Source organism: Myotis nattereri, assembly GCF_964212035.1.
Source record: "Myotis nattereri genome assembly, chromosome: 3".
In the NCBI taxonomy this organism is placed as follows: Eukaryota; Metazoa; Chordata; class Mammalia; order Chiroptera; family Vespertilionidae; genus Myotis; species Myotis nattereri.
In genome coordinates this window covers 194582497-194654378 of record NC_138077.1, presented here as the reverse complement: position 1 = coordinate 194654378, position 71882 = coordinate 194582497, and the positions used below count along the sequence as shown (strand labels likewise).

General features: G+C 48.0%; 1 protein-coding gene across 1 annotated transcript; it reads left to right on the top strand.

The window, feature by feature from the left end:
- Positions 1-14096: 14096 nt before the first annotated feature.
- LOC308517048 (uncharacterized protein C1orf94) lies at positions 14097-51609 on the top strand (the record flags this gene model as incomplete). Its single annotated transcript, XM_081088108.1, has 7 exons — positions 14097-14425; positions 30721-31406; positions 34602-34859; positions 35908-36083; positions 41363-41440; positions 44898-45094; positions 51203-51609. 7 exons carry the CDS (start codon positions 14097-14099, stop codon positions 51276-51278), a joined length of 1800 nt encoding a protein of 599 aa, XP_080944234.1. The 3' UTR covers positions 51279-51609.
- Between the last annotated feature and the right edge of the window lie 20273 nt (positions 51610-71882).

Here is a 71882-nt window from a genome sequence, read left to right as displayed (position 1 = left end):
AGTGCATGTGTGCGCTGGGGGCGGGGGGGTTAGGTTGTAGAAGGATGCTGCAAGAGTTACTTGTACGATTTATTCTCAACATTAAATAAGCAGACCCTGCTTACTCTCACCCTCCCAGCCTTGGCCCCAAACCAGAGCGACTCTCCCAATGGCGTGAGTCGCTCTCCACCCCTCCCGCCAGGCCGCTTCCGCCAAGCCCCGAGGGCTGAACACCGGTCCCCACCCCATCCCCCACCCCCACCCGGTCGCTGTCTCGTTCTCCTCTCCCCTAGGCTCCTCCGTCAGTCATGATGGCTCCTCTCTCTGTCTAAACTCTCTGGCGAGAGAGGAGAGACGTTGGGAGGGGGCGGGTGGGGGTACAGAGGGGACCAGGAGGGACAAGGCCCAGAGATGAGGCCCCCGCTGGCTCGCCCAGCAGAATAGCTGTAGCTGGTGAGCACCACACCTCCTTTACCAGAGGCACCCGAGAGAAGCAGCGCTGGGGGCTTGGGGTTTAGGCCAAACCCGAGCTCTGCGAGCCCAGGGGCCAGGAGCCTCGGAATTTCCCGGAAAGAGCCAGGAAGGGGCAATAGGTTTGCCTATATCCCAAGTGGGAAGGTGGTGGGCAAGGCCTGAGGAGTGGGTGTTTGCCCCTCCTTCCCAGAGCCGTGATCTCCCAGCTCCCTTGATGCCTGTCTGCCTCCTCTAGCCCAAGTTGATTCCTAGCCCTGTCTGAGCTCACCCCACAGTTGGGGGGACCGCTGAGTGGCCCCTGGGTGGGGGAGCTGCCTCAGAATCGCCAGCCCCACCCCCACCCCCAGCACACTTGCTTTCTCACCCCTCCTGATGCTGCCTCGCTGGGTGCCAAGAACCAACCAAAGCGGCCAGAACTCGACTGTGAAAGGCCCGCTTTATGTCCCTGGGGCAGTGGGGAGGGGCCTAGTCCTTTCCATTGTCCAGGCCCAAAGAGAGGGCTCAGCCAGCCCGGACTGACTGGACTGACCGCCGAGGGCCCTACCAGACCTGAAGAAGAGGGAGGGACAGAAGGACTGGCTGGGTGGTGAGTGGGTGGTGGCTTTGGGGGGACTGTTGGCGGGATCTTCCCTGGGGTGGGCCCCATGCCTCCAAAGCTTGGGCCTTCCCCCCCTCTCCTGCAGGCGGGGTTCTCCTCCAGAGAGACGAGCTGGCAAAGATACTCAGCCCTCCCCTGCAGCCGCAGCTGGGCAGAAGAGAGTCTGGCTGCTCTATAATTCTGGGGCTCCAAGCCAGTGGACTTCCCCCACCCCTTCTCAGCCCCAAAACTTTGCTCTATGGCTGCAATCTGCAGCTGATGTTTACCCCAAAACCCTCCCTGGCAAAAGGAACATTTGTCATCTTTCTCCCTTGGGGCTGTAGAGGGCAGGGGTACCCTTTTTTATCCCTTGTAACTGGCTTGTTTACTCAATTCCTCCACCATTCATGCCTCTCTGATCTTTTGGGGTCTGTATACCTTTACTGAGGCCTCCTGGGCGCTGGGCCCTGTGTCAGGCTGTGCTGTGGCAATGCAGAGATGCAGTGTGTGGTCCGGCCTGGCAGGATGTGGGGCACAGATAGAAACCCCCACACAGCCCATTCAGCCTGGCAGTGGTAATCACCATGGCAGGGGCATATTACAGGGAGTATCAGACAGCAAGCTTTTCCTGGACTTGGGGATCAGTAGGCTAATTTCAAGAGGGACCCTGAGGCCTGGATAGAAACTTTGACAAGGCGAAGATTGATTTACACAACAAATATTTATTCAGGATCATTACGTGCCGGACACTGCTAGATAATGAATATACACCCCAGTGAACAGTCCCTGGCTTGTGAAGGCAGGAAATAAACAAACACATCAAAAGTTACTAATTAAGAATGCCAGGGAGGAAAAGATCATGGTGCTATGAGAAGGAGGGGGGTTATGGGGTGAGGTACCTTAAATAGGTGATCTGTAAAGGCCTCTCTGAGGTGGTGACCTTGAAGATGGGATTGAAAATTAAGCAAAACAGCCACGCAAAGGTTTGAGAAAAGGGCTTTTGGTATAGAAAGCATGGGCAAGGGGAGAGGAACCCAGGAGGTGAGGATAGGGCCCAAGCCAGATCACGAGGGACTCTCAGGGCATGGCGGGGAGGTCGGCAATAGGCAGTGGGAAACAGGAGGTATATTAGTTTGTGAGGGTTGCCGTTACAAAGTACCACATGCTGGGTGGCTTGAACAACAGAAATGTATTTCCTCACAGTTCTGGAGGCTAGAAGTCTGAGGTCCAGGTGTTGACAGGGTTGGCTTTCCTCACAGATGGCCGGCTTCTTCCATGTCTTCACACGGTCCCCCCTCTGTACATGTCTGTGTCCAAATTTCCTCTTTTTATAAGGACATCAGTCATGTTGGATTCTAGCCCACCCTCATCCCATTTCAAGTTGATTACCTCTTTAAAACCATGTCTTCACATACAGTCCCATTCTGGGATGAGGACTGCAACATAGGAATTTTTTTTTTTGGGGGGGGGGGGGGGCACAATTCAGCCCATACAGGAGGGAGGACTTTTTAGGTGGAGGAGAGAGAGCAAACGCATGGTAGCCAGAATATGTATTTCAAGAGATATGGGTGAAGGCTGTGCATAGTGTGACTGCTTTAGCAGGAGAGACTCTGGAAAGGTGTCAGCTCTGAATACCAGAGAGGTGGGTTTTTCGTTTCTAGGAAATCGGAGCCAAGTGGCACAGCCTGGCACGTAGACTGACTTCTCTGTGGGTGGGGCATACATAGGAAGGGGCAGGGAAAGGGGAGGTTGCTGCAACAGTCTGAGCTGCAAGTGATGTGGGCAAAGGCAGAGGTGAAGGCCCTAGACATGTTTGCAGGGCAGGGAAGAGGCAGGTGTCCAAGAGATGATAACCTTGCCCAGGAGGATGTGGCTCTCAGCCCAGCCCCCACGCTGGCTCCCTGCTGGCCCCTTCCATTCTGCCCAGGAGCGATAGGCAGCCGTGGGGCAGGGCCACGCCACACTGTCACATTGCAGACAAAGCCAGTGAGGTATGGTGACTCACTAAGATAAGCCTAATATCCAGATAAGATTAGAGGTTTCTTTCAGAAAGAAAACAAGGCCTGATGCTCCGGAGAACTTTGATTCAAGTAGGGGCTGTATGTACACTTGATGCCCTGAAATTTTGTTTTGGAAATAGTATGCTCTAGCATGAGGGCAAGAGTGGAGCCTGAAGGGCTAGCAGGAGTGCAGAGCAGGGTTACAGAGCAAAGGCCAGAGCTCACAGGAAAAGCCAGGGTCCGAGTAGAGGGTGGAGATTTAATTTTTTTAATTTAAAAAAATATATATTTTTATTGATTTCAGAGAGGAAGAGAGAGATAGAAACATCAATGATGAGAGGGAATCACTGATTGGCTGCCTCCTACGCGCCCCCTACTGGGAATTGAGCCCACAACCTGGACTTGTGCCACAACCTGGACTTGTGCCTTTGGCAGGAATCCAACCTGGGACCCTCAGTCCGCAGGCTGATGCTCTATCCACTGAGCCAAACCAGCTAGGGCGAGGGAGCAAGATTAGGCAGAAGCTAGTATTTTCCAAGGGTAAGGCTGTCACTGTAGAGATGACAGTGATCTGCTTCCTAGGAAAAGGTGACAGAAGGGGTTTAGGGAAAAAAAAGCCCAGAACAAACTGTAGGGAGGCTGTGGGCCTCAACAACCAGGAGGGACAAGTGAGAAGGGTCCCCAGTCTGTGTCCTTCCTCCAGTGCTACCAAATGCAGAGGCCATCGAATTGTGATATTTCTTGCAGAAGGTTCTCCATTTGTGCGACAAGGAAAAGGGACAGAGCTCCTGTCCGTGGCAAAAGAGGCCAATTTTTTCTTCTACTTGTCAGAGGCCATAATCCACAGGAGAGGGCCTATTCCAGGCTCTCATCTCTACTTGAGTTCCTCCAATCAGCTATGCATCGTGCCTCCTCACCTTTTCTCACACTCTTTCCTCTGACTGCAGAGCCATTCCCCCTCTCACTGTGTGGAGTAAATGATTTCTAATCATCACTCAGCTCAAGTGTCACCTCCCCCAAGGGCCACCTCCCCCCAGGTAGCCTTTTCTAAACCCCCACACCCCTGCTGGGTTAGATGCCCTTTGCCTCTTGGACAGCTAGCAGGACATCAAGAAGGTATGATTCCCCTTCCATGCTACAGAGCAATGGTTCCCAACCAGGAGTGATGTTGCCCCCCGGGGGACATTTGGCCGTCCCTGCAGACATTTTTTATTGTCACCTCTGGCATTTAGTGGGTAGAGGCCAGGGATGCTGCTAAACATTCTACAATGCCCAAGGAAGTTTCCCTCTGCCCCCAGAAATTATTGGGCCAAAAATGTCAATAGCGCTGAACTGTCGCTGAAAAGTGGCTGCCCAGCCAGGACTGCATCTTCAGGTCCCCTTGGCAGTGGGGTGCAGTTTTAAAACAAGGTTCTAGCCAAGGAATGTAAGCAGAATTGGTGTGTGTGACTTCAAGGCTTTCCCCCTAAAATCCTCCCACCCTTACCCCTCCATCTGCTGGCTGCACACAGAGCCATTGGGTCCCTTGGAGATGGCAGAGCCACAGAATGGAAGAAACCCAGACCCAGATCACCCACCAACCAGGGACACGTGCATTGGCCCCTTACATGAGCAATGACCTTTCCCACCACTGTAATCTTGGGGTGTGTTACAGCAGTTAGCAATATCTGCATGCATCCCTCCATGTAGTATCCTGTGCAGTCATCTGCTTACTCCTCACTCATTCATTCATTCATTTGTTCATGCTACCAACATTAGTCTGCATGTCAGGCTGCATGCCAGGCTCTGTGCTAGGTGCTGAGGAAACAAATATAAAGAAGAACAAGTTGTTACCAGTAGTCCCTGCCCTGGGAAGGGAGCGGGAGGGGGTGCTGTTAGTTTATTGAGAAAGTAGTTACTTACTCTGGGAGAAATGCAGGATGTGACGGAAATGAGAAGGGCCCCTAGCTCAGCCTGGCGTGAGGGACAGGGAGAAGTGGCACTTTCCAGGAAGGAAGCACTGTGGTCCAATGCTGGGAGGTAGATTGCTCCTCCGGAGGTCCCAGGTGCTAGAGGAAGGGCGGGAGGGGCACCACACCTCTGTCCCCTGAGTCTCCAGACTCTGTAATGGTGGCCTTTCTCACTTGTCTCCCCCAGTGGACTGGAGCTCCTTAAATGGCAGAAAACTTCTCCTCAAGAGCCTCCTGAGTCCCAGGGCTTTGTGTCTGCTATTCTCTCCTCTTGGATGTCCCGGAAGAGGCTCTGCCCCAGTCTACTCATGACTGAACCCACCCACTTCTGACCCTTCACACAGCCCGCCTCTCTGCCAGTCCCCCATCTCAGGTGTCAGCTCTTACAGGCAACTATGTCCACCCAGTTCCTGAGCCAGAAACCCCTCTCACTAACCCCCCCAACCAGGCAGTCCCCAAGTTCTGCCTCCTTAACAGCTCCGGATTCTAGCCAGGGTCCCCATTGCCTCTCTGGGCCCTTGTAACAGCTGCAGAACAAGTGTCCAACTCTATTCTTGCCCCATTCAAGCTATCCTTCTCTATGCCACAAGTTATCTTTTAAAACAGTTACCTTCCCTAGCCAGTTTGACTCAATGGATAGAGCGTCAGCCTGCAGACCAAAGGGTCCTAGGTTCCATTTTGGTGAAGGGCACATACCTTGGTTGCAGGCTCCCCCCAGCCTGGGCTTTCAGGGCTCAGGCAGGAGGCAACCAATGGATGGGTTTCTCTCACATCAATGTTTCTCTCTGTCTTTCCCTCTCTTTTCCAGTGTCCCTAAAAAATCAATGGGAAAATATCTTGGGGTGAGGATTTACACAAACAGACAAACAAACAAACAAAAATAAACACCAACCTGATTTCACAACTCCTCTGCCTTCCCCAGCCATTGCCCCAAGGCCTACAGAGGGAATCCAAGCTCCCTGCTAGCCTCTCCCTACAAGAGCCTCCATGGCTGCCTCTGCTGCCCCTCTAGCCCCTGTTCCCACACTCCCCATCCCGTGCTCCAGCCATTGGAGGTCCTTGCACTCTTGATATGGCCATGCTCTCTCTCTTCTTTGCCTCTGAGCTTCTGTGCGTGCTGCTCCCTCTGCCTGGAATGATCTTCTCCTCCTGTGCCTGGCATTTTCTTATTTGTCCTTCAAAACTCTGTCCGGGTGTCAGTTCCTACAGGCAACCTCCACCAGTGCCATTCAGAGTGCCTGGCACATGGTGGGCATTCAGTAGGCCTTTGCTGAATGGTTGGATGGATGGATGGATGGATGGATGGATGGATGCTTGAGTAGGTGTTCAGTAATGTTTGTGGAACGGACCCAAAGGTGTCTCTCCTAGACTTCATTATCTGAGTTCCTGAAAGCAGTGCCTTCTCTGCGTTATGATTTAACGTTATGCTGTCTTCAGAGAACCCTGATGTGAGAAACTGACCAACATAATGGCATTTCTGTCTTTATGAAAACAGAATTGAATGTATTGCCCACTCTGTCACTCAGTGTCCTTTATAAAAGGGCTCATGATAAATTCATGCTTGGGGTGATTTCCAGGAAACATTTTGTCTCTGCAGATGAAGACGTGTATTTTCTGCCATCAGAAAATAAAAACTCTGTCTTCCAATGTGTTTCCATTTTTTGCTTGGGCTGACAAATAGGAAGGCCAAGTTTTATTACCTTATTATCTCCATGTGTTCTGGCCAATTCAGGAGCCTGAAAGTAGCAACTCTCTTTCTGCTTTCTTTAGATGGAGGCAGCTCTTGCTTTATTTTTTGATGCCATAATTTTTACTTTTTAATCTGAAAGCATCTCAGCAGTCAACTAGTATAAATTTTAAAGGAATGCATGTTGGTGACTCCATCCTGGCATGGACATATGGAAGGGAGGGCAGAACACCAACCTTCTAGTTGAAATGGACCCCATATACACTGAGTGGCCAGATTATTATGACCACCTGACGTTTGTAGGCAAATTAGCTATAATTTCGCGCTGAAGTTGCTAGAGGGCCAGACCATTATAAATAGGGAAGCAGGTTGTTTACCACGACAGTAGAAGTGATTTTTTTTTCTGAAGATATGGGTAAACAATGTGATTTAACAGCCTTTGAACGTGGGATATATTTGAACATGAGTGGCCAGATTATTATGACCACCCCATCAGTACCTCATTGGGCCTCCTTTTGCCTTCAATACTGCGGCGATTCTTCTTGGCATTGACTCCACAAAACATTGAAAGGTGATGTGAGGAATCTAACACCATGCCTGATGAATAGCACTGTCCAGTTCTGTGAGATTTGATGATTGTGGAACCAGCTGCCTGATGGCTCTTTTAACTTCGTCCCAAAAATGCTCAATTGGGCCCTGACCGGTTTGGCTCAGTGGATAGAGCGTTGGCCTGTGGACTGAAAGGTCCCAGGTTCGATTTCGGTCAAGGGCATGTACCTGGGTTGCAGGCACATCCCCAGCGGGAGGTGTGCAGGAGGCAGCTGATCGATGTTTCTCTCTTATCATCGATGTTTCTAACTCTCTATCCCTCTCCCTTCCTCTCTGTAAAAAATCAATAGAATATATTTTTTAAAATGCTCAATTGGATTGAGATCTGGTGATTGTGGGGGCCACCTAAGCAAGGTAAAGTCTCCCTCATGTTCTTGAAACCACTCCTACACAATATGAGCACCGTAGCATGGCGCATTGTCTTGTTGGAAGAAGCCATCTCCATTGGGATACGCCATCAACTGATAGGATGAACTTGATCAGCAATGATACTTAGGTATGTTGTGCTATTCAGACGTTGTTCCACATGAATTAAAGGGCCCAAATCATGCCAGGAAAACATGCCCCAAACCATAACACCGCCCCCACCAGCTTGAAGGGTTGTACTCATGCATGTGGTGTGCATGCTTTCATGCTGTTTCCACCAAATTCTCACTCTGCCATCTGCATGATGCAACTGGAAACGTGATTCAATTGGACCACATGACTTTTTTCCAATGCTCGACTGTCCAATCCTTGTGTTCCTGTACGAATTAGAGACGTTTTATCTTGGTAACTGCAGACAGTAAAGGTGTTCAAACAGGCCTTTGGCTTCCATATCCCATACGATACAGTGTACGGCTAATTTGCCTACAAACGTCAGGTGGTCATAATAATCTGGCCACTCACGTTCAAATATATCCCACGTTCAAAGGCTGTTAAATCGCATTGTTTACCCATATCTTCAGAAAAAATCACTCTACTGTCGTGGTAAACAACCTGCTTCCCTATTTATAATGGTCTGGCCCTCTAGCAGCTTCAGCGTGAAATTATAGCTAATTTGCCTACAAACGTCAGGTGGTCATAATAATCTGGCCACTCAGTGTAGAGCCTCTCCAGGAAATGTTGGGGCACCTATCATGGCAGGGACTGGCAGGAAGGCCGAAGGCCAAAGGAGGAAGAAAAAGGCCAGTTGGATTCTGACTCTGTTGCTACCTTACTGGGCCTCCACTGACAAATTATATTCTTTTCCTCCACCAACTATGGCTTTCCTTTTCCCTAACTTTATATTTCTTAAAAAATATATTTTTATTGATTTTAGAGAGGAAGGGAGAGGGAGAGATATAGAAACAACAATGATGAGAGAGAATCATTGATCAGCTACCTCCATCGTGTCACCTACTGGGGACTGAGCCTGCAACCCAGGCATGTGCTTTGACTGAAAATTGAACTGTGACCTCCTGGTTCATAGGTCGAAGCTCAACCACTGAGTTACACCAGCCTGGCGCCTTTTCCCTAACTTTAAATGGAGAGTTCATAGGCTGCCATTTCACATTAATAGCTAATATGAGCAACAATAATCGGTATATTTTTATGAGGGCACACAATGAGCCAGGCACGGTGCTGAGAACTTTACATGGATGTCCCTATTTGAACCTCTCCCACTCTGAGCCTGTATTGTTTCTATCTTTTTGCAGATGATGAAATGCCAGAGAAGTTAAGCATGTGCAAAGCTACCTTTCAGTGAGTAGCAGAGCAGGAATTCAAAGTCAAGAGTGTCAGCTGCTACCGCCCAAGCTCCTCACACTGTCCTCCCACATGGACAGTGAATGGAGGCAACAATAGGGGGTGAAATCCCTTGGGAAATGGTAGGGGTGGCTGATGGTGTTGCCAGGAGAGAGGAACCACAGAGTCACAGCTTTGCTTCTAGAACACTCGTGTCCTTTACAAAATCCTGGGCAATGGCTGGCTGCTCTGCAACGGTGTCCAATTGCTGAGACAACACCCAGAGAAGCCTCACTCCCATGGCTGCCCCTCCTCTCCCTCCAGTTCTGATATTTAGCCCCTCAAGGACAGTTGCCTGAAATCTCCCTCTGTAGGGCCCTGCCTCTGGGCAGTTTGACCCATTAGGCATCGTCAACATGATAACAAGGTGTCTCTGTGGTATTCAGGGGCCTAAAAAGTTTGAGGCCTGAAAACGTTATGAATGGGTTCATAACACAAAGAAGAAAACAGCAATGTTGACATCAGTAAATATTTCATTTAACGCAAAATGTAACATTATGTCAACTCCATTAACTGTTGAATTTAATCGTCATAAAAATTTCATTACGTTTGATGACAATTTGTAGGTTGGAGTTTTCTCGCTGTGCCAGGTTTCCCGGGTAGGCACCAAGATTGGGGAGAAATCACAGTGGACCATACATTAAATAAATTACTCATGGCCAAAAATTTTCAAAAGCAAAATGGCAAAAAACTTTTCAATTTTCTTTCACAACTGAAAAGTGATGTTTATGGTGGGAGGTGAGAGGTGGGAGGTGTGTTTAAAGTATGTTAGAGGAGGGAGAGGGCTGCAAGGCTTAGGGCCTATGACAGACTTGAAAGAGCCCATGCCATGCTCTCCTTCTGAAGTTCCCAGCCTAGCCATGTTTGTCTCAGTGATGGAAGCCAGGTGAGTAGAGGCTTTGGCTGCAGAATAGGTAGAGAAAATTGCCTCCTCCTGAGGTTTTCTTGGTTCCAAAGTAGAAAAGCAAGAATCCCAGAATCCTAAGAATGATAGCTAACATTCATTGGGTCCATAGCATGTCCCAGACTAACAATTGTAAGCCCTATACATGTATTGTCTCAGTTGTCCCAAACAATTCTAGAAGGTCAGTATTTTATTAACCCTATTTCACACACGAGCAAACTGAGTTCCTAGACTTTACACAAACTGCCCAGGGGAATAGGGGTAATAAGGGGTAATTTAAGAATTTTTCCAAACTAAAAATAATAAATAAATGAAATGGAGCCCATGACCACTTCAATCTCTAAAAAAGGCAGGGAGCAGGCTCACTTTCCTCATTACCCTCTCTTCAGAACCTTGAACACTTCTAGGCACGTAGATATATATGGGCTGAAGGAACATAATTACATGTTGAACAGAGACTGGACTAGCTCAGTTTTCTCACACGTGCTGTGTACCAGGCACCTATGGGATGCTTTGCTCTCCTCACTAGCCTGTGATGATGCCTAGGCAGAGGTCTTATTCATCTCCCAGGCCCACATCTTGCACAATCTTGACCCATGAGAAGGCTTAGTTGATGATTCGAGTCCATTCCTCCATCACAGAGCAATTTCACAGCACAGCTAAAGCTCCCCCTCCCTATACAGAGCACAAAATCTGTTATTTAAAAACTCCAGTGGCACACGTCTCAATGTAATCGTCAAGGAAACTAACATACAGCACTTTCTGTGCCAGGTGTGGTTCTTGGGACCTTCAATGTGTGAAGTAATTATTTAGTAATAAAACATCTACAACAACTCTACAAAATAGGTGTGTGTTTTTCTTATCATCATCCCATTTTACAGATGAGGAGACCAAGGGTTATGAGCTGAGTGCCATCTCCCCCCAAATTCCTATGTTGTAGCCCTATCCCCCAGTACCTCAGAATGTGACTATTTTGAGACAGGACCTTTAAACGGTGGTTTTAAGGTAAAATGAGGTCATCAGGATGGGTGCTAATCTAATATGACTTGTGTCCTTGTAAGTAGACATGAGGACACAGACCTGCACAAAAGGAAGACCATGTGAAGGCACAGGGAGAAGATAGTATCTACAAGTCTAGCGGATCTTCAGAAGGAATCTGCCTGCTGACACCTGGATCTTAGACTTCTGGCCTCCAGAACTGTGAGGGAATACATTCCTGGTGTTAAGCCATCCATCTGGAGTACCTTTGTATGGCAGCCCGAGCAAACCAGTACACCAAGGCACAGAGTAACCTGCCTCAGCCTGCATTGCCAGAAAACAGGAACTCAGAATATGAACCTGGGTCGTCGAGTTCTGGAGTCCATTGGGTTTGTGATAATGAAAATATTCTCTGCGCTATTATGGTAGCCACAAGCCACATGTGGCCCTTGAAACGTGGCTAAAGTAACTAAGGAACTGAAATTTTTCATTTACATTAAAATGAAATAAAAAAAGTAGTAGCCACAGGTGGCAAGTGGCTACCATATTGGACATAGCTTTGTTTCTAAGTACATCGCTCAAGTTTTTTGCAGAATCTTCTAGAAACCTCTCCTGTGTGCTCCAAACAAAACACGCTCCTGTCTTTGTTCCCCAGCCCTGCTGTATTTTAGAGTGAGCTGGCTAACTTTCCAGAACCCTGCAGCCTGGGCAATACAGGGACCTTGGAGTTCTGCTCCAAACATGTGTGTGAGCCCACCAAATGCCAAGCAGCACAAACACTGAGTGACATTTTCAGAACTATTAATATTTCATCGGAAATGATCACTTTTCCTTTAAATACACTATTTTCAAAGGTTTTCCTACAGTCTTAACTATAATTTTACTCAGTCTATGTCCTTGGAATTTTCCCCAAAGGAACACATTTTCAATTTTATAATGAAAATCAAAGGGGAATGAAGCTCAGATTTCAAAATTTAGTCAACATTTCCAGGAACTTGGGCCTTCTGTAAAGAGCAAGGTTGTATATTGGGCACCTACGGTATATGCCCAGCACTTTCTATACAGCTTATCATTAATTTATCCAACACACATTGATTGAGTGCCTACAACGTGCCATAAGTGTGATCTTTATAATAATTGATTAACACCATTTTACAGAAAAGAACTTCTCATCCCCTGTTTCATCTCCAGTGTTACCTCCTCAGAGAGGTCTGCCTGGGCCATCTCAAGCTTCCGCTGTTCCTCTCCCCATTGCCTGGCTTTGTTGGTGAGTTTTCGTTTAGACCAGTGGTTCTCAACCTTGGCTACACATTAGAATCACCTGGGAATCTTTTTAAAATCCTGATTTCTGGGCCCCATCCCCTGGAAATTCTGTTTCTTTGTTATGGGGTGGGGCTACAACATGAGTAACAAAGAAACAGAATTTCCGGAGGATGAGGCCCAGAAATGAGGATTTTAAAAAGATTCCCAGGTGATTCTAATGTGCAGCCAAGGTTGAGAACCACTGGTTTAGAGTCTGTAATTACTGCTACTTTATTTGCTTGGTGAGTTTGTGATGTATCTCCCTGCACTACAATATAGGCTCCAGGAGAGCAGGGACAACACCAGTTTTGTTCACCTTCAGGCTTCCTAAGTGCCCAGCAACTCACCTGGACAGAGCAAGGGCTGCATCAAGATTTGGGAAATGAATGAGTGAGGATGGGAGAAGTGAAGAAAGTTGGTAGAGTCACACAGGTAGGAGGAAATACCAGCGTCAGGACTCAAACCTCCACCCACAGACTGCCATCTTCTCTATTCCCATCCATCCTTACTGCACACCCCCTTGCTCTTCCCTTGCTGGGGAAATACCGAAGGCACAACCTCTGGCTCCTGGGGCCAAAGACCCCAGGCAGGAAGAGGTGCAGTGTCATTTCTGAGTTTAGCCCCTTCTGAGAGGGGAGGAGGCCATTGAGCAGCAAACATAACATAGCGCTTCTCTCTGCACCTCTGTCCAGTCCCCTGGCCCCCTCTCCCACCGGCCCACCGCCCACCTACCCCTGGAACCTGAACGCAGCGCAGAGGAAATGGTCTAGCTCTGAGGCTGAGAGTGCGGGGCGGGGGCGGGGGGGCGGGGGGGGGGGCTGGGCTTGAATCCCAGCTCCTCCCTTACGGTGAGCCTCGGACACACCCCCTTTTTTACTTTGAGACTCGGTTTTCTCAAAGGTAGAACTATAAAAAGCAATGGTACTAACGTCATGAGCTTGTTTTGATTGACTATGACAATACAGAAAGCCCAGCGCTTGGCACACAGTAAGCGCCAATACAAATGGCAGAGGAAAGCGCTCTGGGGTCCTCTGGGCGCCCATTCACCCCCATCCCGCCTGCCACGCCGAACCCGGGCGCCCCGCGCACCCAGCCGTTGCGTCTGAACCCGCAGAGGAGTTCCAGCGCCGGACGGGAAGGGAAGGGAAGGGTGTGGGAGCCACCGCAGGCAGGACCGCTCCCTTTCAAGGCGTGGCCGCGGGGCGTGGCAGGTGCCTGCTGGGGGCGCTGGCGGGGACGGGCTGTGGGCTCTGGGCGCTTTCCTGCCGGGCGCCGGAGAGGGGCCAGGCGGGGGGAGTGGGGCGAGCGAGGCGGGGCTGGGGCGGCGGGGAGAGGCCGTTGGCCCTCGGGGTGCGCGGGGATCCCTGGGAAGGCCCCTGCGAGAGCCCAGTGGAGGGCTCCTGCCCTCCAGGTGCCTAGCACAGTGCCAGGCCCTCACCCAGTCATCCCCAGGTTTATCGGGTGAGAATGGGCTGAGCCCCAGGCGCTGCAAGGTGTCACAGGTGTGTGGCAACGGGACGCGCCAGGGATTCTGGGAGAGGCCTCCCTCCCCCTCCACCTGTTCCCAGATGTCATTCTGCCCACCCAGGCACCTGGTTCCTGAGCTCAGGGGGATTCCAAGGTTACTAAGCTACTGGTTTTTGTTGACTTTTAAATTTTTTCTTCTCAGGGACAGGGGGAGAGGGACAAAGGTCAGAAAAGAGCAAATAAAAACAAATCAAAATAAGCTCCCCCTCCCCCCAAAAAAGCTGATCTCCATCCACCACTGGCACACAAATCAGATCGGAGGCCTCTGAACAGAGTCACCTTGCTGGAGCGACAGCCAGACAGAACTGAACTGCTTCTGCTCCATCCTCATCTCCCTCTCTGGTGAATGAAGGGCGGTGGTGGATGGTCGCCCTGTCTGCGAGCCCTGGGTGGACAAAGGGGCTTCCGGAAAGACAGGAGGAGGATGGCCAGTGGAAATGGGCTCCCTTCGTCCTCGACCCTGATGGCCAAGCGCCCCTCCGCCCTGGGCCCATTCCCCAGATACATCTGGATCCACCAGGATACACCCCAAGACAGCCTAGACAAGACCTGCCATGAAATCTGGAAGAGAGTTCAGGGCTTGCCCGAGGCCTTGCAGCCCCTGACCTTGAAGGAGCAGCTCTCTGCCCCCGTGGTTGGGACTCCGACAGACAACGGGCTCAGCTTCCGAGAAGAGTGAGTGTCCCCCTACATGGCTGGCACCAGGGGAGGAGGGAGGAACCCAGGTCAGACCTTCTGGGGGTATGTTCTGGCCCATTCTTCATTCTGCTAAACCCTAAGGGCTGTATGTTTTACATCCCCTCCCTCGTGGTCCCTTTAGAAGAAGAGTTAACGAGGGGCCTGAAGTTACCTGGGTGAAGGGCCAGGCCAAGGCTCTCTCTGTTGCCTCTTCACCAGCCTCCTGAGGGGCTCGTTCTCCTCCTAAAGGCATAGACAACCAGAGGTGAATCTGAGGACCTTGGAAAACCATCTGGGCCAGGACCTAGGGTTAGATGTCCATGGCTTTCCCCAAAGGCAACTAGCAGATCCCTTCCCCCCCCTTCCACCTCCAAAGACTAGGCATTGGCACAGATGCGTCTGGTGGTTTTAAACCACATCTGGAATTCCCTAATACAGGGAGCAGCTGTCCCATTCAGACTCCACAGAAGCTGCTGCAAGAGCGCACATCAAAATATTTACTGGGAAGGCATTGCCGTATTCAGAGGACATAATAGAAAATTAAAGTGTGGGGAGATGGCTGGAAATAGCCCGCTTCCTGGATGGGAAATCCCGTGTCTGGGAAACACAGAGCTAGATGTTTCTCCACCAGGGCAAAAGTTGAGCAGATATCGTTGGGGATGGATACTCACAAGGAGAGGAAGGGGGGACCTCCTCTAGAAAAGCCAGTGAACTGCTGAGCACTTGTTCAATGCTTTGCATCTTCAAAGGGGGCCGCAAACATTAATTAATCCTCCGGAGCCCCTATGAGACAGGTATTAGTGTCCCCATTTTACAGATGGATTAAGTGTTAATAATTAAGTGCTAATTAAAGACTAAGTGATAATTAAGTGTTGTCTGTTCCAACACATGCTCCAGCTCAGTTCAGAGCTGCTCTGAAGTGGGGGAACCATTCAGGCAATTATCTGCTGCATCTGGTCTCAGGGATTTCTAGGCGAGAGCTAAGAAGAAAGAATGTGTAACTACCACCCAGGCCGGCACTACCTGCCGCCCCTTTTTGGGCTGCAGACAAAGGTGCAGGCACTTTGGCGGCTATTGCTTTCCCTGTCCTGTGCTCAGCAGGATGTGGCTGGGATGGGAATGGCTTGACTGCCGCCAACATTTTGCTATCCAGCCCTAGAGTGAGTGGTACTGAACCCCTCTCCCCTGCCCATTGCCATCTGCTCTGGGACAGGGTCTTGGCAGGGGAGCCACGGGGCTGTGGTCAGGCTCTCAAAGGCCAAGGAGCTGATGGTCCACTTGGTGAACCAGGGTCAGTGGCAATTTCCAGTAGATGGCACCTTCTCTGCCAGGTCACACCTAGTTAATGGAGACAGACTCTCTTTCCAGTCTGCACTTGGCCTAAAAGTGAACTGACTCACCTTTGGCCAGTTGCTTAATTCCATTTGGCCTTGTTTTTCTCATCTGCAAATTGAGGATGATATGCCCTGCCTTGTCCACCTCAGAGCTGATAATGAGGATCAAATGTGATGGGAGACAGGAGACTGAACACTGCATTATACAAATGAAGTTGTCCTTAAATGTAATTCCCAGGATTGGGTTTTGTTGTTGTTGGTTTCAATCTCAGGTTTTCACACTATGTTCCTAGACCCTAGGGTGCTGTAAGGGTCATCCTGGGGTCAAGTGGCCTGGTGGCTGGGCCCTAATCCCCCATTCAGCCCGAGCTGTTCTGCTTTTATAGCTTTTACTTTACTGGAGTTCCGAGTAAAGACTGCATTTGAAAAAAAGGGTTCTGTTACTGAGAAAAGAGCTGGGAAATCACTGACTTAGGCGACTAAAGGATATAATCGTGTAGATATCAACCAAGCAGAACACAATGAGCTATTCTTGAAAGAAAGGCAGCTGAGATGGTGGAGTCAGATAACTGGTTTCAGATCGTATTGCAGCCCCAGATCCAGCTGTGGGGTTGGTCTAGGGTTGGTCTAATTTATGCGAGTTTCAGTTTCCTCATCTGCCAAATGGAGATGATTTCTATGCACTTCATAGCATTGTTGGGCTGATTAAATGGGATACTTAAACATTCTTGGTAATAACTAGGATTTGCAAAAATTCCTTGTAATGATGATGCTGTTGATTCCTTCAAGCCCTACAATTATTATACGGTGTAGGTACTATTTTAAATACTCCCTCTTTTTACTTTTTATTATGCAAATCTTCAAACTATCAAATAGAATAGTATAGTGAATGTCTGTGTGTCTGTCACTGAGCTTCATTATCAAATTTGTGCCACTCTGGTTTCAATTTCTCCTTCCCCTGTTTTGAAATGAAATCCTTTTTACACATGAGGTAACAGGTTTGGAGAGGTTAATGTCTTTGGCCAAGGCCCTACAGTTAGGAAGTGGTGGCGTTTCAGAAAGCAAACCCTCTGAGCCATTACACAATGGTATTGGCTACCTTCCCCTAGAAATCGAGGCATCTTTTCGGATAGTCAAAATATTTGGCAGTGTCATATTTGAATGTTCATGTATAGATAACCGATTTCAAATCCAGGGAGCTGTCCAGAGTATTTTAGTCTGGCTTCACACCCTCAAGACCCCTCTCAGCTAACCTTCCTGTTGCTTAATTTGTAGGCCTGATTTCGGTGATGTTTTCTGCTATGGGCCAGCTAGATACATACGTTCTAGCACTCTTGTTAGCCAGAAATTTTTTTCTGGACTGTGTCTCTATATATTTTAGAAACATAAATACCTCGAGTTTGAAAAGGACTGTGGAGTCCATCTTTTGCTGATTGAGTCCCTCTTCAAAATCCTTGCCAAGTGGTTATCCACTTATACACTTTCTCAGGTGGGGAGCTCACCACTTTATAAAGTAGCCCGTCCTTTGTTATGGACCCCACTTTCTTCTTGTACTGAAATCTGTCTCTATCAGACTAATATCCATTGATCTGGATTCTGCTTTTAGGGCTCCAGACCAAGTCTATCCCCTATTTCTCTCAATAGCCCTTTAGATGTTAAAAGATACCAACAATACTTCTCCTAGGATTTCTGGTTTCTACAAGCTGAACTTCTCTGGTTTTCTAAGTTTCCCGTCACGTGCCAGCCTGGTCAGTTTCCTATGCATACAGCTGGTCCTGTGGCTGTGCAGCACCAGAACCAGGTATGGTCCAATCTGTGCTGATTGGATCCTCCCTGTTAACATTCTGTTATCATGGTAATGGCGATGAATGCCAGACTTGTTTTTCTCCCCAAGTGGACTTCACTGTGTGGGCACATTTTGAGTTTATTCATTCAATTATTTATTCAACAAATATTTACTAAGCATCTACTATGTGCCTGGCACAGTGCTAAGAGCTAATGGGATAGAAACTGGCTTCCTACAGCTTCCATTCAAGTAGGGGAAAGAAAGTTATCAGAAGACTAGGAAGTTATCAGAAGACTAGGATAACTTCAGATGTGAAAAGAACTGGTGTTCTAGTTGGAGGAAACCAATATAAACAAGTAAAACTAACCCAGATATTTTCAGATAGCAATGAGTGCCCTGAGAGAAATAAAACCGAGTAAAGTACTAGGGACAGCATCTTTAATGGGGTGGTCAGGGAAGGACTCGCTAGAAGACGTGGTCATTTGAGCAGAGACCTGGATACCCAGAAGGAGCCAACAAGTGAAGATCTGGGGGAGGATGTCCAGGCAGAAAGAAGAGCAATTGTGAAGACTCTGAGGTGGGAGTGGCTTGGAGAGGAACAGCATGGCTAGGGCGTATGGAGTGATAGACATGGGACAAGGCGGTATCTGAGGCAGGCAGGCAAAGTCTTAGAAAGCCTGGAAGATCACTGTAGGGAGTTTATAGTTGATTCTCCATGTTATGGACACCCTTTGGAGGTTTTAGGGTAGGAGGTGCAATTTGATCAGATTCACTAATTTTTAAATATCTCTCCAGCTGCTGCATGGAGAGGGTTTGCAGGCATGTGAGACAGGAAGTTGGGAGACCTCTGGGAAGATGCAGCAATAGTCTAGGTGAGGCGGGTGGCAGTGCCTGGTCAGAGAGATGGTAGTGGGGATGGTGAAAGTGCGGGATTCAGTGGGTATTTTTGAGAGGAGCCAACAGACCTGCTGATGGTTTGGGGCACACAAATGGGGACATGAGTCTTAACTTGAGGGTTTGGACTTGAGCCTAGTTGGATGGTGGTGCCATTTATGGAGGTGGAGAAGAAACAGGAAGAAATCAGCTTTTGGGGAGAAATCAATAGTTCTGTCTAGTGTCAATTAAACTCCAGAACTGTGTTCAGTTATCTTTTTTTTAAATATATCTTATTGATTTTTTACAGAGAAGAAGGGAGAGGGATAGAGATTTAGAAGCATCGATGAGAAACATCGATCAGCTGCCTCCTGTACACTCCCTACTGGGGATGTGCCCACAACCCAGGTACATGCCCTTGACCGGAATCAAACCTGGGACCTTTGAGTCCGCAGGTCAATGCTCTATCCACTGAGCCAAACCAGTTAGGGCAGTTATCTTTTAGTTAGTCTTAAATTTGGGCTTAGAGCGGTGGTTCTCAACCTTCTGGCCCTTTAAATACAGTTCCTCATGTTGTGACCCAACCATAAAATTATTTTCATTGCTACTTCATAACTGTAATGTTGCTACTGTTATGAATCATAATGTAAATATCTGATATGCAGGATGATCTTAGGCAACCCCTGTGAAAGGGTCGTTCGACTGCCAAAGGGGTCGCGACCCACAGGTTGAGAACCACTGGCTTAAAGAATTGTGGCCAGCCACGCACTGACTTGTATCCTAGGATTACTTACTTATTCATTCGTTCCCCTCATTGCAACAACTGCACAGCTTCAGTTGGAGGCTTAGGGTATGCTGTTGACTCCATTGCTCTCACTGGGATGTGGCATTTGTTCGTTCCATCATTTATGGATTCATTCAACAAGCACTCACAGTTGCCTTCTCAGTGCCAGGGAACAAACCAATTCTTGATGCTCCTGTTATTTAAACAATTGCATGTGTCTTGTTTTTCTAGAAAAGTTGCTTGGAATATGTCCACACGTTCATTTATTACTATTATTATTTTAAAAAGCTGGTGATGGGAGTGATAAGGACAAGACTCACAATTGGAAACTCAGACTGATGTCCTAGAATAGAAGTCAGCCCCGAGTCCAATGCTCCAGGCTCGTGTTTTCTCCCCTTGTGGGAACAAACACCTCTCTGACAATCGGAGGAAAGCTGCTCTAGACCTTGTGCCTGAAGCACCTTCTCAGACCCCTTGACATTTTGTAAATGACTTCAGAGACCCCCTGCGACCCAGGTCGGACCCTTTTCTCTTGGAACCAATACTTAAGTGCCTTCTTCCCCTGAGCTTCCCAGGGCTGAGTCTCAGCCTCTGCTGTGACCCCAATCACACTGACATTGCCACATCCCCCTCCTGGTTGACAAGTGAATTATGAATGTAATGGTGCTGGCAGACAGAGGTCCAGGGCCCTCCGGCCCTTCCCTCCTTCAGTCTCCTCACACATCCTGCAGTCAACTTCTTTTTTTTAAAGTTTATATTGATTTTTAGAGAGAGGAAGGGATAGAGAGGGATAGAGAGATAGAAGCATCGATGAGAGAGAAACATTGACCGGCTGCCTCCGGCACACCCCCTACTGGGGATGAGCCACAATCTGGCAGGGAATCAAACTGGTGACCTCCTGGTTCCTGGGTCAACGCTCAACCACAGAGCCACACTGGCTGGGCTGCAGTTGCCTTCTTGACTTCTGGTCTCCCTGCTTATCTCTCTTCTGCCATCATTACAACATCTCATCTTGCTGTGTCTGGTTTCTTTTCCTCTTGGATGTCCTTCCCCCGGTGGCAGCTTCATCTTCCTAAAGCACATCAACAGTGCAGGTCAGGCATCTTCCATGGCTCATTCACTGTCTTCTGAGTCCCTTGACCTGGTTTCAAGGGTCTCAGTAGTTGGCCCTACCTACATCTTTAGATGAACATCTTGCTGCTCTTCTCCACTCCCTATAACCAAGACGAGCTACCAGCAGGTGCACATCTTCTTGCCTTTGCTCAAGTCATTTCACCTCCAGGAATGCCTTGCATCCATATCTCTGTCTATTAAAACCCTACCCATCCTTAAAGCCCTAGAATAAGTGTGTCACCCTCTGAAATTTCCACTGCTCATCCCATTCAGCATGTTTTCTTCCTCCCTCTTCCATGTTCCCCTTTTGACTTTAAGTAAACAATTACATTCCTTCTCTTTCCTAAGGGTTTAAAGGTGATAAGAATATCAATATCAGACAATAGTAAAATACAGAGACCAGTGGATTTGAATCCTAGCATACTTCCTAGTCGTAAGCAAGTCACTCAAACTTTCTGTGCCCCACTTTCCTCATCTGAAAAATGGAAAAAGTCATGTGACCACCTTAAAAGATTATTGTGGAGGTTAATAAAATAAGGTATGTAAAGCTCACATAGCACCTGGCATAACATAAGGACTCATCATCACCATCAGCATCATCATATCAGCATCATCAGCATCAGCATCATCATATCAGCATCAGCATCATTACCATCAGCAGCATCACCATCAGCATTAGTAGCAGCAGCATCACTATTAGCGTCATCACCATCAGCATCATCACCATCAGCATCATCACCATCATTATTGTTATTATCAATGATAAAATGACGGGATTAAGTAATTAAAAATAGTATGGGGAAAGGAGATTTCTATACCCGAAAATCTAAGCAAAGGAAAAGTACTCAGCTGAGGATAACATTTTGCTGTGAGATTCTTGGCAGCGAGGTCAAACAGGGAACATAGCAGTTGATTTCCATAACTCATATTATCTAATAAGAGAAAGCAGGGAGGCAGGGAGGCTCATCAGGAGAGAAAAAGTGGAGGGGTCTTTATATGAGGAGGATGGAATAGAAGGCTCGGTTTAGAACCAGCTCTCAGGTTTACCATTGGCCAGAGGGGAGAACACAACATCTCATTTGGATTTGTTGGTGCATTTCTGGCATGGGATTCCTGATAAGGTGGTCCCCTGGCACAAACTGTATGCTGACTGTGGCAACAACACTTCTCCCCCTACTTGACCAGGGCTCCATAAGGGCAAGGGCAGTGTCTTACTCATCTTTGTCTCCCCAGCACCCCGCTGAGTTCCTGGCATTTGATGACTATGCAGTGTATATGAATGAATGAGGAAGTGAATGATGGATGAACCATAAAAATGCCGCTGCAAGGAGGGTGAGTGAGGCCCAGAGGTGGCCAGGATCCAAGCAAGAGTCACGATCATCAGAGGAAGCATTGAGTGACATAGGGACAGAATATCAATAAGCCAAGACATTGCAGGGTTCCCCCCCTCTTTCTGCCTTAAGGTGCAAAGAAGGAAAGTCATGTTTTCTTGAGCACCTGCTATGTGCCAGGCTCTGCATTTTAATTTTCTGTTTATCTCATTGTCTTAGCAACACCTGTCAGTAGATGGGCCATAGCACTCCCCTTTTACAGATGAGGAAGCTGAGGCTCAGAGGAGTTAGGCAATTTGCCCAGAGTCATCCAGCTCAAATGGCAGCAGAGCAGGAAGAGGAACCTGCTGGCTCTAAGGCCAGGGCTCTTTCTCAGACACCAGGAGACCTTTACAATAGCCCATGCGTGTCTGCTTAGCACTAGGAACCATGAGCGGTGAAAGGAAGATGAATCGTGATTAACGTCCCATGTCCCGTGTCCCCCTTTTTAATTTAATTTTATGGTTTCGGGACTTGTGCGGCAGGTTGTGGGAGCCTGCAGAGATGGGCCACCAGTGGTTTGGATTAATCCCCTTTTTAATATCTTTGTTGCAACGTTATTTCCAATTCAGCTCCCAAGTCACATTAAAAAAATACCTCTTCCTTAGGGTAAGCCTTCTCTTATTAAACAGATTCAAATGAAAAGTTTTAAAGATAATTTGAACAATAAGAATCACTCTGTAGCTCCCAGCCGAAGCTCCTTTATTGCCGTATTTATTCCGCAGTATTTCCTGTCTCATTCCCCAGCTCACTGAATCCTTCATCCCCCCCAACCCTTTCAGTCCTTGGCCCAACTCAGACCTGAGTCCTGTGTTCTCAACTTCTCCTTTCCCCTCCTGCGGGGGGAGGGTCGGGTCGGGGGGAAGAGGTGGGGTGGGAGGTGTCTCACCTCCACCTGCCAATCAGGGAGGAGCTAGAAAGTGAAAGGAAATTTGCACCAGGCTTGGTGCCTCCCTGTACATCATCTGCATCAGAATGCAGATTCCTGGGCCCCGTTCTGCACCAACCAAACTGCCATTTTCCCCACAAGGGCCCAGGAATCTGCATTTGGAACAAGCACTACAGGTGATTCCCGTGCACATGCATAGAAAGTTCTCTGTTACTTTAGGGGTCAAAGATGATGGAACCTCAGGCGTAACAGGGACATAGCTTGGAGAAGGTGGTGCTCCAAAGAAAAGCATGTGGGAAGGAGACTGACCTTTACTGAATTCCAAGTGTGTGCCAGAGACGTTGTAAAAAATGACTCAACTCTATAAAGGCTCTGCTAAGAAATGAGATGAACTCAAATTCCAGGCTTGGTGTTCAGGCAGCTGACGGATTTCACAGTGTCACCTCCTTTCACCCCAGCCTGGGTGGTGTCCCCTTCCATCCCGGTGGAGTTTCAGAGCCTTCCCCAACTTTCCACCCCTAGCCATCCTGGCCCTGGGCTGTGAAGGGTCAGCAGGGCTCCAAGCCTGCAGCCCAGAGTGGCTCTCCGGCACCACCAGGTCTCTCTCTCAGTAGGAGCTGCTAACATTTGCATAGCGCTGCTGCTGTTTACCAAGCGCTTTCACATTCATCATTTCACTTAATCCTCACTGCAGCCAGGAGAGTGGAGGAGGAGCTCTCTGAAGGACCTCCGCCCAGCTCCCCTGCCCCCCACTGGAGAGGTCCCTGCAGACAGAGCTCAGTGGGTTTCCAGGTACCTTTGGGACACAGGTGTGTAGGCCCAGGATGGCAGCTAAATCTGCAGCTTCTCTCAACTGTCCCTCCACCCTCAAAATGAAAAAACTCGGCCCAGGCCCCTCAGTTAGTTAGAGAGGCAGAATCCATCCTTTCCCCTGGCCCCTTTCTTCCTGCTGTTTTTTTTTACAAGTGCGCACACATGGGTGTATATGTATAGTGTACTTGGCTGTGCTATGTGTGTCCATTTGTATGCATGTCTGCAACATGTGTGTGTGCATGGCTGTGGTGTGTATACACATGGCTGTGTGTGCATGCATGGATATGGTATATGTTCATGAGTGTGCTGTGTGTGCATGGGTGTGCTGTGTGTGCATGTGCATATGGGCATGGTATGTATGTTTGTGCTGCTGTGCTGTATGTGCATGCATGTATGTGGTGTATGTTCACAAGTGTGCTGTGCTATGTGTGTGCATGGGTGTGGAGTGTGTACAGGGAGGGAAACCCAGGGCAGTTCAATGAACCCTCCTTCCGGAGGAGAGGGAAGATGGAGGAAGGTAGCTTTGACATGGATGGCCATGTTCCTTCCCTCAACAGTGGGCAGGGGCCACCCTGGGTGCTGTGACATATGCACCAGGGGAATGTCCATCAGCCCAGGGCAAGTGAGGGTGGGGCTCTCTGGGGGCTGGTGCCAGGCTGGATGCTGGAGCCTCTGCCTCCATGATGAAAGCCTCTGCTTGTCTGAGGCCCTTTGGTGCCTCTTTGTCACCCCCATGCACAGCCATGGCTCCTTCAAGTCCCTGCATTGGCCCTACCTGCCCACCAAGTCCTGCCTTCTGCTGCCTCATCCTCCTTGTTTCTGGCTGGCTCCTAGCCTTTGGCCCTCCTGCAACTGAGATTCAGAGAAGGGAAGTGAATTGAGGTCACCTATCGGAAAGGACAGAGCTGGGGTTTGAATGCAGGTCTCCTGGCTGCCCAGGCCTTGCTCTCTCTCCCACTTCTGTTTTGGAAAGTATAGGGTCGGGGCTAAGAGTAGTGGCTTGGAGCCGTGAGGACTTGCTCCCAACTCTGCTCCAGCACTTACTCTCTTGGGGGAACTTGAATTTGTTGTTCAATTCCTGAGCCTCAGTTTCCTCTTTCTAAATTGGGGAGGAAGATGTTACCTACTCCTCATGGTTGCTCTGGAGTCTAACAGCGGGCACCTAGCAGACACAGCACAGGCCCTGGCTCAGGTTCAGTCCCTTCCCATCATGCCTCTGGGCTACTATTGGGAAGAGACCAGAGCCTGACACTTCCCTGCTGAGATCTCCTCAGTGGCTTTCCTGTTCCTGTAGAATAAAAACTTGGAGCATCACTCTAAGACCTGACAGGCTCTGACTGCTGCCATCTATAACCACACCTCTTGTGACCTCCCCACTTTCCAATTTATGTACCCCACCCACTTGAGCATAGTTCCATCAGTGCACCAAGCTCTTGCTTACCATGTGATCCTCACACATGCTGTTCCCTGTATCTGGAAAGCTCTTCCTTGCTTTTTTTTTTTTTTTTAACCTGGTTAAATGCTTATTATTCATTAGGCCCCCGCTGAAATGACATTTCCTCAGAGAGCCCTTTCTGCTGTCCTAACTGAGGGGTGTACCCCTGGTATTCTCACACATAGCGCTTCACTTTGGTTTCCAGGGTAGCCTCATGGGTAAGAGAGCAGCATCTGGGCAAGATTGCCTCAATGTACACATTGTCCCTTCTTAATTCTGTGATCTTGGGAAAACTCTCTTCTTCATTTTTAAAACTGGGATGGTTATGTCTCCCTGTATCAGTTAGCTTTTGGTACTTAATAGACTGCCCCAAAGCTTCGTGGCTCAAAACAACCACTGTCGACTCAGCTCACGTTTCTGAAGTTCAGCAGTCTGGGCTGGGTTCAGCCAGGTAGTTCTTCTGGTGGGGACTGGGCATGGCTGGGCACGGAGAATGCTCACCCAACGTCTGCAGCTCAGTTGGGTCTGGCCAACTATTGGGGTTCACCTCTGGGGGATGTTTCATTCTCCAGCAGGCTCTCCTGGGCTTGTTCAGCGGCATGTAGTCGAGTCCCAAAAGAAATAAGAGGCGGAGTCCTAATGAATCAAGATGGGAGGGAATTACCAAAGAACCTGGATACAGGATGCCAAAGGTGTGATGAAATGGGCCATGGTTGTCGTCAGTACACACTAGCCCCCCGGGGCCTGTTGTGGGGACTAAAATGAGAGTTTTGCATGGCAAGTGCTTAGCACAGTGCCTGGCTGTTAGCACTCCAGACAGGCTAACACTGCTTCCTATTTTATGAACTAGGGCCTGATGCAGCTTAAGGTCTGACCCCCACGGAGGGGAGGGGATTTGAATCCAGTGTCTGCCTCTCTCTAGAGACACAGCTCATAGCCAATATGCTCATAGCCACGCAGATGTGTCAGGAAGTCAGAATCTCACCCAGTCAGGGGGTGAGTCTGTGGACGGGCTGCCCTCCCAGCCCAGGTCTGTGCTGGACCCAGCGCCCGTCTCACGCCTCCCTCTTCCACCAGCCACGTTGCCTGGGCACGGGGCCTGGGTCCCCTGTTTGTGGATGGTCTGAAATGCTATAGCGAGAAGAAAATATTTGTTTTGCTGTCCTCTTCCAGCACTAACAATTTTCTGCTTGCATTTTTCTGTTGTTTGGCTCAGCTGAATAGCAGTTTTCGTCTTTGCTCTGTGTTATCATGTACACAGAACTGCTGTCGGGGAGCTAACAGCATGCTTGCTTAGTCATTATTCTGGGAAGGGGTGCCAGCCAGTCAATAGCCTTTATTTTTGTATAGCTCTGTACACTGCAAATGCAGGAATAATGCACAGCATCCGCAGACAGAGCCGCCGTCAGACACCTATCATTTCTGGAGGCGGGCAAAGCAGAGGTGGTGGCAGCAGCTGGAGCCACTGCACCGAGTGTGACTCTTGCTTCCTCTGTCAGCGCCCAGGAGCTGGGTTAACCTTCCTGAATGATTCACTGTGATAGTCTGTGGCAGATTTTATGGTTTTTTCCCAACTCAAAGGAGAAAGCAAATAGCACGGGAGAAGTGCCAACATCGGCAAAACTTCTTAGGAAGAGAGAAGAAAAGATAGATTCCAGAAATGCAGGCAAGCAGGCTTGGTGTGGAACCCAGCAAAGTTGGAAGGAGAATGAAGTCTTTTTGTGAGCCCCAAGGTGGTGGCTAGGGGGCGGGTTCTGTGTGGGATCAGCCAGGGGCCTGCCTTACCGAGGTTGGGGGGTCTTAGGACTAGACCTATCAGGGTAGTTAGTGAACTGTTCACAGAGATGGCCAGAGGTGGGACATGGACAGAAAGACAGAAAATGGAATCAAAGCCAGACAGGTTGCAACCCATGCAAGGACGTAGACAGCCTTTGGCAACGGAGCTCCTGATTCCAAGAGCTCCAAGAAATGGACAAATGTAATGACAAGTTCATGAGCTTCTTCATTCATTTATTCAACAAATACTGAGCTGAAGTTATGTGCCAGGCACTGTGCTAGTCCCCCAGGCCTCTGTGGTGAAGATAAGACAATCTCTGCCCACAGAGAAGATATATTGTTGAGTGGAGTAAAGGCATAAAAAAGATACTGTATGATGGTGATAAATGCTAAGAGGAAAATAACCTGATGGAGTAGAGAAAGCCTAGTAAGACTGGGCAGGGGTGTGGGAGGAGGTAATAACTCTTTTACAAATGGGATAGGAAAGGTTCATTTGAGAGTGAAACTTGAACTAAGGCATGAATGATGAGAAGGAGCCAGTCAAGGGATGTTCTGGCATTCCACAGGACATGCAAAGGCATGTCAAGAAATATCTATAAGGCCAGAGTGGCCGGAAGAAGGGGGAATCGAAGTGGGAGGGGGCGATGGGGTCACTTCGTGTGGTGCCCTGGATTTTACTCTGTGTGTCATGAGAATCCACAGGAGGGTTTAAATGGCGGAATGGTTTGGTTTGAGTTCTGGGAATGTCCTAGCTCTTAGGATATGTACTTTTCTAGAACAAACAAGAACAAAGGAATCTCGTTTTCATGGGGGTGGAGGGGACAGGTCAGGAGACCCTCCATCAGGGATCTGTAACTGCACTAAATCTCCACTGTAGGGAGGTGTTGGACAAAGGCTGCCTTGGAGAAGTGGAGATGGGATGGTGGTGACTGGATTGATTGACTTATTCCCTCCAAGTGTTGATCCAGGATTACTGTCAGGCTGCGGGCAGGGTCTCTAGCAGTGTCCCTAAGGCTCAGCCCTGGAGTGTGTCCCTTTCAACATTTTCATTCACAAGTTGGCGGGAGACCCAGAAGAGGTGCTCATCAGACATGCAGCTGACAGGGAGCTGTGAGGGACAGCTAATGCCACGGATGACAGGCTCAGGATTCACCGCAATGATCCTCCACAGGCTGGAGTGATGGGATGAGCCCCAGCGATATCCCCGACTGCATTCACGACTATAGCCCATGTTCATTCTGGTTGGTTGTCAGCTGCAGGTAGTGATATGTGAGTCACTGTGTGCCCCATGTGTGTGCACATCAGGTGGGGAAACGAAGCCCAGCCTGGAGCAGGGGCTGGGAGACCTCGCTGGGTACCATCCCTGGAGAGGAAGCAGGCCGGGTGGGAGGAGGTGGTGATGGCAGCCAGACCCACTGGCATCCCCACACCAGCCTCTTTACTTTCTTGGTGACAAGGACCTCAGCCTCTTTCAGGCTCACTTTTTCCATCTGTAAAATGGGGATGATACTGTCTATTGCCCAGGGGTGTGGAGAGGATTAAATTTGAGCATATGGATGGATACCTGGTTTCCTGCCTGTAGTAAGTCTAATTTAGAAAATATATTGATATATAGCTTGCTTTGTAAGGTGTTTTGTTTGTTTTTTGTGGGTTTTTTTTTGGTTGGGGGGCGGGGAGACTGATCCTTCAATTGTCTGGTTTCTGTGACTTGAGACTCATCGGTTCCCTTTGAGGATGAGGATGAGGATGAAGAGGAAGGAGTGGGATCTAAAACTTAGGACCATAGATTGGCAACCTCTTTATTCCAGTTGTCCCCGTAGACACAGAGAGAGAGTGAGGCCTACTTATAGGCTAAGTCTAGACTTGAGAGGGAGGAAAGAAAGGGAGTAGGAGAGGGGACAGTGAAGAGGGAGAGAAGAGAGGATGGAGTGGAGAGGAGAGTGATACCCCACACCAGCCTTGCTGGCCTCCAGTGCTTCCAGGCCAGCCCCCTCCAGCTAAGACTCTCAGCCAGTATGCTGGCTGCGTACCAAGCACGGTATCAGTGCTGAGCTCACACATGGATACCTCAGCAAGTTCTCATACCGCCTATGGGGGTGGGTGCTGCAGGTCTCAGACTCACCTTACAGGGGCTCCCTGAGGTTCTAGGGTCTGACATGAATCAGGCACAGGAGTGGTGCCTGATTCCGATCCAGGTCTGTCTGGCTGGAGTCTGCCCTTTCCTGGCACTGCTCCCTGCCTCCTGACCTGGGGAGGCTACATGCAGAAGGCACGGCTATCTCAGGTGTTGAAATAGCAACACATTCCTGTGTCGTTAGCTCCTCCACATGCACCCAAGTGCCCTGGCCACACAGCCCCTTCCACAGGAGCCCTGAGCCTCATCCGAACCTGGCAACCAGGGGCTTAATGCCCAGCACAGCAGGAAGCCGCTGGGACTATAGCCCATGTCCATTCTGGCTGGTTGTCAGCTGCAGTGTAGTGATATGTGAGTCACTGTGTGCCCCATGTGTGTGCATATCAAACACACATAGGTATGTGTCTGTGTGCACGTGTGAGTGTGCATGTGCTCATACACAAAGAGCATTACTGGGAAGGCTGGATTTGATTCTATAGTCACTGTTTGTGGGACTCGCCAGGCCCTTAGAATGGGTTGGCAGGAGCATGTACCAGGCCTCCCCAGCTGCAAAGTTCCACTCGTGAGATACTTTAGCTTTCCCCTCTGATCTCTTCTTTGCCATCTTTACCACCTTCTCTCAGGGCCAGCGCACTGAGCAGTTTCCAGAATGCTCTGTGTAGACCACCTCATCTCCCCTTCTCGGGAGCCCATTGAGATGGTCTTAAACTGGGTGGTGGTGATTCTCCTGGGAGTGCCAGGGAGGGAGGTGTCCCCTTGTGAAGGATGCTGGTGGGGCATGCTGGGCCATGAGCCAGGCCAGCAGGATTGCCACCCTCTCCCACACCTGGAGAGAGCCAGCAACAGGAGCCTAGAGTCCATGGGACCATCAAGCCCCATCGGGTTGGTGCGGGACATTAAGGGTCCAGCTGGGGGCCAGGGTCTGAGGTGCAGGTGGAGGCCCGTGTGTAGATACAGGGAGATACTTGTGAATCTGTGCAGGGACCAACCATCTGCTGGTGCTCTTCGGAAGTGGGGCCGGCTCCAGAGGCCTCGATCTGGGCAAAGGGCCATGCCAGCCAGGGTGGACCACTGGGCCACAGTGTGGAATCCAGGATTCAGGTGCTCAGCCAGGCTGAACAGGTGTAGACATACTAGCTGACACTGTGTCACCCGTACTCTGTGCCAGACACTGTCCACAGTGCTTTGCACGTCTATGATATTCCTGGAAACCAGATCAGGAAACAAGGCTACAAAGATACTGAGCAGACTGCTCAGGGTCACACAGTGGGGAAGTGACAGAGCCCGGTGTGAGGTCCATCTGTCCTCTCCACAGTCCCTTCTCTCACTCTGACACTCTGCAGCCAGTCCTCAGGACTTTCCAGGGCTCAGCCTCAGCCCTCTGAGCCCATGCTCAGAGCCGTTGGATCATCCCTGGCCCTTTTGTTGCTATCGTTTTTGCTTCAGGTCCTGGGCATGCCTGAATAGGGAGGAGGGAGGGATGAAATGAAATAAAAGCTCAGCTCAGCCCAGCTGGCGTGGCTCAGTGGTTGAGCATCAACCTAAGAACCAGGAGATCAGGGTTCAGTTCCCTGTCAGGGCACATGCCGGGGTTGTAGGCTGGATCCCCAGTGTGGAGTGTGCAGGAGACAGCTAATCAATGATTCTCTCATCACTGATGTTTCTCTCTCTCTCTCTCTCTCTCTCTCTCTCTCTCTCTCTCTCTCTCTCTCTCTCTCTCCCTTCCTCTCTGAAATCAATATATATATATGAAGCTCAGCTCACTTAGCAAGTAGTAGTATTGGGAGAGGACTGCAGTGTCCCGATTCCCAGAACCACACTTGGTGCTGGGCCTGCTGGTGTGGTGTAGGGACCTCTTGGGAGTCCCAAGAAAGCAATCGGTTCCCCTTACCTTCTCCATCTGCTCTCCCTGGGGCCCGGCCCTGCAGCAGAGCCACCCTTCCCCAGCAGGCACTGAGGCTCCTGTCTTTCTGACCTGTTTGCAGGGCTCTGGAGTTCAGCAGTGACAAGGACGAGATCTCCCTGTTGGTGGAGCAGGAGTTCTTGAACCTGACCAAAGAGCACCTCATCCTGGTCACGGAAAGCTCAAGGGAGCTGGAGGCTGCTGGCTCCCCGGAGGGGCCCGGACAGCCCCCTCCGGGCCTTCTCACGCCTCCTCTGGTGGTAGGCAGCAGGGAGCGCCCGCGAGCCTCTGTCATTGCCGGTGACAAGCTGCTGGAGCCGAAGGTGGCCGTGTCCATTATCGGCAGCAGGCAGGACTGCGATTCTGCCATGACCACGGTCACGGGCATCCTGCGTGCTGCCAAAGTCAAGCGTGCCAAGGGGATAGAGGACGGGGGCCCCAGCCTGGGTGCCTCCAACTCAGAGATCAGCAAGCTCCTGGCCCAGTTCCCACTAAAGTCCAAAGAGACCTCGAAGGCCCCCGACAAAAAGGTGGTACTGGAGGAGACGCGTGTCATCAAGGATTTCCTGCAGAACAGCATGTTCAGCGGCCCCCTCCACAGGGAGCCCATGGGGCTGGGCCCCTTCCTGCTGCTGCCACCTTCACCGCCTCCTGCACCCACTGACAAGCTCCTTGAGCTCCCCGTTCAGAAGAGGCAGCTCCCAGTGTTTGCCAAGATCTGCTCCAAGCCTGAGGTGGACCCCGACGTGGAGGGGCACCACTTGATGGGTGAGTGGGGCTGAAAGCAGGGCTGGCAGGTGGGCCTGTAAGGAGGAGAAACTCACCAGAAAGCCAATTAGGCTGCAGCAGTGCATGCGGCATCTTCGTGCAGAGTAGGACGGACGAGGTGGCCTCTCTGGTGGGTGCAGCGTTTTCAGTGTCCATGTGCCCCCGGGCTGGGTGCCCGTGTACAGGGCACAGCTGATTCCAGCGTGCTTTGAGAAGAGGGACAGGCACATTTGGCACCTGACTCATTTGGAGTCCACCGGGTGTTCAGGGTACGTTGAAAGAAGCACTTACCCAGCTGAGTCCTGGGTGGAGCTGCAGAATGGGGACTTTAAGCCAGACAGGGGAGAGGTTTGATTGGCAGCTGGCGTTATTTGGCTTCTAATGGAGGTGCCTGTTCTGACAATGAGGTCTGGTCCTCTCTCTGGGGCAGGGGGTGAATATGTAAATTCTCCAGGTACAGTTGAGACCATTGACCCTGGAATTTGTTCCCAGCACCTCCACGGCCTTCGCAAAGTGCATTTCCACCCCCTAACTGAGGAGTCAGCCTTCCCAGGAGATGCAGCCACCCCCCAAGTTTCCCCGTCCCACTCGCAGGTTCTACAGATTGTGCCTGTTCTAATTCAGCCATTCAGATTGGGTGGCTCCAAGAAGGCAGACTGGTGCTGGGGCACCTGCCTATAGTCAGCTGTCGCTAGGAGTAAGCCAAAAGGAAAGTTATCCCTATTCCGTGAGCATGAAAGGATAACTGAGATATACCTGAACCAGGAGGCCCAGATCCATGTTCCTAAGGAAATAGCAAGATGGTCACACTGGAGGACATGCTGTGTGCTGGATGGAGCATTGTTGGAAGGCCAAGGAATCACAGCTGCGCACAGCAAGCTGGCCTCCAGGTCTTGGGCAGGCCTCTAGGAGCCAGGGGGCTCTTTGGGGACTCTGGGCAGAATGTGTGAGAAGATGAGCCCTGCCTGGAGAAGGGGCTTTTCTCCCACCCCCCTTCTCCAGGAGGCATGCATGGCTATCTCTCTACCCGCCCTCCCCAACATTTATGTGTGTCTGTGTGCACAAATGTATGGGCAAAGGTGTGAGTGCATTGGGTAGAGCCGTGGTCGGCAAACCGCGGCTTGTGAGCCACATGCGGCTCTTTGGCCCCTTGAGTGTGGTTCTTCCACAAAATACCACGTGCAGGCACGCACATACAGTGCGATTGAAACTTCGTGGCCCATGCACAGAAGTCGGTTTTCGGCCTGGGCGAGTCTGTTTTGAAGTGGCGTTAGGAGAAGTGGGGGGTATCGGTCGGTCAGGTGACAGGAGACACGGTGCAGGGTCGACCTCAGCGAACATACCTCAGTCAGATTGAGGACGTTTTCAGCAAAGGCCAGCTTAGGAGTACCCTAATTAAGTTAATAACAATGCACCTACCTATATAGTTTAAGTTTAAAAAATTTGGCTCTCAAAAGAAATTTCAATCATTGTGCTGTTGACATTTGGCTGTGTTGACTAATGAGTTTGCGGACCACTGGGTTAGAGGAAATGCAGGTGTGGCTGCATCTGAGTGTGTATGTGTTTGTGAGTGTGTTCGTCCTGTGTGTGGAGTTTCATAGATGCAAATGAGTCAAAGGAGTGACAGGCAGAAAGGTGTGTGTGTCTGGGTACACAGACGCTGGAAGGGGAGTTTTGGAGATGAGTGAGCAGCAAGCATGTTTAAGGCGACCGAAGGTGTGTGAGAGAGACTGCAGGTGTGTGGCTCTCTGGGGACAGGGCTATTATTATTAGTAGGTATTGTTATTTCAGTGCACTAGCTGGGGGCTAAACTCAGCAACCAGAGAAACTCTTGGAAGGGACTCTAGGGACATGTTTTGCTAAAAATGTCATTTTTCTCCTAAATTGGCTCAGGCTAGAGCAGCTCTCTCCTTTGCTATGATGGCTCTAGGAGGACATGCCCAGTCCTGCCCAGACTTAGCCCTGAGGTCATTGGGCTGGAAAGAAGTGGGGGAGCAAGAGCTGGGGGGATCCAATCCACTCCCAACACTGGACACAAGTTCCCCTGATATCGTAGCTGCTGAAATGATCCAAGGTGCCTGCTGTGTATCCAGCACCATTTCCCAGCCATGCTTCATGTAGACCGGACCCCCAGGCTGGGGAAGGAGTGAAGGATGCTGGGATGGCCAAGGCCCCTCCCCTGCTTCAACCAAGCAATGGCTTCTTAATTTGGTTTAAAGAAAGAGTCCCATTTCCAAAAAGGAAGTACAGGTGAAGACCATCGCTGCGGAGGGTCCTGTCATGGTCCGGACAGTGTCCTTGCACTGGGGAGCTCTGGTTCTATTTGGAGAGAGACCTGAGCCTGGCACAGACCACATCCTGTGACTCACTCCATCTCCCCGATGACTCCTTGCCTTGGCCTGCAGTCACCCATTGTCTGCCATGCCCTCCTCCTCATGCCCCTGGACGTAAGGCCTGGCTGAAGAAACGCTTCCTTCTGGAAGCCCTCTGACCCTCTCAGACAGAGGCATCCTCAGCCACCCCTCCTCTCCCACTGTGTCCCTCTGTCACCTCACGGTCCCCATCTGCCTTGTCCCGGAGCTATTTCTGGGTCTGTCTCTCTCTCCCTCCTTGTTGTGAGCTCCTGCAGGGCCGAGGCTGGCTCTGACTCATCACAGTGTCCCCAGTACTCAGGTCAGGGCCTGGTGCTGATGAGTGAGCTGAATCACCTGTGAGCATCAAAGCAGGACCAGCGTCCATGATGAGGGGCCAGACTGTGGCTTAGGCCACGTGTCTGTGGGAACTGGTGTCTCCTCCACTAAGCCAGATGCTCCCAGTAGGCAAGAACTGTGTCCACGTCAGCTCTTACCTAGAACCTGACACTATGGAGGGTTGGAAGGAAGGAAGGGAGGGAAAAATGAGGAAGGGTGGAAAGAAAATAGATAAAAAGGAAAGGAGGGAAGAGGGGAGGGAGGGAGGAAGGAAGGAGTTCATGAGAATTGAAGACCAGAGTGGGCAGTGGGCAGTGAAGGCATCAGGATGTTGTGATTGGATTTGGCTGGGAGAGAGACACCAGAGTGGTCTGAGCCTGAGGTGTGTGTATGGAGGATCCATCACTTAGTCTAAAGAAGGTGCACTCTACCCCCCCCCCCCCCCCCCGCTTTACCTAGCACTTGGCCTACTAGAATCATTGACTCAGTTTCCTTCCTCCTGCAGAACAAAACTCAGGCACCAAGGAGCCAACCAAGGGTCGAGAGAGCCTCTTTCTCAGTCAGTGGCCCCAGAGCCAAAAGGACATCTGTGCTGAAGAAAGTAGCAGTGACTCCGGGGGCTCCATGTCCATTGCCCTACCAGCCAAGAAGTCTGCGTGGTCCCCGGAGAAGACCCTGTTCTATGAGTTCCTTGGGGCCACCAAGAACCCAGGCGGGCAGCTGAGGCTGCGCAGCAAAGAGGTGGATGGGCTGGAGCTGAAATGTAAGCCGAACCTGCCCAGAGAAAGTCAGTGGAAGGGAGGTCAGGAACCCTCACAGGCCCTGGGAGTGGCTCTGCCATTCAATGGCTGTTATATCCCCGGGCAAGTCACTGTCTTTCTCTGGGTGTCAGTTTCTAAACCTATAAAATAGGGGAGATGACTTTCTCCCTATGTCCCTTATCTGGAATACAATCGCTAGAGAAATGCTGTTGGCTTTGAGGGGTTACATGGGTGTTATTGGGGGTCAGTTCGAACACTTAGGTCAGACCTGACTAAGTATATCCCCTCAAGTTGCCCAAAACAAAGAGAAATCCACGCTTCAGATTATTTGTGTGCTGAGATTACTTATGTTCCTGCTTTGTCTCCCTTGCTCTCCTACAACTGTTTTAATCAAACCTACTTTTCCAAAAAAGATGCCAATAAGGGGAAACTGAGGCCCATCTCTGACTCTATAAGCCCACAAGAATTATAGTAGAGGGAGAGAATTAAGGATTCATATTCTGAAACAATTCAGCCAAATCTCATTCATTCAGACTCGTTTTGGGTCATCCCATAGTGAATCATATAATGTTGTTGTTTTTAAATATTAAAAAAAAAATAACTCCAATATACATATAACAAACTGTGCAAGGTTCTCCAGGGGAAGGGGGTCGCTTTAATAATTTGAACAGAATGACTTCTAGTGGCATAGCAATTGCTTCTATAAAACTGGATTTTTATAAAGTACTTGAAAGAATGTGGTTTTGAATGTAGGTGAGATGTAGTCTTAGCAATCGGGTTTATTGTGTGCACTGCGACCTGACACTGCCTCCTTTACTAGTAAGTGATGGAGAGAGAGGCTCCAAGGCAGACCCAGCTGGGAGTTTCACCCCTTCCAAATTGGCAAGGTGTGAAGGGATGGTGTTTTCCTATAGCTGGAAATTCACTTAAAGAACCAAGAGGAGCTTAAAAAACCTGACCTCCAAGAATATTAATCCCAAGGACAGTCCTGCTGAGGGTGTCCTGGCCTCTTCCTGCCTCAGTCACTGAAACCTCTCCTGTGACTTACAGTCAACCCACCTATGACCGCGGGGGACAAGAACAACCTCAAGTACACAGGGAACGTCTTCACCCCACGCTTTGCCACCACCTTGACATCAGCATCCCTGAACCAGCCACTCTGGCTGAACCTGAACTATCCACCTCCACCAGCGTTCACAAATCACTCCACCTTCCCACAGTATCAGGTGAGTGAGCGGGTTCTGGGCCTGCTTTCGAGGTGGCCATCCATGCAGGTTCCCACCACAGAGGAGCTGCAGCTAGCAGGATGCCTAAATCACAGAGAACCTTGACACTAGTTAATGTCTTCACTGTGGCCACATCAGACCAACTACTTGGTGCACACACCTGAACATGCATATATATTTTTCTAATTTCTTTTGTCTGATTTCCAGTTCACTCGGGGCTAGGTATTCCAGAGCTGCATTGCTAGCTCTGGCCTGTTCAGTGCTCGGGCTCCTGGGATAGGATGACAGCATAGTCTTTCTTCTCCACCCACTTCCTGTGACTTCCTTTATAGTCAGGTGACATGCATCCTAGATTACTTGGGACAGTTCCAGTTTAGGTCTTTTGTCCTAGAATAATTATGAATAGCACCGCTTTCACTCTCAAGCGTCCTGGTGTGGATGACTAATTATACGGTCACTTCATTGAAACATCTGAGCAGACTTCGTTAAGGCGGCACAGTGCTTGGTCTTGGACTCATAGCTGAAATGAAATTAGTAGCCAGGCAGACACAAGGGGATGGTAAAACACTCAGACAGGGTTGGAAATTTTACTCACAGAACTTATTATTCAGGGAAAATGTAGTTTCTGTAGTTTGTCTATTTAATCTCCCTTAAGAGCTGCCGCCCACTGGGTGGAAGAAGGGAAGAAATCAAATAAATGTCCACTCTGGTTTAAACCATAGTCCAATCCAATAGCTTAATAGTCCCTTAAGGTAGTGCTCAGCTTGTCGGAAAGCTGCTCCGTGTCTAAGATTCCTGTCTCCTGACCCCTCCCTGGCTCCTCCAGAGCGGCGTGTTGGTGTGTGGGAAAGGGTGGGAACAAACACCAACTTGTGGGTCAGGTTCTTGAGAATTTGCTGCCCGGCAAAGCCCGCACAGGGCAACTAGAGACAGAAATTTGCGGGAAGTCTTCTGGTCCTGTCTCTGTGCCCCTCCCACCGCCCCTTGGGCCCTGTGTCATTTCCCCCCTTACAGCAGGGAGAGCTGTCTTCCCAACTCCATATACAGCCTCTCAGAGCTGTAGCCCCTGACTCTTTTTAAAATATATATATTTTTAATGATTTCAGAGAGGAAGGGAGAGGGAGAGAGAGATAGAAACATCAATGATGAGAGAGAATCATTGATTGGCTGCCTCCTGCACACCCCCTACTGGAGATCAAGCCTGCAACCAGGGCATGTGCCCTTGGCCAGAATCGAACCCGGGACCCTTCAGTCTGCAGGCTGACGCTCTATCCACGGAGCCAAACTGGCAAGGGCGCCCCTGCTCTTAAACGGAGCTAAAGGAGTTTAGCAAAATCTCTCTTTTTCTCTTCAAATTTTTTTTCCAAGACTTTTTGTTTGTTTCCTTAGGAGAGCCCACCCTCTCCTCACACAGGACAGAAGGCCTCCTGCGCCACCATCAAGGTGATCATGAATCCGTGACCTAAGGGAAATCTAAGCGTGTGCTTTCCACACCTCTCATGCTGTCCCTGCACAGGCCCCTGTTCGTGTGCTCACAGATTCAGCAACCCCGTCAGCAATGTTCGTCCACTCGTGCTCGTCTGAGTGCTTGTTCGCTACTCAGCCACGTCTTCACCTACTCCCTGACACGCTCATTTTTACTTATTATTTGCTCACGTATTTAAATAATTGTAAAAACCGTCGCTTTGCACGGACTATGGAACAGCATTGGCAAGGTGAGGGGATTCAGAGGTGACTAAGCCAGGAACCACCTCCAGGCCGGCACTGTGTGGGCACCCCCACTGCAGAAAGAGAACCGCTGGCATCATTTTATTCAGTGTAAACCAGTTCCTCTATTATGCACTCTCTGGTGCGGCGTTGGTGGTATAGTGGTGAGCATAGCCGCCTTCCTCTATTATGCACTCTCAGGGCTCACCTTGCAAAGCTGATTCATCATGGTTTGCTTTATAAAGTGCAGATAATATCTCTTTGCTATGCTGACTCCTTCTGACTTGACCTTTTAGAATAGTGAGATTTGGATGCATATTTTTTTACATTAAGTATATTGGAGTGACATGGGTTAATAACGTTATATATGTTTCAAGTATATAATTCTATAATACAGCATCTGTATATTGCATGGTGTGCTCACCACCCAGTCTCGTCTCCTTCTATTACCGTATATTTGACCCCCTTTATCCTCTTCATCCTCCCCACCCCTCTGGCAATCACCACACTATTGTCTGTGAGTTTGTTTTGTTTGTTCGTTTGGTGCTTTCTATTTTATATCCTACCTATGAGTGAAATCATATGGTTCTTTTAAGCATGAAGGCCCTTTGTCTTAAGAGATGCAAGTGTTTGTGTTGCAGGACTGATTCTGGGTTCCCTGGCTTCTGGGCACAAGCGGTTGGAGGCCCTGGCTGGTAGGGCCCCTGGGTCTTGCAAGGCAGTGTAGGCGCTGAGGGGGCCCAGTCGACTGTAGAAGTTGACCCCCCACCCCCTGCCCCCACAGGTGGTAAAGAAGGACAGCATAATTTACCTTCTCATCATCAAGGGGCCTGGGATAATAACAATAAGTCAGGTTTGCAAACAGCAGCCATTAAAAGGAATCCTGCTGCTTCCAAGCTGTGTGGCCTTGGGCAAGTTAGGCAAATGCTCTGAGCCCTGGTTTCATTATAATGACAGCAGCAGCAGCAGCAGCCATTTGATCCGGTTGTAAGGTTAATTGAGTCCATGGATGGGAAAGAGCTTGGTAAAACCTAAAGTATGATACAGGTGTTGGTTTTTATTATTATTCAGCTCTGATCTCCCTAGAAAACAGGTCAGTGAGCTCCGCAGACCTGGAGACACAGAGGAGAAAGGGGGAAACAATTTATCCCACTCTCTTTTCCTGCTTGGCATAGGAGTAAAGGTGAGGTCCCAGATCCAACTCATTCCAAGCTCCGCTGTGGAGGAAGGCAAGCCTGGAAGACTAAGTCCCCAGTACCAGGAGCTCCAGAGGCTCCTGGGCTGCTTGGCATGAAGGAACTCTGCTCCCAGTTGAGGAGGGAGGCTGAACTGGGAGAGGCCATGGCTCCAAGCAAAGAAGAATGAGTGTTTATTTACCTTTGCTTGTGATTTTATAGAATTGCAAGTCAAACAGCTAGAAATGTCTTCCCAGTCATATAGGGTTGCTTTTAGAGGACAGAGCAGGGATGGGCAGCTGTTTGTCTTGCACAGATCCGATGGGTAGCCTATCCCTGCAGACCTGGGGAGGATGGCAGCCTGGGGGCATTGGCTGTGCAAAGCAGAGCTGAGTGCTAATGGGGTGGAGGGGATGTAGGAGGGAGTGAAACAGAGGAGCTATATGGAAACCCTGGACGTGGAGCTCACTGAGGGCTGGGAAGAGGCAGGGCAGCCCCATCCATCTCCCTCTCTGTCCAGGTTCAGGCCATGGCCAGAGTGCAGGGACCAGGCTGTGGTCACGGTGGTGAGTGGGGTTGCCCTAGGCCACGGGGCTTGGAGTAAAAAGGAGCAGGCACACTGGTTTCAGGTGAAGGGGTTGGTGGAAGTGGGAGGGGCTCCACCATGGTCAAGTGTCTGGTGCACAGGAGCAGAGAGCAAGGAGGGGCTGCGAGAGTACGTGTGCTTTTAGGGGCCTGGAAGAGGGGCACTAGGAGAGTTGGGAGACTTTCCCCCAGGCCCCATATCAGGACCCCATGGCTCTGAGTCAGCCACCAACACGTTGATAATTGGCACAAGGTGAGCCCAGAATTGAGGCAGCATCCAGAGTGAAGAATCTTCTGGAAAGATCCTAGTCTAGGGATGCTTTGAGTATTGAGCTGAATCTTAGGAGGGGACTCTGGATTGGCAGGGAGAGGCAGTCTGAGACTCGAGGGGTCCTGGGCTGCCCCATTCACAGCAGCTATTCTGTGTGTGTGTGTGTGTGTGTGTGTGTGTGTGTGTGTGTATGTGGGGGGAGGTGTGTGCAGTGAGAGGTACTAAAAAATACCTAACATGCAGATTCCTTACTGAGTGCTTGGCACTGTTCTAAGCCCTTTGAATGCATTAACTTATTCTTCGTCACACCAGTCCTCATCATAATGTCCAGAGGCAGGTTTGGTGGGCATATAGACAGCAGCAGAGACCCAAACTAATACACTTGTGTTCACAGTGGCACATTTGTACATGGAAACACACAACTGTGACACAAAAGGAAGCACACGTGCAGATGTGCTTAAATAATCAGGTGCAAACTGATGCACACACACACACATGTACATGGATACCTCATGTCTTGAGGCAGGAATGGGGTTGGGGAAAGTAACTTAGAAAAGGAGTGTAGACAGCAACAAAGAGAATGTGGCTACCTTCACAGGCTTTACAGTCTTGGACACACATCCTATATAATAAAGAGCTAATATGCAAATAGTTGTCACACCTTCACGCCTTCATGCCGTAAGGACTTGGCTCAGACACTCAACACTGGGAAAAGAGAAATGGGTACCAGCTAGGCACAGATGAGCTTGCGAGAGAGGAATGGGGACCAGCCAGGCTGTGGCCTGGGAGAGGGACAAGCCGCCCGCCCCGTGGTCCCGGGTGCCAGTGCCTGCGGCTGCTGCCTGAGCAAAGCCACCCACCCACAGTTCCCAGTGGCTGTGGCCGGCCCGGGAGAAGCTGGCCCAGGTCCTGGGTGCCTGCAACCAGCCAGAGGAGGGAATCCTGGGTCCCAGGTGTGGGTGAGGCAGAGGTGGTTAGGGGCCATCAGGCCAGCAGGGAAGCAGTTAGGGGTGATCAGGTAGGCAGGCAGAGGTGGTTAGGGGCGATCAGGCAGGCAGGCAGGCAGGCAGGCAGACAGGTGAGCGGTTAGAAGCCAGGGGTCCCGGATTGTGAGAGGCAGTCGGACATCCCCCAAGGGGTCCCAGATTGGAGAGGGTGCAGACTGGGCTGAGGGATCCCCCCTCCCCCACCCCCAAAACCCTGTGCATGATTTTTGTGCATCGGACCTCTAGTACTTTTATAAACAAGGGAAAAGAGGCTCAGGGAGGGGAAGTGACTTGCCCAAGGTCACATAGGCAGATCTGGGATTTAAGAGGCAGTCAGGCTCCTGAAGCTCTCTCCTTAAATACTCACCAAGAAAGCAGTGAATCCTGCTGAACATGCTTCCTGTGTGGTGTGAATTGTGCATGCCTGGCCCGATGCCAGCTGGACCTGGCAACCAGTGGGTCTGGCCTACAGGGCGGTGGCATGGAAACTGAGTTGAGTGGCTGCCCTTTGACTGGGAGCCCCTGACCCCACTGAGCCTCTCCTTTTCTCCCCAGGGCCTGTACCCACAACGGGCAGCCAGGATGCCCTATCAGCAGGCCCTGCACCCCCAGCTGGGATGTTATCCCCGACAGGTGAGTAAATGACATCCTCACCTTTGTCCCAGCTCCACGAAGGCCTTCAGGCCAAAAGCCTGGTCACCAGCCATAGTTTTTGGCCCATCCTTGGACCAGAGTACACACAGATACCAGCATGCAGATGGAAACAAACAGGCGTCCCCAGGTGATAATGACAGTGGCACTTACAGGGCCCTTGCTGTGTGCTGGGCCCTTGTCTAAGGTCTTCTTCACCTGGATTAACTAATTTAACCTTCACTACCACCCTGTAAGGTAGGTTAGAGATGAGGAAACTAAGGCACAGAGAGATTAAATAATTTGCTCAAGGTTATAAAGTTGGCATATAAGTTAGCTTTTGCTTTGGCAATAATAATAATAATAATAATAATAGTAATAAAAAAGAAGACCCCAATATCTCATAGACTTTCAACAATAAATACTTTTCACTCACGGTCTGTGGATTGGCTGAGCTGGGCTGGGATTCGGTTCAAGCCTGTTCCATGTGTTCTGCTTTGGGTGTGTGATGACGATGTAGTAGCTTCTGCTCCTGCTGCAATGGTTGACACCCCATGTCCCTGGAGCCTCAGCTCAGAGCTGGTATGTGGTAACGTGTGCCTGCCCTTCATTGGCCAAAGCAAATCACATGGCTTTGCCCAGGGTCAATGGGGCTGGGGATTCTTGTTCCACCCCTGGCAGTTTGTCAGTTGAAATACAAGACACCCAGTTAAATTCAAATCTTAGATAAGCAGTGAATAAAGATTTGGTATAAGTATGTCCCAAATATTGCATGGCCCATACTTAAACTAAAATATTATTTGCTGTTAATTAATCCATTTGAGATTAAATGATATGCAATTTGACTTTAACTGGATGCCCTGTGCTTTTTTCCTGCTAAATCTGGCACCCCCTACTCCCATGGGAAGGTTGGGGTGAATATCTGCTTGGCAGTATCACAATGGCAGAATTGGGGTTTGACCTTGGGCAGCCTGGCTTCAAGGTCTGTGATCCCAATCATGGTGGTTTACTGCCTCTTATACATACATATAGAGAAATACAGTATCAAAATAAAGCAGCAGAGACAAAAATACAAACACAGAGACACAAAGATAGAGTTATGTACATACCACCGAGCTGTGTGCGCACCAAACACAAAGCAGCATGCCCAGAGATGTTGAGTGTCTTGGGGTGGGGGTGGGGGTGGGAGTGTGAGGAAAGGAGCTTGGAACCTGCTGCATGCTCGGGCTGGCCTTGCACCCTCACACACAGGTAGACAAGCGCCACACTCAACTCACAGACTCCTCGGCCTCTCCTCTCTCCCCAGGGAGCCCCACCCTTTTCCTGCAAACTGTAGCTCTGACCTGAAGTATGTTGAATGTTCCAGAGGGTAGAGAAGGGACACGGGTATAGATGACCTTATCCCATGGACCAGGACTGCTGCTTTTTCATCAGTGGGAGCTTTGCATCCTGAGATGCAGAGATGAGAGGCAGTCTGGTTCACAGAATCTCAGCCACGTCACGTCCACCCCACAAGCAGTGATACCATCCACCTAGTTCCAAAGAGAATATTTCTAGACAAAGTTATGTAAATGCATATATTTGAGAAAGTAATACAAGAATATGACATTAGAGGCAGTCACTGATACTGGTGTCTTGGGTATTTTCCCAGTGATGTCTACTGATACAAACGTCTTTGTACAAACGTGGCCTTCTGGGCACACTATTCTATCACCGCTTTGGTCAGCAAGGAGTCTGTCATGCAGATGGCTCCAGAGCAGTATACACAGCTCTGCTTTGTGGCTGTTATCAGTTACATGTAGTTAGGGGCACATTTTTGAATAAAGCTTTTCTCTCATGTCCGTCTCCTCCCAGGTCCACCTTCTCCCCCTTCTAAGGAAACCAGGGATATTATCTGCCACACCGACCTGGGAAGTGCCTTCCTGGGTTCTCTGGAAAGCTCTCAAATCTTTCTGACCTTTAGTTCATCATCTTGGGGTTTTGGTACCTATGTCCAGCTTCATCAGATCCTATACATCCACTGGGGGAAATATGGGGAGGGCGTGGGAGGGGCTCAGGGCTCCAGAGGGGCAAGCACCGAGGTACGAAACATTAAGCAAGCGGCTTAACTTCTCTGAACCCAGTTTCCTTGTCTCTACAATGGGAATACTAGTGGTCCTACCTCACAGGCTTGTTGGGGTTTAAATGAGAGAATCCATATGAAGGGCGTGCCCTAAGCTCTCAATCGGAGCCAGCCTCTGTGAACGGTGCATTAGATGAGGCTGTGCAGGGTGAGTGAGGGCTGTCTGCAAGCTGAATCCCTGAGCAGCCTGGACCCCAGGCTCTTGCTATTGAAGCGGAGGTCCGGAAGCTCCCCCAGTTTTGCTGCAGCTTGCCTCAGCACTCGGGGGAGGGGGGACGGACGCAGCTCTCGCAGGGGAGCGAGGGCTCCCTGACATCTGGAGCTGTCAGTGGTGGAGTGCAGCGCTCAGGATGTCATGAGCTCCGTGGCATTCTAGGTATCCAAGCAGACACGTAGTGGTCTCTTCTTTCCTCCCTCCACTTCCTCTCTCTTTCCTTCTTGCATTCACTCAACAGATGTTTATTGAGCAGCTGCTGTGTGCCAGGCACTATCTTTGGACTGAAACTATATTCGGAGATAAGACAGACGGGGTTCCTGCCTTGCCAGGGGCATCATTGTAGGAGCTCCATTTTTGGTGGGAGTATGATCCAGGTGGTCTCCAAAACCCCACTGAGCTTGTTTTCTCTAGGGTCTAGGCTGAATTCCATTGCCCTTTTTTGGCCCTTTCTTCTGACTCACACTGTCCAATACAGAAACCGCTAGCCACGTGTGGCTACTTATATTTAAATCAACTAAAACTAAGTAAAATGAAAACTCAGGTCCTTATTCACATGTCACATGTCAAGTACTCAGTAGGCACAAATGGCTGGTGGTTGCTGTACTGGGCAATGTGGATATAGAGCCTTTCTAGCACCCAGCACAGGAGTTCCCACTGGGCAAGGCTGTCTTATACTTGGACCCTGTTGAGAGCCTGAGCTAGAAGCCAAGGATGTTTCAATCTCAACAGCTTTTTTTTTTTTTAGATGAAGACTTAAAGATGAATAAGGGGCTTTGGAGGATGGTTATTGACAGAGGGAAAAGGGGATGTAGGGAAGAGAATGGAAATGTTTATTTGCTAGTTAGTATGTCTCAGACTCTTACATCAGCTGACTCAGTCCCCATACAAAGGAGAGAGTGTTTGCCCATTTTACAGATGAGGAAACTGAGGCTCAGCTAAATTCAGTCACTTGCCAAGCTCATGTACAGAAGTTGAACCCTGTGCCTTTACCATTCCAGCATGTTACCTGAGAGGCACAGGGTCGCGCGATAGGGCTGGGGTTAGGGTTAGGGTTGGGGGAGTGATGTTTGGAAGCGGTGGGCTCTGCTGGACCTCACCCCTCTCTCCTCTCTGACCTGCAGGTGACGCCATACAACCCAGTGCAAATGGGACAGCAGATTTTTCGCTCCTCCTACACCCCTCTGCTGAGCTACATCCCGTTTGTCCAGCCCAACTACCCGTACCCTCAGAGGACACCTCCGAAGCTGTCCACCAACCCCCGAGACCCTTCCCCCATGGCAGGAGATGGGCCGCAGTTCCTCTTCCCCCAGCCTTATGGGTGAGTCCTTGGCCTGCACTGGAAGTCTAGCTTATCACTAGATAGAAAACTGCTGGACAGGGGAGGAGAGTACACGGTACACGGGGCCTCACTGCCTGGGGGATGCCCTCGATCTGGATGCCCTGTGGGTCCTGGAAGGACCTGCTGCGGAGGCGAGCAGGGTCTGGGGTCTGGCGGGCCCCTCTGTTGGCCACTTCATTTCGGGGCTGCACTGCACAGCCCATAGTGGTAGCATCCAGCACAGCAGGTGGCGGGTGGTGGACCTGGCGCATTTGCCTTTACCAGTTTGCTTGGTTTACAGCAGGACGCGGCCAGGTAATCCTCTTACAGCTCTCCCCCACTCACTGCCCTCTGAGCTCCTCGCCAGGCTAATCTCCAGAACATCCCATTGACTTCGCAGCAGGCCCTGCCGAAGGATCTCCCATGGCTTATCAGGGCTGCCCACGTCTTCCCACCAAAGTACCCCGGACAGCAGAGGAGAGGGGCTTAGCAAACAGCCACCACAAACTCGACCGGTTGGCCGAAAATTCCACACCAATTTTCCATGCTGGTTAGGTCATACATTTCTGTTTGTTGTTTTAGTGTAATAACACGGAGCCACTCACTCCCACTCAGCAAATCTTCAGCTGATAGGGACGTCCTGAGAGGGGGGCAGAGGGCTCCTGCGATTCCGAGTCTCCCAGGCACACCCTGGGAAGCCTGTGCCCAAGTTTGAGGAGCTTGGTTTATAGAACTAGGACCAAACTGTAGTGTTGACGTGTGTCCCCAAACTCTCATCCTTTCAAATCAGCGCTTCCCCAAGTGTCTCATAAATGCTAGAAAGAGGTTTCTGTAGTCAGATCTGTTTGGGAAAAGCTGTGTGAAACAAAGCTAAACACATTTTGTAACTGTTGGAATTCTCAGATCATTTAATTTCCAAGGGTGCCTGGAAATGTCCAAAAGGGTAATCGATAGTGTTATCTTAACCCAAACCCCACAGCCCTGTTTTTCTCTTTTTCTTCTTTCTTTCATCTTCTCTCCCTCCCTTCCTGCCTCCCTCCCTCCCTCCCACCTTCCCTCCTTTGCTCCCCATTTTTCTTCCTTTTTCTTGTAGGACATATCTAAAAGCTCTGCATTAATTCACATAGTTCCTATGAATTTAGCCTGGGAGAGGGGCATAGGTGATTAGGACATAGTTCCCCCCTTCAGAGAGCTGAGAGTGAGTGAGATGTGGGCACAGTGATGTTAGAGCCGTGACATCGTGAAGACCACCAAAGTGGCCCAAGGTTGAGGCAGGATCTTTTCTGGGTGGACAGTGAGCAGCGAGGGGAGAAGGGCATTCCAGGCGGCAGAAGTGAGGCCCTGGATTCCAAGATGTGTAGCAAGCTTGAGGCCTGGGCAATAAAGGCGTCTGGTTGAATGATTAGATTCATCCCTGAAAAAGGTGGAAAATAGGATTGGAAAAAGGAGGCTGGGACTGCATTCCTAAAGGCTCCTAGCTGCTAGACCTGGGCATCTAATGCAGATTGGTGCATATCAGAATCAATAGATGGGCTGGAGGGCAGAGAAACAGGAGAGAGAGGGGGCATGTCTGGAGGTGACCGTAGGGGTCTGTATGAGAGGTTCTCGCCTCCCTGGAGGTGAGAGTAGATAAGAAGGCAGAGGGATCAGGACAGACTACGGGCAGGCCAGCAGACTTCCCATATTCCACACTGTGACTCTGGGCTCAAGGGAAGAGAGACTCACTGTAAAACTGGCTGTATGTACTTGGGAGGGAGCGTGATATTGAGGTCTCATCAGTCAGCACTATGGGAGCAGTAAGAGTAGAGGGTTGAGACACAGTTGCTGGCTGTCTATATCAGTAAGGACAGAGGGTTGAGACCCGGTTGCTGGTTGTCTATAGGGGCTGGGAGAGGAAAAGGAGTGAGCAGGAGACTTAGGAAGAAACAGCCTTAGAAGCAGGAGGAAGCCTGGTGCCAGGTGGACACACCGTGGGCAAAGGTGCCGAGTGGCAGGAGGGGTGGCAGTCAGCAGGGTCGACTGGAGGCTGCTCTGGGCGGGGAAGACCTGGAGAGTGAGGTCGGAAAAGTGGAACAAAGCGTATAGGACTATGGCCCCAGAAGGAACAATTTGTTCATTCAAACAGTATTTCTTGAGTGTCTTTTATGTGTCTAGCACTGTCCTAGGCACTGGTTACTGGAGTGAACAGGACAACGTTTTCCTTGTCTCATTCCAAGGGGAGAAATCGGCAGCAAGGAAATAAACAAGCAGCACACAGGCCAGGTGCTGGGGGTGAGGGGAGAGGGAATGGAGGGAAGTCTCCTGAGCTGAGATCTAAATGAAGAGAATGAACCAGGCATGTATGTGGGCGATGAGCTGTCTGGGCAGAAAGCAGAGAAAGTGCAGACGCCCCACAGGGGAACTGTAGCTGGCACACAATGAGTGGGAGAGAGCGAGTGGGCGGAATTGAAATCAGAGGAGTAGCCAGGGCCAGACTAGGTAGGACCTGTAGGCATGGTACGGAGGGTTTTTGAGAACAGTGGGAAGCCACTAAAATGACTTTCAGACTGGTGAGGACATGGTCTAGTTTTCTATCTAGAGAAGGTGACGTGGGCTGAGGTATGAAGCATGGACTGTGGGTCAGAGCCCTCGCAGGGGTGCAGGAGAGCAGCTTTTGTACCGTCTGAGGCAGAGGTGCTGGTGGCGGGGACTGACGCAGTAACAGTGAGGCAGGAGTCTGAAAGCTCTGGAGTGTTTATTGTCTCGGTGGAAGGACTTAGTGATGGTTGGCTGTGGGATGAGGGAGAGAGGAATTGAGCATGATTCCATTTATAACTTGAGTGAGTGGGTAAGTGGCGATGCCAAAAAGCCAAGTTCAAGAAGGCTACAGCGAAGATCTGTTGATTAAGAGTTTGGTTTGGGATATGTAAACTCTGAGATGTGAGTGGAGCCACGAGAGGCAGATGGCGGTATGTGAGTCTGGGGCTCAGGGCAGGGGTTGGGGCTGGTAACAGAAACCTGGGAGTCATTAGCATATAGATGATATTTAAAGGCTTGGGATGGGACGAGATCACCCAGGGAGTACGTGTACATAGAGAAGAGAGGAGGCCCGAGGACGGAGCCCTGGGCCTCCAGCATGTGGAGAGGTTGCGGAGATGTGGAGGAACCAGCAAAGGGTCTAAGGCGGGGCCTCATGAGGTGGGAGAAGATATGGAGGAGAGTGTGGAGTGCAGGAAGCCAAGTGAAGAAATTATTTCCTGGAGCAGAGAAGGAGGGGCACAGGGAGATGAAAACAAATCCCAGGCCCTTTAGAAGGAAGCACTGAGCACAGCAGTGGTGTCGGGTTGGGTGGCTACCAGTGGCCCCGGATGGAACAAGGTCTAGGAGAGGCTGCTCGGGGCGGGAAAGGATCCAGGATCCAGGTGGAGAGTTTAGTCTCGGAGACAAGGAGGGTCAGCACTCCCTCTGGGTCAGGAGCAAAGGCGAGAACCAAGAGACTAAACCATACCAAGTGGGAGAGGAAGGAGCAAGTGGCTCGTGTTCTTAGGGAAGGATCAAGGTAGCCCTTCCCTTGGTCAAATCAATTTGCATATTTAATAATGCAAATTATTGAATAGCCATACAACTTATCTTTCAAACAACAATATTGAGTTAAAAGGGGCATAAGTAATAACTTACTGGAAATAGCAGCATAGAAACTGTCCCAGGCAAACCAGGACAGGTCACCTCGCTCAAGAGGCAGCTCAAGCCTGCCTTCTTCCTCCAGGAAGCATTCCTTGATAGCTCTCCACATGGGCTGCCTCTCCACATGGGCCGCCTCTCCACTTGGACCACCTCTCCACGTGGCCTACCTCTCCACATGGGCCACCTCTCCACGTGGACCACCTCTCCACGTGGCCTACCTCTCCACGTGGGCCACCTCTCCACATGGGCCACCTCTCCACATGGCCTACCTCTCCACGTGGGCCACCTCTCCACGTGGCCTACCTCTCCACATGGGCCACCTCTCCACGTGGGCCACCTCTCCACATGGGCCACCTCTCCACGTGGCCTACCTCTCCACGTGGGCCACCTCTCCACGTGGCCTACCTCTCCACGTGGGCCACCTCTCCACGTGGGCCACCTCTCCACGTGGCCTACCTCTCCACGTGGGCTACCTCTCCACGTGGGCCACCTCTCCACGTGGCCTACCTCTCCACGTGGGCCACCTCTCCACGTGGCCTACCTCTCCACATGGGCCACCTCTCCACATGGCCACCTCTCCACGTGGGCCACCTCTCCACATGGGCCACCTCTCCACGTGGCCTACCTCTCCACGTGGGCCACCTCTCCACGTGGCCTACCTCTCCACATGGGCCACCTCTCCACGTGGGCCACCTCTCCACATGGGCCACCTCTCCACGTGGCCTACCTCTCCACGTGGGCCACCTCTCCACGTGGCCTACCTCTCCACGTGGGCCACCTCTCCACGTGGGCCACCTCTCCACGTGGCCTACCTCTCCACGTGGGCTACCTCTCCACGTGGGCCACCTCTCCACGTGGCCTACCTCTCCACGTGGGCCACCTCTCCACGTGGGCCGCCTCTCCACGTGGGCCACCTCTCCACGTGGGCTACCTCTCCACATGGCTTACCTCTCCACATGGCCTACCTCTCCACATGAACTGCCTCTCTTCCTGGCCCTCTAGTGTTCATCCTGTTCAGTCCATACCCTTGGCAGTTGATCTGATCAGAAGATCTCAACATGAGAAGGGCCTAGATGCATAGGGTGTGGTGATAAGATGTGAGGTGTGCCCTGAGTAATTTGTTACTGGGAGTTATTAAATATGAAATATTGGTTATGGCCTTTATTTTATAAATCAGAGTAGAATCCAGGGTATCTCTATAGTAACATCATTGTCAATCATTTATATTTTAATCTGATTTTTGAAAGAGAGAAAAAGAGGTGTGGTTACTGCCAGCATTAATTGCTTATCAGGCACCTGCCTTGTGCCAGGCCCCAGGCTGGGCACTGGGTGTAAAATGGTGGCCAGTCCAGATAATGTCCCTGCTCTCATGGAATCTATTTTAATGAGAAGGGAATTAAACCAAATCTGAAGCCTAGTTGTCCAGGGACACTTGGCAGGCAACAGATACTGATAGAAGCGGAGGCATTACAAATTAATGTGGTTTATTCCCATTGCTTCTCTCCCCCACCCTGCTCCCCCCTGCTCTGCCTTTGTCGTTTTGTCAATTCATGGCACAGTGCCATGAATGTGCACATCTTCTGTAATATGCATCTACCCGGCTGAAAAGTGACTGAGAATCCCTGGATTAGACTAAATCTAGTCATTTGCTCTGCTGCAATTCATACTGCGCTCTGTCCCCATTCATCCAAAACATCCTAGCAGATGGGTGACGAAATTGCAATAGGATCCCAGAAGTGTGAGTAAATGATTCCATCTGGAACAGGCAGGGAAGGTTTCACGGAGGAGATGGCTTTTGAACTCTCTATTGAGGTGTACCTGGGAGAAAAAGCATATGTGTGCGTATTTCTGCTCTTGGAGGGTGGGGCTCCGATCTTCATGGCTCTTCCTTCTCCAAGGGTCTAGCAAACTCCCAGGCACTCGGTGATGTCTCATTGCTCACTTCTTGAGCTGCTTCTGAAACAAAGAGTCCGGGTTAGCCTGACGCTGATGAGGGATTGTCTGAACTTCCAGATCGCACTCTGGGACTGGGATGCGGCCTGATTTCTGTTGTTGTGGAATTTCCTCAAGGGCACACCTGGTCCTTTAAGGCAGTTAAAGTGGCTGCAGGACCACAGGAAGGTGCTCAGATTCAGCGAGGCTCCCTGCTTTGTGGTTCTGGACATGATGAGAGCATAGGCTTCATAGAAATAATCCCTGCAGACTGCTGGGGGCTTCCTGACCTAAGTAAGTGGCAGAAAAAGCTCTTTATTGTCCTCCAGTTGTATCCGTTTCATATTTTATTTTCCCACAGCCATGGCACTTTTATTCTGCTAGAGCTTTTAGCCTCCAAGCCTGCCATGATCGTGACAGTCTTTGACAGCCACAAAATTAAAATATTACTTTTCCTAATATCTCCACCAACATTAGAATTTCATCTTGACACCCATCATCTTTCTCTTCCAGGTTCGGCTCGTCGTCTGGTGGGCCTCTGCTGAACACCCCCTATTTCTCCTCCAGTGGAAATGGCATCAATTTTTAGATCTTCTCCTCCTACCTTAGCCCTTGGGCCGGGGCTAAGGGCTCTGGAATTCTGGCTGCTGCAACAACTTGGTAGGAAGTTTGGAAAGCCGAGATTCTGACCAGGTCTCAGACAGAAGACAGCAAGACCAGACTCATCTATTGACCAACACTCACATACACGGCCCAAACCACACCCGTCCCCCTCAGCATCATACTCACTTGCTCAACTACTTATGCACCTGTATTTAGCTAACAAGAGTGATTTTTGTTTTTGTTGTTGTTGGTAAAATAGAAGTAAGACACTTAATTTTAGAAAGTTTGTATTTTATGATAAAAGTATGAGCTGCTTGAAATAGAACGTGTCTGTCTGTTTGTTTTCGGTTTGCGGCTGTTGTTATGTTCTGCATAACCTTCATTGTTCATTTTTCCAACGAGACTCATCATTCACTTAGGACAGGAAGAGAGACCATGAGCTGGAGTCCTGAAGTGCTCGTCTCTAAAAACGGGATCCCAGAGGTCCTAAACTTGAGGGCTTCTCTCTTCTAGTCTGTGATCCCTTCACTTCTCAACATTCCTATTGATGCACCTCAGGAGTGGATGAAAAAGAGATGCACCCTCCTCTGTCCTATCAGGTGATAGTTTTACAGAAAAATTCTCTGGACACAAGATGGGAAAGTGTGTCTTGGAAATGAATTCGAAAAATAATGCTAAATGTGACAGTCATGACTATCCAGTGGTTGTCTATCAATGCTACACTCCAGGTCAATCTCAAAACTGCACCTAATGGCACTGCTCTTGGATCTATTTCAATCAACATGTTTTTTTCTTTTTTTTTTTTTTAAAAAATATCCTCACCCAAGGATATGTTGGTTTTTAAAAAATTGATTTTATAGAGAGGAAGGGAGAGAGAGAGAGAGAGAGAGAGTCACATCAATGTGAGAGAGAAACATCAATCAGTTGCCTCCCCTATGTGCCCTGACTTGGAGTTGAACCCACAACCGTTTGGTATACGGACAACTCTCCAACCAACTGAGCCACCCAGCCAAGGATATCTCAATCAACTTTTATCAGTGACTTGAATAAGGACATTGAGAGCTTCCTGATCACATTTACAGAGGACACAACTCGGGAAAGAGGAGCTGACCGGAACCAGTTATGCACATGTACTTGAATTCTTCTATTCTCTAGCCATTGCAGGCATCACTAAGCAACCATTCCCTGAACCTGGACAAAGCCACAGAATTACTCTCCTCATGGTGGTCCAGGCAGCCATCACTGATCAGGGCTGGTCTAGGAAATGAAACCCATGTGCCACTCTTTGGCAAACTGTAACAAGATGAAATTCAACAGAAGGTTAATCCAAGAACCTACTTTTGGGTCTAAAAAATAAACTACGAATATACAGATGGACCAACACTGTCAACTCCAAGTTGCTCTGTCCCCAACCCTGTGGGTCATCTGAAAGCTCAACCCCACCCTGGCTGAGGTGAGAGCCAGGTCTGGGGAAACTAGGAGCTTTAATCCTGATAGTAATGAGCAGCTGGGGTCTGGAAGCCACCCATGTCCCAGCATGTGGGTTTAAGTCCAGTACCCACAGGGACATTTCTCTTGCCCTCACAGTGTGACACCATTGGCCTCACTGGCCTTTTTTTCTGGGTCCCCAGAAGCCAATTTCTCTCTCAAGTTTTCTTAGGACTTAGGCCTCGTCCATAGTATAAGCCTGGGCACACCCTTAGTCCTCCAGCCCTTCTCCAAGGCTGACCCTACTTTTAGTATATCACTTTTTGTTGTTGTTATCCTTGATTCAGTCTAGATCAGAGGTTCTCAACCTGTGGGTCGCGACCCCTTTGGGGGTCGAACGACCCTTTCACAGGGGTCGCCTAAGACCATCGGAAAACACATATATAATTACATATTGTTTTTGTGATTAATCACTATGCTTTAATTATGTTCAATTTGTAACAATGAAGTTGGGGGTCACCACAACATGAAGAACTGTATTAAAGGGTCACGGCATTAGGAAGGTTGAGAACCACTGGTCTAGATTCTCCATGGATTCTGAGAGACACTGGTCACTAGAAGTTTTCACAAATGCAGGAGCCCCTTTCTTCCCTGAAAGGCTTTCTCGTATTATACTTTCAGGCATTAACCCAGGCTGGACCACAGTTCTCCGCCCTCTCTCGATCTCAGTGTTTGAAGGCAAAAGAGAGGAAGAGCAAGAGCCTGGATTTGCCCCTGGCCAGACCTGGGTTCCTAGCCACTTCCCAACTTGGCTTTGGTTAGAGACCTTAACCTCACTAAACCTCAGTTTCACTAATGGCAATGTTAATTGTGAGGATTAAAAGATAATGTAGGCTTAAGATAGACTTAACATCCACTTAATGTATTCTTGTGGTTTTAAGATGGTAGAATAATTATGTTCTGTCTCTCTTCCCTAGAAATTTACCTTCAGATAGCAAGGAGAGTAGAGAACCTATACAAATGTCATTCTCAATGAAACTAGGAAAGGGCAACAATCCCATCTGCTACATACAAAGGCAGAAATGCGATGGAGAAATGGTAAATAAATGTCTTCGAAGAACAGGGGAAGATCATAGTGAAATGCTGGCTGAGGGAGTTATAGCAGCATGCAACAAGCCATTTTCCCATGCAGAATCCTGAAGGTCTCAGAAACTGGAGGTGCCAGGTCCTGGACACCATGAGAGGTGGTGCTGGTGAGAGATAAAATTGAGGGGTTGATGTAAGAGGTAGCTCCTATCCTGGCCCCACAAAGCCAGGGCCCACGAATAGCTCTACAGGAGACAGGAGGCATTTTCTCTGGGGTGACCTTACAGGTCATGCATAGGGATTGCATTGTGGGGATCCCCTCATTGTGGGGATGAGGGCCCAGATGAAAAATGGAGATTGAGTGAAATATACACACATCCAATGCCAAGCCAGGCTTTCACCAAGAGGCAGGAGTTTGGAGGGTCCTCCAAAGAAATGGGATTGCACTTGGAGGGACCAGTGAAAATGACCCTCTGATTATGCCCTCCACAGAGCGCTCCCAATGAACTTTTGGGGACCTAATACTTAATAAAAATGGACAATCTCCAACAAGAAACACATCAAAACAAAGGCAAAACGGAAGTAAGAAAAGAGACAGACCATAATATTCTCAGAGAGATAAGATAGTACACTTTAAAAATAAGGGCAACATGTTATATGCTTATTTTAAAAAATCAGAACAAGAAAGTGCTTTTGAAATTAGAACAGTGATAGCTGATTTTTTTTTTTTTCAGTGAGAAGTGTTGGAAGCTAACATCAGAGGGATCTCATGGAAAGGAGAATTTTAAAAAGACATCGGGTAGATTATGAGATAAAAGATAAGAAAATGAGAGGATTTAGTATAGGAGGCTAAATATCTGGCTCACAAAAGTTCTAGGCAGAACAGTGCAAAGAAAGGGGGTGGAAAGTATTAACAGAAAAATACAAGGAATTTTCCCAGATTGGATGGTCTAGACCAGTGCTTTGCAAAATGAATGAAAATAAATCCACATCCGGACATATTGCTGAGCCCTGGCCAGTGTAGCTCAGTGGGTTGGGTGTCGTCCTATGCATGGAGAGGTCGCTGGTTCAATTTCGGGTCAGGGCATTGCTCGGGTGGCCGGTTGATCCTCAGGACAGGGTGTGCAGGAAGCAACTAATCAACGCTTCTCTCTCATTGATGTTTCTCTCTCTCTTCCTCCCCCTCTCTTTAAAAATCATTGAAAACAAATTTAAAAAGAGATATATTGCTGTGAAATTTTTGAAGGCCGGAGATAAAGGTAAGATTGTAAACTTTTCAAAAAACCCACTGGCGTGCAAATGTTCAAGAATCGGATTTCTCAACATTAACGTGAGAGCCTAGAAGATCCTGGGACAGAGCTGACATCGCTTTGAAGTAGAAATTATTTTCAACCTAGAGTTCTAAAACCAAACTCCTATCTGTGACGGGAGAGTGAAGATGCTTTCAGATATGCTAGGTCTCAAAAAATTTACCTCCTTTGCACCTTTGTCAAGAAGCCAAGGGAGGATGTGCTCCATGAAGACAAGGAAACCAAGACGGAAGAAGAACCTCAGTGGGAGGGAGACTGAGATGACTCCTGAGGGGATGAAAGAGGAAGTTCTTAGCTCAGGAACAGACCCGTGAAGCAGAGCCTGGAAGGCCAGCACAGTGGTGCAGATGGAGCAGGAAGCTGGAGACTTCAGATAAGAGGTGTGTCAGTGGGGCCCTGGGAGGGGCTGAAGAAAAAGAAACTGATGATGGTTCTGACAGATGACGATGTGGAAAATTCGAGAGTTGTTTTAGAGGGGTTAGTAAGGGTGGGAAGATTTAGCTTTGAATTCAAATTTTAAAAAAATGAAACAATTGTTATTAACTCGGCAGTGAACAATATTTACCTGGTCATAATAATAAAAAGCCCAAATATGGATTTAATCTAAATTACATTATAACAATGGTGGGAGGAGGGGGGGGTGAAAAGAGGGGTGTGAACAGAGCTAAAAATCATCATTTATCATAATAGGAAGTCCTAGTACAGAATATCTAAAATAAAGGAATCCAGGGAGAGTGAAATTCCCACAATTACTCAGAAATCTGGGGATAAATCCCAGAATAAAGAGTCAAGAGAGTTGAAGGAGGTGCCTATGAAAAGCACGATGGTTTTGTGAGGGGTCGTGGTGCAGGGATCGCTGCCTTAGTCATGAGCCTTTTAGCATTATTTGGCTTTTAAACTATGTGCATGTATTACTTTAATAAAAACACACATTTATTTAACAACACAATTTGCATATAGAACACCGTCTAGCATGGTGTCTGGCACATGGTGGTGTCCAAAAATGCTTGCGGAATTCTACTGAGCCGCATTCTGACACACCTAGAGCCCACAGCCCACACCCGCTTCCCAGGATGTCTGAGAATCGGATTTTCAAAAGCCTCTATGAATTTATTTCCCCTAGAAACTTCTTTAGGAGGAACTAAAGGGAAGGCAGACACCTATGCCTGATGTCTCTCTAACACATAGCGCTCCTTGGCTCCACTCACCTCTCTGGGAGTAGTGGAAACAGGGACCCTGAGTGCTTGTCTGGATTCACAAGGGATTGAAAACTCCCAGCTCTTCCATGTGCTTCTTCCAACCACCGCTCCAGCCGATTCATTCAGTACATATTTGTTACTGAACCATCTCCCAAAATTCAGGTCTGTGTGCCCAATGCGCTAGTCAGCCAAAATACTGAGACACAGGTGCTTGGAGCTAGAAAAAGGTTTGTTCCATTTGGCCAAAGCGAAAGAACAGGAGAGCAAATCTCCCAAATCCGTCCTCTTCCTGCTTGACAAAGAAACGGCACCTTCGCAATTTATACTTATATTATGAGAACAAGGGGAGCTTGGTTGAAGAACCAAGATTCTGTAAAATATTGTGCATCAGTGACATTATCTTTTTAAAAAAGAATATTTACTTTAGGGTCTTTTAAGTGACATTATCTTTAAAGCAGAAAGCAGAGATCTTGTTTTTGTTTAAGCTATCATTGTTTGCGCCTAACTGGCTATATATTTCTATTATTTCAACAAAAGTGTACTTTTCAACATTTCTCCTGAAACTTGATTTACAAGCAGGCCTTCAGAACATGACTAACATACTTCCTTAATCTTTGACTATAAGCTACGTGGCAACCAAAGCCATTGAAACATTTAGTTACATCATGCCCAGACCATGTCTATATCTCTAGACTCTATAATATAATACCTAAACATGTTTACTGTTAACTGTCAGTTTCATATTCACTGAGACTTATCCTAAGGGATGTGGCAGTGGGCAAGACAGATACGGTGCCTGCCCCGTGCATTTTAAACTTAAGACATTAAATCCTAGTTAAATGAAAGGTGATGAGGTCATTAAAGGGACATAGGAGAGCACCTAGCAGGATACTCATTCCTGATCAGAATGTCAGATAAGTGATGTCTGCTCTTGTACCATTCTTGGTCCCTGCACGTAATTCTAACCTGATGTTTTTAAGTTGCGACTACCCAATCTCTTCCCTCAGAACATACTTTACCTACAAACTAAAGCCAAGGATAGTCTGTGCATGATGTTAGCCACCGAATTGCGAAGCAGCATGTTTTTGTGGAGTTCAGAAATAGTTAATAAGTTAACAACGGCTGGTCATTGAGCCTTGCAATGGAACAGGCATAGTGCTGTACGCATCACCTTTGTTATCCAGCATAATGTTCACAATATCCCTGTGATATAGAGTGATTAAGTGCCTTACTTAAAGTCACATGGTAAATGACTCAAAGTCAGTATTCTTACTCACTTTTCCTCCCACCTGCCTCTTTCTAGTAACGCAGCCCAGAGCGAATGAATTTTGTTGGAACTCAAATCCTATGGCTAATGACTGTTAAGTTTTCAGGCAACTAAGATCTCTAAGTCATTTTATAGTGTGAAGCCACGTCATACGCCGTGGGAGGCAGAGGCTGAGGAAGAAGGAAGCGGCTTCGAGAAAGGAGGGAGTCATCTGGAGAAAAGAGACAGTTCTTAGTCTTTAGCCTCCTCCTCCAGTTCTTAAGCCCTCCTCCAACGCTCCCTCCTTCAGGAGGGCATCTCATTTCTGTGTTATTTCCTTTGGCACCAAACATGCCTTTCCTCCCTTTTCCTTAAGTAATAAGACTCCAGTTTTCAGGTTGGCACACAACTACCCAGAATATGTGGCTTAGTTTTGGCCAAATGAGATTTAGGCAGAAGTGTTTTGTGCAATTTCTGAGGTCGAAGCTACATCATGAACTTGGTAGAGCAATAAGATGGAAGAAAGCTGAGCCTCTGATGGTCGTGCAGGTGCCAGGCCAGCCCTGGAGTGCCTGTCCTCATACTCGTTTATGTGAGAGGAAAGCAAATTCCTTTTAAAAGCCATTGCTATTTGAGTTTCTTTCACGCATAGCCAAACCTAATCCTAATTGACATACTGAAAAATGAAGTAGCACCATTCCATCAAGAAGACTTACTTCTTCTTCCTACTGGATGTTCTTGAGACCAGGTAACATTTATCCATTTACCCATCCATCCATTCATTCATCCATCCCTCATTCATCCTTTTTTTTCTATTTATTCCTTCATTAATTAGTAGACATTTATTGAATGCCTACCTTGCAGTAAGTATTGGACCAGGTCCTGAATTATACTAGTATAGTAGGACAATGATATTCTCTTCCATTACAGAATTATCCTATCCTAAATAATAAAAGCCCAGTGACTGAATGCAGAAAGACCAGAATGACTGGTTGATCAATTGCTATGTTGCACACTGACCACCAGGGGGCAGATGCTCAATGCAGGAGCTGCCCCCTGGTGGTCAGTGTACTACCACAGTGGGAGCACTGCTCGGCTGACTGGGATGAGCAGCTGCTCCTGCTGTGAACCCCAGGCCTATGAGTAGGAACCTGGGCTGCAATCAGATCGTGCCCTCCTCGCCCCAGGCTCCTCCTCCTTGCTTCCTGCCACCTCCTCTGCACACCAGAGGCTGGAAGGCGGGTTTGTGGCCACCGCAGGACTGAGGCCTACTCCACCGCCTCTCAGTGCTATTGTCCATGAGCCTGGCCCCAACCGGGTCCCCTGGAGAGGTGAGTGCTCTGTCTTCACGGAAGATCCTGGACCAGGGAGCAGCCGCTCAGAAAGTGGGTCCACAGCTGCTTGGCTGACCAGGGTGAGCAGCACTCCCACAGCAGGCCGATCCCCAAAGGCCACATCTCTCACCAGTGCATGATCCCATGCACCAGGCCTCTAGTATGTTTATAAAGAAAGAAAACTTTTCAACAAGAAAGGTTTTCCTTGCAACCCATAGAACCCAACCATTACCAAAAGGAGAAGGACAATATTGGCTTGGTGGGGTCAGTCTCACCATGAAACATATTTACCATTTGATTTACTTTACAGTAAGAAAAACAGGCCTAGAGAATTCAAAAGTGGCCTGTCTACATTTTGGGGGAGTGCATCTGTGAAATGAATGGGGCCAAATCCACACTATCAGTCAGGCTCCAGGCAGAAGATAGAAACACTTTAGTTATTTGAACAGAAAAATTTTAATATAAATAAATAATTGTTAACTCTATATTTAAAAAATGAAAAAGCAAAGAATTCTAAGGGCAACAGAGAAGTAGCAAGTGCAGAAAGGAGCTACCATCCAAAAAGAAGAAGGTGAATTATTAAAATTTAGAATCCTGGTGGAGGAGTGTTGAGGAGCTGAAACTCAGACATTTGTATCTGGGGATCAGGGACCATTTGGCTGGTGTTGGTGTCTCTGGGCTCAGAGCGGGAGCTCCATGGGGTAGGAACTCAAACCTCTAAGTAGGAGGTATCAGCCTGCTGGTGTTGACATTCTAAAGAGGCACAGTGGATACAACTGCTGCTATTGGAAAACATTGGCATTGCTCGGGTGATGCTGACTGGAAGAGGAGCCGAACAGGAATGAACAGGTCCCTTCTTCCTCCAGCCTTGGGTCTCCCTAACAAAGAACCTGTAGACAAAGCAAAAATGTATCATGCAAAGCAGAGTTTTTGGATCAGAAGGAGTAGGTTTGAAGCCATGTAAGGAAGGACCAATAACTGGAACATCCCCTGTTATGGACTGAATGTTTGTTCCCTACCCCAAATTCATATGTTGAAGCCCTCAATCCTAATGTCACCGTATTTGAAAATGAGATGTTGGGAAGTAATTAAGATTAGATGAGGTCATAAGGTCATGGGACTAGTGCCCTAATAAGAAGAGACACCAGAGAGCTCTTTCTCTCCACATGCACACAAAGAAGAGGTCATACAGAACAAACAGCAAGCTGGTGGCGGCTTACCAATCAAGAGAAGAGCACTCAGAATAAAACCCACCTTGCTGGCACATTGGTCTTGGACTTTCCAGTCTCCAGTACTGTGAGAAAGAAATTTATGTTGTTTAAGCCACCCAGACTATGATATTTTGTTATGGGAGCCTGAATATATGAAGATACCTCTCTCCCCGCAAAGACTCTGACATGGAAACATTTTCAAGGTTGGCGACATGTTCTGAGGTTGTCAAATATGAACATAACATCTCAAGAGTTATCTTCTGAGACTCATTTCTGCTAGTTCACCAGCATCCCAAGTCTTACAGAAGAGTGTGTAGGTATTGCTGGAGAATAAACTTCCATAGACAAGACATTTTTACAGAATGTTTCTCCTAATCTTCATTCTTCAAAAATCACCCGTTGTCCTTCAGGAACCATCCCAGGAAGCAGGGGGGTTGGGTGGGCGCAATCAGAAACTATTAATCAACAGGCAAGTCTTCATCTTGCTGCATCATAAAGTCTCAAGGCTTGGCTTCAGCAGTTTATTAAATTACCAGAACGCCAAGAAAAATAGCTCTAATAACACATTTCTGCCTATCTATTATTTTTTTATAACCCAGAGTGGAGAATTAAAAGGCTCCCTACCATTTAAAATAGCATTTTAAAAATTAAAATGAACATGTTAGAGGGATCTTTTCCCCCCTCTTAACTCAAAAAAGAAGACATTGATTCAGGATGTGATTACTGTAAACCAGAATTTTATGGCTAAATCTTTGTTTGGTGTAAAGGAAGGAGGACAAATGGTTTTCCTTGCAAGGTTTAAAAGTATATTAATTAGAACAGGCGGATGGGCAGGTCACTTTGTCCTCTCATGTGGCTTAGCGCTACAAACACTAGTTTCCACAATTATGATGTTGAACAAGCTGAGAGAGATGTCGTCTAGGGGACCATCTGGCCACCCAGATGGGGCCTCATGGGGGAGGAGGGGCGCTAGAGCCAGCCACGGTAAAGTGTTCACAGTTCAGGCTCTGCTCTGAGGTTCACAAATTCAGGAACATTATCATTGTCCTTAGATCTAACCCATTCATAGGCTGATGTATAAAACCCAACTGTAATTGATACCTAATGAGGTATTCCTTGATATTTAAGTCACTTTTGGAGCTTCAACTATGAAACAATCACTGTGTAATGAACCATAGATAAAATGGTAAACAAATCACAGTTCATGCCCATGAAGAGCTTATAGTATGAGTGATAAGGAGGGGGGAAGATATAGATAAATATAGTGCAAAATGTTTCTATAATAGTAGGATATACCTGTGAGAGACAGAGGGTTGTAGTATTAGTTTATTGCTATGTACAAATTATTCAGGAACATAGTGACTTCAAATATTTATTATCTCAATTTCTGTGGGTCAAGAATGTGGGCATGACTTAGCAGGGTCCTGTGTTTCAGGGCTCTCATAGGCTGCAATCCAGGTGTCTGCTGCGGTTGCAGTCTCATCAGAAGGATCAGCTGGGGAGGATCTACTTCCAAGTGACTGCTCATGTGTTTGTTGGCAAGATTCAATTCCTTGAAGACTATTGACTGGAGGCCTCCCTGTCAGGGCCAGACAGACAGGTTGAACCCGGCTGAGGTAGGGAGGTGGGAATTGAGAAAAGAAAGAAAGGCAGGAGAGCGGGATTGGGAGGACTACAGGTCAATCGAGGAACTGTAGTAAGTTTATTAACCACGCAATGCCTTTTATACACAAAACACTGAATAGGAGGTCTGTCAAGAGGAATGTATTCTTTGTTCCTCTTAATCTCTAAGGGAGAGACAGAGCGGAAGGACAAATTCTCGGTACAGCAAATCTCAGTAAATAGTTACAGACTTCATGATAAGCCATGAAAGGCTGTTCTCATTCTACAAAGGTTGCTCTCATTCTACTGATAACCGCCATCCAAACAAGTCTAGGAAAACTGTGTGGTAAGGGTCCCAGCCTTACTAGCCCCTTCAGGTTCAAGGACCGTGTCAGCTTATACCCGGTCTCCAACACCTCCCATAGTTCCTTGGGCCTCTCCACCTGGGCCTCTCCATAGAGCACTTCACAGCATGGTGACAGGCAAGCAATGAGGCAAGAAAAATTGCCAGCAAGACTCCGCTAGCAAGATGAAAGTTCATAGTCTTGTAACTAACTTAGTCATGGAGGTGGCATCCAACCACTGTTTCCATATTTTACTTATTAGCAGTGAGTTACAAAGTTCAGCCTCCTCAAGGGTGGGGGGCATGGAGTACACAGAGGTCAGGGGGCTTCCTAAAACAACAGAGCCAGTAGAACATAGTAGTTAGTAATAATTCTAGAAGCATTTTCCTGGATTCAAAACATACAATCTTTCTTCAGTGTCATCTCTAACATGGATTTGTTTCTTTCCACAATATTTATTGCAGACCTATGTTGTGCCAAGGACCATAGAAGGAGATAAGGGTTAGCAGTGAACAAAACAAAGTCCCTGCTCTCAGGGGATTTGCAGTCTAGTGAGGGGGGAAATGACCATTGCTACTACCATCAGTGACATCTGAATGGAGACCAGAAAAAGTGAGGGAATAACATGCAGATACCTGGAGGGAGAGAGCATGCCAAGCAGAGGGAATTGTTATGGCAAAGACTAACAACAGTGCCCACTTCAAATGGTCATTGTGAAAGTTAAATAAAATACATGAAATAACTAGTAGTGGTCAGGGCCATGTGGAAAAGTAAAACAGAGTAAGAGATGAAGAGTAGGCCAATAAACGATTTTTATTATATTTTCTTTTTTAAAAAACTTTATTTTGAAATAATTTTCAATATACAGAAAAGTTGCAAGAATAGTACAAAAAACACCAATAAACTTTTCATTTAGGCCCCCTAACTGTTAACATTTTACTACCTTTGCTTCATCTATTTATTTTTCGGAGCATTTGACAGTAAGTTGCTATGATGCCCCTTCCTTCCTAAATACTTCAATGTGTGTTTTCTGAGAGCGAGGATGTTTCCTTTACACAGCCACAGTACAATCAGCAAAATCAGGAAATTAACTTAGTGCTATTATCTATTCTGCAGACCTTATTAAAATTTTAATAGCTATGCCAATAATGTTCTTTATACCTAAAAAAGCTTTCTTTCTGGTCCAGGATCCAATCCAGGATCACACATTCCCTTTAGTTGTCACATCTCGAATTAGAAATTGTTGTTCAGCTTTTCTTTTGTCTTGACATTTTTGAAGAGTACAGGCTATTTTGTAGAGTGATCCCTCAATTTGGGCATACCTGGTAAGACAGGAAAACCACAGCATCGTCTTAGCTTTACGGTAGCTTTATCTCATTATTGGTGATATTAACTCTGATCCTTTAGTTAAAGTGGTGTTTGCCAGCCTTTTCCATCATAAAGCCACTATTTTGTCCTTTATTATTAATAAGTATTTTGTGAGGAGACAATTTGACCCTATGTTATTATCCTGTTTCTCAACAAACTTCTACCCATTAGTTGTAGCATCCATTGATGATTCTTGCCTGAGTCAATTGCAATGGTTACAAAATGGTGATTTTTTTTTCTAGTTCCATAATTCCTTTTGAGTTTATTACCTGGCATTTTACTATGAGCTATTTTTATTTTTAAAAAGTGTTTGTATTGATTTCTAGAGAGAGAGGAAGGGAGAGGGAGAAAGAAAAACACCTATGTGAGAGCAGAACATCAATCAGCTGCTTCCTGCACGCCCCCTACTGGGGATCGAGCCTGCAACCTGGGATTGTATCCTGACTGGGAATCAAACCAGCAAACTTTTGTTGCACAGGACAATGCCCAACCAACTGAGCCACACTGGCCAGGGCTGAGCTATTTTTAAATAGGGTAATTAGGGAAGGCTTTTTTGAGGAGGTGACATTTGGATGGAGAAAGGAGTAAAGGAATGAACACAAAAATTATGTGGAAGAGCATTAGACACAGGGAAGTCTAAATGCAAAGAATAAAAAGAATATTTTATATGGTTGTGAAAAGTAAATGCAATACTATGGGTAATGCGCAGTTCACGGATTTTAGAAATAACTCAGTTAAGGTAAACTACCATTGTTATTAAATAGTGATACCTGAAATGAGGTCTAAAAGACAAGAGGGCTAGGGTAGTGAAGTTGCAGTGGAGTTGGGGAGAGGAGGGAGTCCAAGTGTGGTGGGCAGAATCCTCAAATGATCTTTAAAGACCCACGCCTTGTATAATTCCTTCAGTTCCTTAAGCAATTCCATAATCTGGTTATGTTCTGTGGCATAGTTGGCTAAGGAAGGAAGGTTCTTCAGAAAACCTGATGTAATCATAGAAGCCCTTAAAAGGGACAAGGCCCTTCCTGGAGAAAGACAGCCAGAGAGACTGGAAGCATGAGGGGATTTGATGTGTGAGAAGTCCTCCATCACTGGCTTCAAAGTTGGAGTTGTCTGTGTGATAAGAACAGGAGAGGGACCTCTCAGACCTGAACGCACCGCGCCCCCCCCCCTCCCGCCCACCTCTTCCATTCGCACTCCCACCTGGACAGCTGGCCAAGAACTGAATTCTTCTAATAACTTGGATGACCTGGAAGAAGACCCCTGAGCTTCCCATGAGAATGTAGTCAGCTGACACCTTGATATTAGACTTGTGAGAACCTGAGCAGAGAAGCTGGGCTCTTTTGACCTACAGAAATCATGTTTTAAGTTGCTATATTTGTAGTGAGTTGTTGTGCATTAGTAGAAAACTAACAAACCCAGAGAACAACATCAAGAAAGATCTCAAAGAGAAAGAAGGCATGAGCACATTGCGGAACCGACTAGGGTCAAGAGCCAATGTCTGCAGATGTTTTTGGTTGTCTCAATTGCAGAGGTGCTACTGGCATGCAGTGGGCAGAGGCCAGGGATGCTGCTAAACATCCAGCAATGCTCAGGACAGCTCTCCTTCCCCCACTCCCTCCACTAAGAATCACCTGGTCCAAAATAGTGCCAAGATTGAGAAACTGATCTAGACAATGGTGAGATGTGACGAAACCTTTGTTCTCCCCAGCAGAACACGGTTCTCTGATGCTTATTACTCCCAGTCCTTTCACTTGGACGGGGTTGGGTAAACAGGGAAAGCCCCCTTTGCTGGATCCTCTCAGGGCTTCATGGAGTTCAGCGCCCTTCCACTGGCATTTCTTTATGCCAGGCTATCAACAGATTAGCACCTAATGACCCCTATGCTCATGCCCCTGCTTTGGTTTTGGAGGCACCAAGCAGTGTGCTCGTCAATGTGTAACAACCAGCTCTCAAAAAGAAATCTATGTCCTGAACATACGTCCACAAGTTTGTTAAAATTTCACTGAGAGGATGTGTAGCACACAATTTACAAATAATGAAACATATAACACTGCTTATTATAAACTCCCTATAGCCAGCTGATTCTCATAGAACATTTTCACTGAATTTTGCTGAACGCTTGTATCTATAGCCAACCTAAGGAAGCAATTGGTGAATGAGTGTAGTTCTGACATGAATGTTGACTGATCTTTTCCTTTACATTAACAAGTAAAATAAAAGTGAGACAATGAAGGCATGCTGGAACGCCACTCCCTCGTCAATGATGTGAGTGACTGCTTTGCTGAACTAGATAATAGTTTTCAAATACTGGAAGACTATTTCCTCAATTTTTGTGCCTTTCACAATGTAACATTTACAGACACAACAGGCTTTTAAACTTAATCTGCATCATTAACATTTTCTCCATCACTTTCTCAAGTCTAGGCAATCAACAAATAAATCAAGCCCTGATTTGTAGCATTTTCTGATTTCCATGGTATAAATATACCCACCTAGGTGGATTTCAAACCACCAACATGATGTCACTGAGCAATGAATTGGGAAGAGTTGCACAGTAGCACACCATCATATAGTATTTCCACCACACAGATATAATAGAAGCAATTAACCTCAAGAGCAAAGATAGTAAAACACCGTGAAATAATTAGGAAGTGGTGAGTTTTGAGTATGTTATCTGTTTTTAATACAAGTTATTTTAATTACAGGTTGAAAATGGATTTTTAAATAATGTCTGTACTTAACACATGGTTCACAAAATTCCAGTAAATTCAACAATTGGCTTTTGGAAGCTGATATGAGCTGGCTGTAGCCTACCAGTGGTCTACTCCATTGGGATTTTGGACAGATGGTCAGACTTACTCTTTGGTTGACACCTTCAATTTCTTTCTTTCTTCTTTTTTAATTCTCACCCAAGGATATGTTTAGAGAGAGGAAGGGAGGAGAAAGGTGGGGGGGGGGAGAGAGAGAGAGAGAGAGAGAGAAACATTGACTGGTTGCCTCCTGTAAGTGCCCTGACTGAGAATCTAACCTGCAACCTTTTGGTGTACAGGATGCTGCTCCAACCAACTGAGTCACCAGGGCATTGACCCTTTGATCAGATCCGCTCACAAAGAGTTATCTTCTAAGTTCTGGGGATTGTGTCCTGACTGCACACACACAGTGGTGTATGTACTGATCACTTTAGAGTTCATCCTATTTCATGTCTCCCAACCCTACTGGCCTTATCAGTATAATGGGAAGAAGATATCTGACTTAAAGTCAGGTGGAGACCGTGCCTTTTCCTTGCCCTGTTCCTTGCGGGGTTCCTCTTGAAGCCGCAGTAGTGGCAAGCAGGCGAGGGGAGGATATGTTGACCCTTAAATGATGAACACTGGCTGCCACGTGCTTGCAGGAGAAACATGCAAGATAACTTCATCAAGATGCTCTCAAACCCACAGGCTCGGCATATTCTTTTTTAAATCACCCCTATATGATGTCACATGTTAGCCTGTCCTCAAACTCCTCTCTTTCTATCCAATTCCTCTCCAAAGTGGAGCTAGCTTGAGTCTATGTTGTACCAGCCCCATTTGCAGGCAAGTTTTCCATTTCTGGCAAAGTTGATAAGAGGAACAGAGCAAGTGGAATGGTGGCCACGTGATTTAGCCTTTGTGGGGCCCTCTTTTCTACTATATCCAGCCGTGACCATGATTTACATCACTCCTGTGGTCTCAAGAAGGTAAAACCTTAGCATCCTCTTCTGCCTGTTTTCAGTCTTCACTCTTCATCTTTCTCGAATTCCCCAACTTAACATTTTTAAAAATTTTTACCAACTAAACATAAAACACAAATCATATCTAAACACATTTAGCCATGTAATTTAATTATACCTTATCCACTACCAAACCTCTTACCAAATACAGTCAATAGACTTAATGCTTAACCTATCAATTCTCCTCTTCTAATGCAACACATTTCTCTTTTAGTCCATTTTAGACATTAAAAATATTATTCACTTTCTGGAAAGTTTTTAATTTTGCTTTTTAACAAAATTAAATGAGTGCCAGGCTTGGGGCTAATTGTTGGGGAAATATCAGTGAATAAGAAAGACAGACCAGTTCCCTCCTCTTATGAAGCTTTTAGTCTGATGGAGCGTGCCATTAAGCAAACACACACACACACACACACACACACACAAATATATGTAGTCTAAACAGTAAAAAGTGCTATTGAGGCAAACAATGGCTCCTTAAGATTAGGATATATACTTTGTATTAGGGGCCAGGGAAGGCATTACTGTAGGATTACAGAGAAGGAGCAGGAGCAGAGAGTGGGGCGATGTCTCCTTAGGAGAGGGAGCCACCGGATCCAGACCGCCAGGAAGAATGAGAGGTCTCCAGCGCAGGGATGGAGGCAGCAGGTGGAATGAGGTAACGTGTGAGATGAAGGCAGGTCGGATGACACAGTCAGGTAGGCCTTGCCGTAATTTTTATTCTTCCCTCAATAAACCATTGAAGTCTTAATGCTGAGGAGTGAGTGTTCCAAATCACTTTCTAAAGGGATCACCTTGGATGACGGTGGGAAGTGGGAAACTAGGGCAAAAGGCGAGGCAGGCTTGAAAGTTAGGAGGCAGTTGTGGTATTCCAGAGGGAGATAATGGTGGTGTGAACTACTAGGACAGTGATGGCACTGGAAGGAAACATAAATGGACAGATTTGCAAACATATTTAGGAGGTTGAAAGGATTGAATATGCCGGAGAAATTGTGGTGAAGGAGATGAGTGACTAGGAGGTGTCAAGGATGGAGGCTAGAATGGCTGAGCAGAAGGAGGGGTCATTCATTGGGAAGACGATATGGACATTAGCTTCGAAGGACAATGTCTGACATAGAGGAGGTGCAGCTTAGTGGGAAGTAAGGAGAGAAACAAGATGACTTGAGCTAATTCCTTTTATATCTCATCACAAATTAGATAAAGAGATATTCTATTGATAAAATCTGCTGGCTGTTTTACCTCCCCCCTGCTCTAACATCCAACTAGTCCTCAGTCTTACTGTCTTTGGCTATTTGTGCAACAATTTTGACCCGGTTCAAACACTCCTAGACAGTGCTCCTGAAAGAGTCGGCAGGTAGCACTAGTGGTATGCCTGATGATTGCAAGTGGCATGGAAAATGACTTTTCCATGCTATATGGACACGGCCTCACATCACATTGAATTACATAGTGAGAAAGTAATTTCCTTTTCAATTCTTTCTTAGGCTTTCTGATTACATCTGGGAGAAAGGCTCCGTTTGGTGTTAGCATGTCTTTACACCTCTCTAACACTTGATAATCTCTCTTTTTAACAAAGAGGGAACAAGGCCACAATCTTGAGCATTTTTAGCAGGACACAGTCTCTAGCTGGAATTTAATAACATTGTGTGTGTTTTTTTTCACTGCAAAAAAAACCACATTAAGGTTACCTCCTATTTATGGCAAGTAATATTGGTTTTTCATTTACAGCAGTGATATAAATAAATTTATTTTAAAATAAAGCTCTAAGTACAAAAAGAGAGTGGTGAACATGTTAATTAAATAATAACACATGTGATTCATGAGTAAGACAGTATTCTGGAGGAAGAGCACAATGATCAAAGTCTGCAAAACAAGGCACGACAGTGGTGTGGACATCTGCTTTCCCTTCTTGGGCAACATTTCCTGGTTTGTTATGGTGAATCAAGACTTCCCCACTCTCAGCCCAGCCTGCCCCCAGTAAAGTTAATTTCACTCTTGAGCCCCAGGGGGCAGCACTGCTATTTCATTGCCTTTGCCTGTGATTGGCTTATTGAGGGACACATGATCCAAACCAGGCCAACTAAGCCCAGAGCTGGGATTTGAACTTAGATTTCAGGTCAAAAGCCAGAGGATATGGATGGGAGGGGAGTGCACCCTAAAAACATTGCACTCCCCTTCCTCCCATATACTCAGGCTTTTGAGCTGAGATCTGGGGGATGAATAGCAGAGTGCAATTAGGAGATGAAGAAGGAGAACTGATGCAATGAGGATACAGATTTAGTCATAGAGAACCTTACAGGCCCTGGTAAAAACTTTATTTTGAAAGCCATCCTAAGAGCAATGGGAAACCCTGGCCTGGCTTTTAGCAGGAAGGTGGCAGACCTAGATTTGTATTTTTAAGGACCACTGTGGTTTTTGTAAAGCACTTAGCATGGAGTCCAGTACCTAGTAAATGTATTAAATTGGAAACTGTCCGGCGTGTGCAGGGTACAGAATTGGGGCTCAGTACTTGTGCATCCCCACCCCTTTCCCTCTACTTGCTTCTGAGGTTGCTTCTGTGAGAAAGAGACTCCGGCCCTAGCCAGTTTGGCTCAGGGGATAGAGCATCAGCCTTCGAACTGAAGGGTCCCAGGTTAAATTCCGGTCAAGGGCACATTCCCCGGGTTGTGGGCTCGATCCCCAGTAGGGGGCGTGCAGCAGGCAGCTGATCAATGATTCTCTCTCATCATTGATGTTTCTATCTCTCTCTCCCTCTCCCTTCCTCTCTGAAATCAATAAAAATATATTTTTTTTTAAAAAAGGAAAGAAAGAGACTCTGGGAAATAGAGCCTTAAATAGGACGGAGCCTTGCCCAAGGGCCCTAGAGTTTAGATGGAGCCTGTTAGTTGAGGCCAAAGGCAGGAAGCAAAGGTTAGTGCTCCAGGTACTTTTAAACATTGGTAGTCACTGAATTTCTACAGTTAATAAAAAAAAGTGGGACCCTAGAGTGAAGAGTTAAGGTCAATAAAAATTTTTTAAAAAGAAAGAAAAAGCAAAACCAGTGACTGATGGTCTGACTCAACACAGGTTACTAACGCAGAAAGAGCTCCTTTTCTTGGTCATGGCCAACATGCAGACAACATGCTTGGTCTACAGGAAGCAAGGCTCGCGGCCTGCAGTCCTTGCTTGCATGTGGGAATGAATGCAAAGCTACAGGAGGAAGATGAGAGTATAATTTGCAGATAGAAGTAGTCAAAGGAATTCAACTGAGAAATAACATCCTGGCACAAACTTAAGGCATATAAATAAAATCAATTTCACAAGAAAGCCTGATTCTTGTAAGTTTCCTATTAGAATCTCATCAAGCTCTGGCACCCCCAGTCTCCTAGCCCCTCCCACCAATGCACCTCTGCTGTAGCCTTGATGGAAATTTTCAATTTCTCCAACCCTCACCTGCCTGTGTACAGGGTGGTCTGTGCACATCAATCCTGCTGCCGCCCCTTTCCCATCCCAGGCCCCCTGGATTCAGAGGCCCACACAGACCCACCTCACTTCCCTGGCCTGTTGCTACCCTGCACCTGGACTGGCTTCACCAACTCCCCTTACACCTGTACATCTTCCCATTTCAGGGCAGTATGGCTCAGTAGTTAAAGCATAGAGACTCCAACAGTCTCTGAGGTTGGACAGACAGACCTGGAATATTGAGTAGTGGTCAAGGGAGCAAGCAAGCCCTAACCGGATTGGCTCAGTGGATAGAGCATCGGCCTGCGGACTCAAGGGTCCCGGGTTCCATTCTGGTCAAGGGCATGTGCCTTGGTTGTGGGCACATCCCGAGTGGGGAGTGTGCAGGAGGCAGCTGATCGATGTTTCTCTCTCATCGATGTTTCTAACTCTCTATCCCTCTCCCTTCCTCTCTGTAAAAAAATCAATAAAAATATATTTGAAAAAAGAAAAATGAGAGAGCAAGCCAGCTTTGGAGCCATGTCACAGAGGCCCGATGTCTCAGTTCCCTATGTGCTGTCTTGGGTGGGTTGCTTAGCCGTTATGGACCTCAGTTTTCTTACCTGTAAAATGGGAATACTAATATTACCTACCCCACAGAGCTAGGAGGTTAATAAGGGAATTCATACATGTTATGAACTGAGAACAGCTTTTTCATCCTTAAAAAATGCTCAGTATGTGTTAGATGTTATTTGAATTTTCTCCCTGCCATTTACAAGCTGTGAAACCTTGTGATGTGATTTAATCTAAGCCCCAGCTTTAAAACTACCTTCCTTGTCACCCTGCAGCAGTGTAGCCATTCCCACGAGCAAACAGGAGTGGCTGACAGACAAGCCTTGTTACTCCTCAGGTCAGAGTGTTTTCTGCTGGTTCGGCCATGACCCAGATAATGACTGCTCACCTGTATTTAGTAACTTGTGTCATTCAGTCTCTTCTTTCCCTTAAGGATTGATTCATCAGTAGCTGCATCTTTTCACTTTATTTCTTTTGTCTCCTTCTGTCTCAAACACGTGGCCATGTTTTATGTCTTTTTTTAAAAAAAAATGCAGAGTTTAGTTATTTCCAGATGCAAAGCTGAGGCCATCTCAAGAATGGAGTTAATCATAGGATTACAGGAGATATTGTAGATGGCCTTGATGAATGACCTCAGCAACTGTCAGAGACAGAAAACTGGAGCCATCTAGACTCCTATGTCTCCCTCACCTCCAACGTCCAGATGGTCACTATTTAATCA